The 72,089-nt window shown below is 34.7% G+C and overlaps 1 protein-coding gene across 2 annotated transcripts; it reads right to left on the reverse strand.

Moving 5' to 3' along the window:
* Nucleotides 1-10,241: 10,241 nt before the first annotated feature.
* On the reverse strand, nt 10,242-29,389 carry LOC149558257 (replication protein A 14 kDa subunit-like). Of its 2 annotated transcripts, none has more exons than XM_089832554.1 (2): nt 28,967-29,381; nt 10,242-10,525 (listed from the first exon to the last, which is right to left on the reverse strand). In XM_089832554.1, exons 1-2 carry the CDS (start codon nt 29,223-29,225, stop codon nt 10,461-10,463), a joined length of 324 nt encoding a protein of 107 aa, XP_089688680.1. In that variant the 5' UTR covers nt 29,226-29,381; the 3' UTR covers nt 10,242-10,460. The 2 variants fall into 2 exon arrangements, with proteins under 2 accessions (XP_089688680.1, XP_089688681.1); XM_089832555.1 differs by lacking the exon at nt 10,242-10,525 and adding an exon at nt 27,837-28,033 and having other exon boundaries at nt 28,967-29,389.
* Nucleotides 29,390-72,089: the final 42,700 nt, after the last annotated feature.

The raw sequence follows: 72,089 nt of genomic DNA on the forward strand, positions 1-72,089 counted from the left end.
ACCAATTCCTCCATAGATGTCACTAAAAAGGCCTCTATTTTTATATGTCTCCCATTAAACCTAGAACTATCAAAACGTTTTGCTTTCAAGCACTGGTTTTATTCTTGTCCCCCATTGATGTATGGAATTAGACACTCCAAATGGGAATTTGTTGAATCTAGGTTATTTGTATTAGTTAATGAATCTGACATGTTGGGAAAAATAATTTGTTTAATGCATTGTGAATTTGTTGCAATTTTATTTGGTGACAAAAAAAAAATTCTATAAGATGGAAGGTTTTTTCGGATGGGGGCAACGCACTTCAAAGCCCACGTGGCTAAAACCCAAGGACTGGTGATGCAACGAGAATCTGAGGGTACCCCTACTGGAGGTAATTTGCATCCCTACAAATAAATACCCAATGGAAACACAACAACAAGATACACAATATGATACCAAATGAACTCTTTATTCATAAAACAACTATTTACATGCAATATGCCTGGTTGTAAGGTCATTTGGGTTAGGGCCAAATAAAATAGAAGCAATTACAAAAATTGTTATGCAAGATCCCTCAAGATCCAACTCAATCCAAATCCCAGCTAGTCTAGATCCACACTCTGGTAGAAAACCCCAAGAATATCTCAACTTGTGCTCATAAACCCACCAAGCAATCTCCTGTTTTACCAAGCCTCAGCTACTAGCCCTTCTCAAAATTTGCTCCTACACTTCATCCTCTTCTCCAAGATGGATGATCTAATAATCTGCCTTAAGACTCCACAAAACACCCCTACTTATACCCAACTAACCACAGGTCGGCCTAGCCAATTACAATTAAAATAAACCCTTACATTAAATATTTGCATAAGATACAAGTCAGTTGAAACACTCATTAACTACCCATACAAAAATTAAATGCCAAAAGTCAGCTCACTGACAACTCGAGCACCACAGAAAACAAGACCAAACTGAGTGTCATCATTCCACGAGACATAACTGGGTTCCTTCATTGATTGAACACTAGTATGTGTTGAGTCCTCCAGAATAAATTGATCCCCCTTCATTGATTGAGTTGACTCAGGCAAAACTATTGTCAAGCTCCTAGTGCAAACTGAGCTCCCAATATTTGTTAAGTGCCCTTATAAGCATCGTCGAACATCTTCATTAACCGAGTCACTTAGTTAACACAAGAACCAAACCAACTCAGTATCGATCGATTCAACCTTCATTCTTTGACTGAGTCCTTCAACTCCAAGGTCAAACCACACCAACATGCAAGATTGCAAGCCAACCAAGGATGCCCCTACATCAGACACCCGAGGTTCAAAAAGATTTTCTCAATAGCTAGAAAAACATCTTTTGGGATTTAGCACATAAATCCCAAATTGGTTCTTCACATAAATATCTTCTAGGTCCTCAACTTGTACACTCTTTCCCTTGATCTTCTTCTGCTTCTTCACATCCATCCTCGGTGTGCTACAGGTCTCCTTTCCATATTGATCTCTAACCCTCTCAAAATCCTTCAACTCAACTTGGCTGCCAATACTTAGATTCCTCCTACCGAGCTCTTCGTTCTGCAAAGGAATTTGGGAACGCTTCCTGCCACCTTTCACAATTGTAAATACATTCTTGACACAATCATGCATAGCCCTGCAATCATACTGTCGAGGTCTACCAAGCAACACATGACAATTGTTCATGTCCACAATATCACACAACACTTGATCCTTATACTACCCAATCTAGAAATCAACAAGGAATTGCTCCCTTACTTCCCAAGCATGCTCACCTTGCAACCAACCAATCTTATAAGGATAAGAATGTCCCATTCTCTTCAAACCAAGTTTCTGAACCATCTCCTCAGCAAAAAGGTTGTTAGTAGTACCACCATCCACAATCACATTACAGACTTTACCACCAGACTTACAATGAAACCTGAACAAATTAGTCTTTTGACAAGATTTTGTTGTCCTCTGACCAATCAATACTCACCGAGCTAGTAAAATTTCTCCTTACTTAGGTTGACTTCCATGATCTTCAATATCATTCACAACAACAACTCTTCTATCACTAGCCTTAGGACATTCATAAAATCTATGTCCTACTTCTCCACATTTGTAGCAAGTACCCTTAAACTCACCTCTACCTATCCTTCTCTTCTGATCAATAGGTTTTGGTTCATTTTCATCACTCAGTTTAGCTTTTTTCGAGTTATCCTACTTCTCCTTCCCTCTAGAATTACCTTGAATTTTCTTCTTCAGGTCTTTAGGAGTCAAAGTACCTGAGAAATTAGAAATCTCCATCTTATGCTTCAACCTCAACTGAGATCTGGGTCTAGCAAACTGATCAACCTGAGTTCCAATAGATCTCTCCATACAATTAGTTTTGTCCTCATCACTCGATCCAGCAACTTCAAAGTCTTCAGAAACTTCCTCATAACCATCTTTAGTATTTGCATGCCTAGGTACCACCCAAAGCACTCACAATTTCAGTAATCATGTCACTCTTCATCAATGTCATCTTCTCTAAGAACCTTGCTTCCATAGCATCATAGAGATCATTAATTTCCCTAGGGTCCAATCTTCTTGCAGGCATCTTCCAAGATCCTATGCAAACCCAAAGCAATAAATCTACAAATTCATAAGATCAATCAGCTCGACAAGATCAACCTTCTCTTCCAACTTTCAGCCTAGTCCTGGTGCAAACTGCCTCAACTTCAACGCTCGGTCTACACACTTAGGACCAACTGATCTCTTATACCACCTAATGCAAAGAGAATCCAAGGGTACCCCTAGTGGAGGTAATCTAGATCCCTACAAATAAACACACATCAGAAACACAACAACAAGATACACAATCTAATATCAAATGCAACTCTTTATTCATAAAACAATTGTTTACATGCAATATGCTCAGTTGTAAGGCCTTCCGAGTTAGGGCGAAAGACAATAGTAGCAATTACAAAAATAGTTCTGTAAGATCCCTCAAGATCCAACTCATCCTCTTCTCTGAGCTAGATGATCTAATAATTTGCCTTAAGACTCCATAAAACACCCCTACTTATACCCAACTAAGCCACAAGTTGGCCTAGCCCGTTACAATTAAAATAAACCCTTACATTAAATATTTGCATAAGCCACAAGTCAAATGCAACACTCATTAACTACCCATATACAAATTAAATGCCAAAAGTTGGCTCACTAACAACTCGGGCACCACAGGAACCAAGACCAAATCGAGTTTCAGAGAAAACCATGCCGAGTGTCAACATTCCACTAGACATAATTGAGTTCCTTCATTGACCAAGCACTAGTATGTGTTGAGTCCTCCAAAAGCAACCGAGCCCTCTTCATTGATCGAGTTGACTCAGGCAAAACTACTATCGAGCTCCTAGTATTTTTTGAGTGCCCCAAGCATCATCAAACATCTTCATTAACTGAGTCACTCGATTAACATAGCAACCAAACCAACTCAGTATTGACCGATTCACCCTTAATTCTTTGACCGAGTCCTCCAATTCCAAGGTCAAACCACACCAACATGCAAGATTGCAGGCCAACCAAGGATGCTCCTGCATCAACTGGGATTTACCCTCTTAATTTTTGTCTGCCAACATGTTCATCACCTTCATCCACTTGGAATCCCTCTTTAGCCTCTAGATAAGCCTCTTCTTGTAGGTCAAGTTTCTCAACATGAGAGAATATTTTTGTAAAATCTTTAGTTCCCATGGATGTCACAACACATTTTGATTCTAATTAGCAATTGAGCTACAAAAATTAGGAAATCATGACCAACTCGTCTCTTACTTAAATAGGAGTATTAAAGAGGAAGGAAAAGGTCAAGCATAGTTTAAGAAAATGTTTAAATGGAACAAGCAGCTTAGAAGTTTCCATGGTTTATAAAAATGGTGAGGGAAATAAATTGGGCACCTACAAGATACAAAACATGCCCACCACCTTATTGATTAAGGGTAAAAATGTATAGTTGTTAAATAGAAAATCATATCATAGCTATTAATGATGATTTTGATGATATGGTTGTCATTGTTGGAAAGTCATTGTATAGGTGGAATCATTATTATGAAGTTAGATTAGCAAGCAAACAAGTAAATACAATAGGTAAGTAGCTATACCCTATCGATTAAAGGAGACAAACAAATAAACTACACACTATCAACCAACGAGCCAAACAGTGAAGCTAATCATCAAACACAACAGATAGGTTAAGTATTATTGATGCAAAGGAAAGGTTTTTGCTATAGGTAAATAGGAGAAGATGAGAATGGGTAAACAACGGATAAAGGATAAACAGTTTTGAAAGAATGATTGAACTGAGCATGTCACAGTAAGATTCATTGAATATGGACAATAAGTGAAATGATCTACATAGGGAAATGTACCTAACAAAATAGTTTATATAGATTTGTGGTTAAATTTGGTGATGAATTCAAGGAGAGTTTTGATAAATAAAAATAAAGTTATTTCACACTTCAAGAATGACAAAAAAAAAATTTGAGATGTGGTTGACGCGGTCAAAGTATTTAGGAAGTTCAAGAATGAGATGGATTCCTAAGGAAGCTAAGGACGAATTTTAAACTCTAATTAGGTTTTGCGAGTGAAGCTAAGAAGGATTAAAAGAAGATCAAGCAATATAAAGAAAAAAGGAGTTAGAGTTGATAAAAGGTCAAGAGTTTGTTGCAAAATGAAAGTGTTATTATAGATCTAGTTATAGAAAGCTTAGACAAGGATCAAACGAGCAAAGACAGAGCTAAGGGATCTCAACTTTAGGAGAAAACATTAACTTGTAATTTTTATCATGTTTGAATACTTAACAATTTCAACATCATTGAAAGTCTTGTAGAACTAACTATGAATCCTTTAACAGAGTGAACATTGTATAAGTGGGTTTGAATATCTTAATAAAGTAGTCTCTAATAGGATTTTTAGATACATATAACAATGTATCAGTCACTCCTAACTGTGTGAATCACTTAGCAAGTGATAATTGTAGCACTTAACTGGGCAAACCTTTTTATTGTAGTGAAAAGTTATGGGTGTCATCCCCACCATAGTTTTTCCCTTTAACCAAGGTTTTTTGTGAACCCAAAAATAGTGGAGTTATGTTTCCATACATGATTTTTGTTATGGCTATTTGTTTACTGTTTTACATTTCAGCAAATAGGTAAACAATTTTATATTTCAAGAAGTTAATGAATGCAAGTTATTGAATGCAAGTAAATGGATAATGACTTTCATATCTATTATATGGTAAAAGTTTGATTAGTTGAATTGTTTAGCAGTGTTGATTCATCCCCCTCTTAGTACTTATCTTTCCAACTGTTGGTATCAAAGCACAGCTCTCTAGAGGGAAGTTTAACAACTTGAGAGTAGATTTAGGAAGATAAGAAGGAAAGACAATTGGAAGAAGCTTTGGAAGCGGTAAATAAAGATTTATATTATCTGAAAGGCAGGATGAAGTTCACCTTTGCAAAGATAAAAGAATTTATTAGAGAAACTACAAATAAGTCTAGACAACATTGAACTACTATCAGAGAGTATTGTCAATTCAGAAGAAGTTGATGTAGCTATTGTGGACTTGATAGAAAGGAAAATTGTCCTAGAGGAATATTTGACCAAAATGAAGTGGGAACATGAGAGTTAAGCCTTGAGAATGATTGAAGTACTTCAGAGAATGAGAACAGTTGAAAGTGCCAAAGAAATGCTTGAAATGGAGAAGGAAGTACTAAACAAACCATCATAGACAAGGAAGCAATCATTCAAAGGCTACTACCAGAGTCATACACTAAATCAACACCTGAATGAACATGGTTTGAATATGAAGATCCTTACTAAAAACAAAAATCTAAGGCAAGATGTTAAACAATTGAAGAACAATCTAAAATTTGGTAAAGAAATCAATGGGAGACTTACAAGATTTAAACAAAGCATGCAAAAATTTGATGAGCAACAGAAGAATCAGAGAAGGCCTAGAGACACAACTAGACTAGGATATATTGGTGACAACAAATTTGAAATTGGAGAATCATCCAAATCTAGAGCTAAGAACCTATCAGCATGCAAGGTAAGAAACCTACCAAGCCTACTTGTTATAATTGTGGCAAACTTGGTCATACATCAAATGCTTGTAGAAGATAGGTAAATGTTCTAAGATGTACACTTTCTAATGGACATTGCTACAAATTCAACAAGTTTGGACATCAAGAATAAATCAAAATCTAGCAACAGATCATCTAGAGTAAGTTTTGTAGGTTACTGCTACATGCAATCATTATGGACATAGTTGATTATTGCAAATGAAGAGTTTCACCAACAATGATACCAAACAAATAGATAAGCATTCTAAAAAGAGAAGGAAATATTATTTCTGTGTGTATTGTTTGTGGAAATTGTGGACGTGTGCTAATGAATTGCAAATTGAGAACTCCGAGAGGTAATTTTGGACCTTGGAGAGCAATGGGCATAGTATGTATTTATGTCACAAGTTTGGACATCTTGCACACATTTGTAGATACTAATTCTCTAGCAGTGAAGACAAGAGAGGACAAACAGTGGTAAATCATGGGCACGTAACGAGCAATATGAACAAAGAGGGAAGTAATACATCAACAAGTAACCCTATATCCTCATAGATCAGGGGACCCATCATCCAATTAAGAAACCAAAGATTTACTTAGGGACCCAAAAGTTAATTGTCATCACTATCGGTCCCGTATATAAAAGAGTTGTAGTATTCATGAGCATGATTAGATATGATTATATTGGTATGTTTTATGGAGTGGATTGAATCTAATTGTCATTGTTTCAACGTTTGGAGTTATGTATCAAGTGGTTAATGAAAACATCCATCTATGAACGGAATAATATTGGTAAATGGTTTTTGTTGTCGAAAAGAAGAACCTATCGGTTAAATGAAATCATATCCGTTAAAAGTAGTTATTTTAAAACTAGTAGTTTCCTGAATGGTGCCAAGCTGGCCAATTGATTATTTCATTTATTAACTGCAATAATGCCTTAAAATCGAATCAAAGAAAATTATTTCAGGCTGAGTTGTACACTTCTACTTTTCAGGCGGAGTTGTACACTTCTACTCGATTCATGAAAGAAAATTATAAAGAATAAGCGAAAAGCATTCGATACGTTTTATCTTAACAGACTTAACAGGCTTATTAATTTTGACAGATCTTCCTAAATTTGCAATTCGCTCTTTTCTTTACAGTATTATTAATTTTGACAGATCTTCCTAAATTTGCAATTCTCTCTTTTCTTTAGCACGTTTACAAATACCTGCATTGTTACCTCTTGATTTATCTCTACAAATGGCTAGTTATGACTACAGTTTTGTGTTCCAGTATGTTTTAAGCATAGTCCTCTGTTGTCGCTTTAAAACCCTAAATGGAAAATTAAAGGAAACCAAGATGTCAGTGTATAACGCACTTCACTCAATTAATGCAGTGCTAAAGATGAATTATACAAAATGCAACCGAACTGCCTTTATCTCCAAAGACAAAATTTACTGATACACTTTTTTATTGATTGGTTAAAAGGCCGAAGCAGAGGATTTTCTATTGATATTTATAAACTGCACACAAGGTTCACAAACCATTTGTAACAGTTCAAGCAATATTGGTTCTACAGAAGAAGAAAAAATTAAGCCCTAATTTAGCTTCCGCCATCTTGATTCCATCTATTTGGCCTAGAGGACACAAAACAAAAGAGCAAAGCAGCAGCTGGATAAAGAAAAAGTTCACTTCATTCAAATTCTATCTCCGAAAGCCCTAAAATGCATCCTACTGAAAGATTGTATTTCTGACAAGAGGTTTTTGATATCAAAACAAATTCAAAAGAAAACTCATTATTCTTTTAAAAAAACAAAGGATGCAAGCCATTTGATTACACTAGACCCAGAAGAACCGAAAAGGATGGAATATTTCTCTTAAAAGATGGGCCTACTCCATGATGATGTCTATATGTTACCTTCCTTCGAACAGTCCTTTGTTCATCTCTGATGGGAGTAGGCTGTTCCCGAACCCAATCTGGAGAGTACTCCTCAATATCCCTCGGTTCTGGCCATTGATCTTCCATAATTTTATCGATAAATTTAATTCAGCCTAAATCTGAATTGCAATTCGAACTCTCTTCTTTTGTGTCTGCAGAAGCACTTGGATTATTACCTCTTGATTTGCCCATATGCATAACAAGCTGTGGCTTGACCACTATGCGCTCCATTACACTTTCAGCATAAGCCTCTTTGCTTGGAGCTTGAAATTTTGAAATTATTTCTACAGATATGAACACTAACGAATCATTCGAAATTATTACCCGATTAAATCCCACACAGATGCACTTACCTGATTCAAACCTTTCCTTCGTTGGCTTTACCTAAGACTTAATGGCAGTATCCTCCAAAGCCAATGATTACTATCAATCGTATTGAAATGTCGTTGGATATGAAGAGACGTCATCCTTTTCTACGCATAAAAAAATTCAGCATCCTATTTCAAATGGATTACAAAGCCATATTATTAAAACATTTTTTGACCTTATGGTTTTTGGACAACTGGCAGCAGCTTATGGTCAGAGACAGCCACTTTTATTGAAACAAATAAATTTCCCATTCACAACGAAAGAAAATCAAATGTATCACATGTCAAAATAAGTTTCCAACACCGTCCCAGTTTATAGACTAAACTGGGCATAAAAATTTGTCCAAACTCATTTAGTACAACATTTTTACCATTAGTTCGAATAAATTGCTCCAGTTTAGTATCTTGGCTCGAAAGAAAATTTCCTATAAACGCTGAAGATTCCTTTTGAAATTCTCAAAACATAGGTCACTCTCCTCCCAGAAATATTTGGCTTCTTGGGCTTTTGCCAAAAATCAATGAAGCATCATGCTGTGGGGAACGTTTCTAATTTGGAAGCTTGAGGTTCACCTTATTTATTTGTTGCTAATCTCAAAACAATTATGTTATTGATTTCTTGCAGGAAAAACTCCTTTGCGAGAAGCTCACAGAAACACGGCCAATTTCCAACTAATAAAAACATTTTTTATATGCAAGCTACCCCAAAACACATGGATACAATACTGCAATATAAATATTAAAGTTTATGTCCACCAGTGTTTGTGCATCAAATATTCTAATTCAGAAGCTTGAGGTTCACCTTATTTATTTGTTGCTAATCTCAAAACCATTATGTTATTGGTTTCTTGCAGGAAAGACTCTTCTTTGTGAGAAGCTCACAGAAACACAGCCAATTTCCAACAAATAAAAACATTTTTTATATGCAAGCTACCCCAAAACACATGGATACAATACTGCAATATAAATATAAAGTTTATGTCCACCAGTGTTTGTGCATCAAATAAATGAGAACATTCTTGATACACAAGATAGCCAGAAACAGATGTATACTATACAATAATACGGAAATAAGCGTTCATGGGCACAGGGGCATGGGCGTACATGTGCGCATGCACATATGTGCATTTAAGTACCTGAGAACATTCTTTATACACAAATTACATTAAATACCTACATGTTACAATTGGGCAAGTTAAAATTAGTTGTTATAAGCATGTTAATTTACCTAATTCATCTAGAAACTATTAACTAGGACAATATAGCCATTGAAATATTTATACTTTGAATAATCTTGCAAATACTAACTAGAACGAGGAATTACAAATACTAAGCATTCTCTCAGACACTTCATTCAGTATGTGCATAATTATATACATAGGAAAACAATAACCCCCCCCCCCCGCACCATCAGATAACACAATTTTTAAATGCATGAAGCATTGCTTTTTCATTGAAAAAAAGCTTTACAAGATAGTCTAATATTATTCATCCATACTAAGCATTCTCTCAGACACTTCATTCAGTATGTGCATAATTATATACATAGGAAAACAATACCCCCCCCCCCCCCCCCCCCCACCGCACCATCAGATAACACAATTTTTAAATGCATGAAGCATTGCTTTTTCATTGAAAAAAAGCTTTACAAGATAGTCTAATATTATTCATCCACAGTTTGTAAACGTAGAAAAAATAATGCAATGCCCTTTTTTATTCTGAGATTCTTACATATTTGATCATGATACAGCAATTGATTTAACCACAGGCAAAAGAACTGTAGACAAATTAACTTGACCATCAAAAGTATCCATTCAAAATCAGAGTAACCATAAAATTCACCTCCAAATAATTCAGAGTAACTTTTGTTTGCTTACTGATATAAAATTACCAAAGCAAAGAATTTTGATTGAAGGCTTGCATTGTTCACAAATATGTTCCATTCATGCAGAACTGCATGATGCTAGTTTGTCAAAATGATATATACAGCTAGGTTACTTGTAAGCTCTGAATCAATATATTCTTTAGGCTAATACAGATATTCTCTATAAAATGGAAAATGCATATTGAGGACATCATCCTCAAATCAAAGCTCCATCTTTCAGATGAACAGAGACTGGTGCTCTGAATTAGCCAACTGGCAGAGTTGATTGTGCGAGGCCATGTCTGTAGCAGCAAAAATCAATTAAAACTCACTGTAAGTAAATAACCCCCTTTCAATCTGCAAATTTTCTAGTTCCGCTCAAGCAACACTATACTTAAACAAAAATTTGAGGCATAACTTATTTCAAATTAGCAAGAGATAAACTTCCAAATTTGCAAAAAGATGCTACAACACAGGTAGAACTTGTGTACTAGAATCAGACAAAAGAGATGTTCTAAACAAGCAAAGAACGCTTGAAATTGAAATTATAATGGATTCACCCATTCCACGATTAACATGTAAAAATACTTGCTAAGTTTCTCATGGCACCCTGAAACCTTAATAACACCCTGTTTTACTTGCATTTGGTGGCTGCCAGAATTTGCTCAATGAAAATTCTACTACTGCCTAGAATATAAATGCAAGCACACATTACCTATCTGCTAGCCATTACAGTGGAACTAGAAGGTACAAAAAATCGAAAGTCAAATGCTTATTTGTTTGCTTTGAAATTAAAGAATTTTCCGCAAAAAATGTCCGCAGGGGCATAAATTCTGGCCAAAGTTAAATTAACTTGATAACAGTATCTGCTGTCTAGTTCAGACCTTGATTTCAGCATGAGGGCAGATGCCAGGAAAACATTTAATGGAATTTACTGACAGACAGCAAAAAATGTAGTTTGTGCTTCAGCACTTGGCAAACCCTCCATATACGGAAAAGCTTTTAGAAAATGGAAAAATGTATAATGTAGCCTGGGTTTTCATGGTCGTGTATTGACATTACATAACAGTCAAAGTAGATTTTATAATGTAGACCCTCTTGCTTCATAGTCAGTATTTCTAAAATCTCTATGTTATCAAGTTTTTCAGAACATCTCCACATACCTATCTGGACCTGGTTCAGGCTGCAGTTTAAAGCAGGGATGGCTTGACAGTTGCCCAAGGTCCATACAGGGCGTCCTAGATCCTCCTGTGAAGGACCTGTTGACCTTTCAGTTCATCATCAGATCTTATAAGTTAAGGATCGCATGGTCCAGTTGCAGATTGATCAGAGATGCAAAAAATTAAAAATTAAAGCCTAAAAGGCCTTCGTGAAATCTCCAAGTCCTAAACCCTACATAATACCTTAGGGTTTTATAAAAATGACACTATATATTTTGCAGTTGACCAGTTTTACCCAGTCACAGTCACTTAAGTCACCCACTGAAGTCTCCTTCGTAGAATTACTGGCTACAGTGAAATGAATGATCCATCACCATTTCTCGACCCTCCAGCTCAGTCAAAAGTGGTGATGACGATGAATGATGATATTAAGTTCAACACTCAAGCTTTTTGTGAAACATTAACAGAGGAGGAAAATAAGCAAAAGGCTTTGCTGTTTTACTAAATTCCACTTCAGTTGACCAAGAAACAGAAAAGGGGGATAGCAATGAAGGTATCAGTGAATCAAAGGACACGTCTTTGGTGGGCCTGGCCAATAAGAAGGGCAACCTTAGCCACATGCCAGGTTCCGCTGAAATGAAATAACCAGTAACTGCCAATTCGTAAGGGCTTGTTTCAGTCAAAATGCATTGACTGTGAGATTGTGATGGGCACAAGTAAGAACTTTCCAGCCAAATTTTGTTGACTGTAAAATAGAAATAGGGGTGCCATGTGGCAAGGTCCACAGTGAAATACAGTTAAGGCCATATGGACAATGGACCCGAGAGTTAAATTCAAGTGAATGGCTTTTCTCGAGGGTTGACCCAGATTAAAGAAAGGAAAATCCTTCACTATTTCGCAGCAGTCCACTTTTCTGAAGGCTTGTGACCTTGCAAAATAGCAATTGGAAAGTAACAAGCTGGTGGCAAGCCCGATGCAGTAAATGAAAGGAAAAGGGGAAGTTGCATTCATTTCAAAATGATTTAGGTCACTCTGGCTTTTCGCCATTTTGCATTGCTTTGTGCAAGGCAAAGTTTTGTTCAGTGCGAAATGGCGACAAAGGTGAATTTCTTGGCTATTTTGCAAAGGGTCATTTAGGGCAGAATTCTCTGCCTTGCAAAACAGCGATGGCACTATCTTAATTGAAATCTAATGAAAAGAGAGGCAGTCAAGCAGCACCAAACATGAGTTTTTTTGGGTGTCTTCTGCCAGATATTTTACAGGGATTAAATGGATTTGATCCTTGATCTTATTTCCTTCAATCGACCATGCCTCGTTAATCTTGCAGGGCTCGAGAGTCGATTCAACACACCAGTAGATGTCAATCTGAGTTCATGTCATGTTCTTTTTAGGGCTTCTTCCAGTCACTTTTGAGATCTGCTTGCACACAAGATAGAATCAGATTCTGATCTATCTTTTTATCACCCAACCCAGCATGGTTTGAGTTTCATGCCAAATCAGAGTTATGCCTGACCTATAAAGGCAATGTTTGTACATATTTTTCAGGGCCTTCTCTCTGGTTCTATTGCAGAGATTTATTTATCTATAATTCTAATTAAACCTTGTTTGAATTTAATGAAATCAGTGTTTTAAACTTTTACCTGTTCTAAATTCCAAATGTCTTGAGATTTTGCCTTCATATTTGCATGTATTTCATCATCTGAGATCTCTCTTATGACTCTTTACTCTTTGATTGATTAGTCCTATTTAGTGGATAATTTCAACCTTATAGGATTGAATTAACCTCTTGCATTCATATTAGGTTAAGGCTGATAGATATTTGGAGAATATAGTTGTATAATTTTATTAAGTTTTGTGAGTTATAGGCAGAAGAAGATCAATTATTCAATTTGATGCATCACCCTTTTCACTCTCGTGAAATTTTTTCTACAACCCCCTCAGTCAATACCACATTCAACCTGTTCACCACCAACCAGCAATTTTGGTGCATCCTGATTGTAAAGGAAGCTGCCATTCTGTGGAGACTCGACCTCACTTGTCATGTCCCAGACTTGGAGGTTGTTTCCATGTTTCATAAGGCTGTTCCAATCACTAACCATCGCCCAAAAAAGGGTGCAAACTTTTGTCGCAACACGTCCCACAGGGTAGCCAAGACATGTCTTGGGCAAGCTCAAACATATCAAAGTGGAAGTTAGAAAAAGAATATAAAACCTTTATTTTTTGCAATTGGTTTTAAAATGAACATTTGCCAATACCAATCTGGCCCTAAAGTGATCTTTGTTCATTAAATAAACACTGCATAGCCCTCATCATTTGAAAAGGTTAGACTCATCGACTTCATTGTTAGTTTTCTGATGATTGAAGATCTGATTTGAAATAGTTGAGACTGTTGCAACAAAATACGGCACCAAAATTGTTGAAGTGCCATGGCATTGAAGGTTTATGTTGTTTCAATGACCTTAATTTGGGCCCCTGATCTCACCCTGCACTGCAACAAGGAATGCATTGGGGATGCTACCCCCACACCCCAGAAAGGTCAGTCCCTCAACTCCACTAAGTACTCTATCCAGTCATCATACACAAATTTATACCATGTTTCCCTCATTTATGTGTCCATCTATGCTGAGACTCCATGGAACATAATTTATCTTATCTAAATTTATTGATTTCAAAAGGTTGGGAGGCTTCCCATCACTCTCTGATTACAATCTTCAGCCTAATCTTCACTCCTCTAACTCTACTCAAACCAAGACTCAATTCTTTCTTCTCTCAAACCAGAGATCCCTTCTTTCATGAACAAAGTTACCCATCTCTACAACTCTGATTCTTCTCTAAGATGTCATACCAAACCATCTAATTGATGTATGGCAATTCCAACCCAAATAAGAAGCAGTCACACAATCCTATCACCAACCAACAAGGAAAACAAGATTCATATAGCCAAAAGATGAAACACTACTCTTAGAATGACTATACAGGCAAGACAAGTGTATCCAAAAAGCCATAGCATTCCCATTTTGTTCATAATTCTCATCCAAATTGTTTATTTTACTTTTCAGAATTGATGCAAGGGCTATGCATTAGGACTGAATTTTGTGAACAATGCTGCAAGGAGGCCAAAGATTGTTGGCATGATGAAGAAATGCAATCTAAATCTTGAATTTCCTTTAGAAATCCAAGATCAACACTAAGGTCCCAAGCATCACAAGAAAGTTGAATATTGAGACAAACACAATTTCAAGTTTCAAGAACAATTCAAGGAGAAGATTTCCAAAATGAGTGGATGGAGAACATTTATGAAGATGAAGCAATTTCAGAATATGAGCCATCACAATCATTCACATGAGTTAGATAGCTTCAAAAGAGTACTTGAAGCTAGAATCCTCGGGTATCAAGGGATATCTCTTCTTTGAAGATCAATGATAAGGATGTACATGCCACATGCTGAGGTGGCAACCAATCATCCTCAACCAATGAAAGAAATGCAAGTTGACGTGTCCAAGTTCACCCGAATCAAATTCATTCACAAGTGGACATATGGGAAACATTTAATGTATTACCACAATGAATTTTCTCATTGCTTCATCCTTAAAGTATATGTACTTCAAAGCAATGTAATTTTCCTATTGGATGACATTAAATGATTGTAGGCAATTATTGTAACAACTGTAATCAGGGTTTTCATAGGATTATCTTTGCCATTGATTCAAATCAATTTGGACCCTTCATTGTAATTGAGAGGTCTATAAAAGGCTTGGCCTTCTCATTTGTAATTTTTAAGTTAGAGAAGCATAGGAAGAGACAAGAAATCGCTATCAAGCCTATGTTGAAGTTAATATACAATTTTCATTGAAAAATTTGAAGATTCTTGTATGATGCCTTTATATTTTGCATGGTTTTAAATTCTCATTGTTAAAGTTTATTGATTAGATAGAGAAATGTGAAGATGAATGATGAATTCCATGTCCATAGCTTTCGTTAATTGTTGATTGCAAGTTGCAACGTAAAGTTAGTTTGGACTTGATTAAATACTAAGTTCAATGAATGTTGATTTGGATTGCGGCAAATATTGGATATTTGGATGAATGTTGGCAATGTGAAAACCCTTTGTTACCTTTGAAGATTGCATCATTTTTTGTTGTGGTCTCAATTGGCCAAAAGGAAAGCTTGGTTAAAAGAATTCACTCCTCTAAGTTGTTGGCAATTTGGCTAGGTTGCGTAGTATGATGTTGTCATTTATTGCAACATATAGTCCAAATTAAGTCAGCAAATCTTGGAGATAAAGTTTTGTGATAGAGACTTAGAAAATTGTCTAAGTACAACAAAGTTTATCTATCAGCATAGGAACTATTTTGGTTAATGCAATTCGCAAAAGCATTTCTGGCATGTGTGTGCTTACCAAGAGAAAGTACAGTAACTCAAGACGATGTATGCATGAGCACAAGTCAGTACGGTCAATACAAACATAGATATTCCAATTTTACAATGACGGTGTCGAAAAGACAAGGTGTTGAAAAGACAGAACACAACAGATATAAAGAAATGAATATTTTGGGTTAAGGAATAATTTTGTTTACTAATTAGGGACGACATCCTAGATCTTAACCTTAAGTGAGCAAGAGTTAATTTTGTAATTTGGCAAGCGTGTGAATTAATAAAGGCCGACAAGTTAAAGAAAATAGGTATAAAGGAAAAGTTTTGAATGCACAATAAGTGTGGTTGTGTGACAAGTATACAATCGTTTGAGATGTGAATTCTGATGTAAGATCAGAGCTATGCAAATTTGTGATCAACTTTTGTGAAGAGCAACGAAAGGCAAAATCAGATATTAAAGATATCAGCAACAATAAAGAGGTTTTTGTATCCATCTCCTGTATTGAAGAATATTACTGTATATTGCATATTTGGGCATCAGACTCATCTTGCATTCTTTGTGTAATTGTAATAACAACTCCTAACAAGGTTGAGGCTCCTAACAAGGTTGAGGACTGAGACACTATATGGATATAATAGACTCCTAACATGGTCAATATCTTTCACAAAATACTTTTGATTAATGGATCGTTTTGTAGGGTACCATCCCCACTGGGATTTTTGCTTGCCCAAGGTTTTCCCTAGTTAACAAAAGATGGTGTTATTTGTTGCATTATTTTATGGTTGTGTTCACTATTCAGCATAATCAATTTACTTTCGTATGCAAGTTATAAGTTTGTTAATAATATCTATAAGGGCAAAAGTTGGTGAAATATTGATTCACCCCCCCCCCCCAACCCTCAATATTTCCTATTTCTGACAATTGGAAACAGAGCTCAATTACTCAAAGAAGGCCTAACAGCTTGAATAAGATCTCTATGGAAATGGATCATCTACAAAAGAATCTTGAGGAAGCTCTTGAGCAAATTGATATTCTTACTGAAGAAAGAGACACTCTGAAAGACAAGTACGAAAATGCAAAAGACTACATTGACAAGTTGAAAGATGAGATAGATTATTTTGAAGTCCAAGAAAGAGCCTAAAAATCAGATCAAGGATAGCAATGAAGTTTCAAAGACTGAAGAAAGAAAATGAAATCCTAAAGCATGAACTAAAAGATTACAAATCTAAAACTGATCTTGAAGGATAATGATAGTAAAATTAAGTCAGATTTGAAATCTGACAATGCAGATCTAAGATCTAACCTTACCAAAGTGACATCTAAGCTTGAGACTACAAAATTGTGGTATGCAAAACTAGAAGTATAGTACAATTGTGAAAGGTGAACTAACTAAATCTAAGCTACATCTTGAGAAGTTGTATTTCAGCAATGAAAAGCTTGACGAACAAATCTTTATACAGAGACCCTCTTATGATAAGGTAGGTCTTGGGTACCTTGGAGAAAGCTCATCTAAGAAGTCTGAAGAAAGTAAACAACCAGATCTTGTGATCCAACAGCCTAAGAACCAAGAAGAAAATCAAAACAAGGTTGAATCTAATCAATTTGGAGATGTACCAAAGCAGCCTAAGCAAGTTGAATCACCTAAAGAAGTAAGGAACGAATTCAAAGGTAAATGCTATGCATGCAATGAATTTGGTCACACGAAAACGAGTTGTACAAGTAAATCATTTAAACCCCTTTTTGGCTATTGTTATAACTGTCATGGTTTTGGTCACAGAGCTATTAAATATAAGAAACCTAGATTCAATAATGATCAGCGTAGGATGTTTAGAGGTACTAACCCTGCAGCAAATAGACAGACCTATTGGAAGAACCAATGTTATAAGTGCAATAACTTTAGACATATTGCTAGAGATTGCAGAGCTCAGATTGATCATCTAGGAAAACAATGTTATAGTCTATCAAATTTGTAACAACATGGGACACACAACAAGATATTGTAGGATGAATAATATAAGAATGCCTAACAACATGAGGAATAACATGAGAAAACCAAATCCTAGAAGGAATGTGAACAACAACAAAAGGAATGAGAATAACAGTAACAGTCAAAGAGAAAATGTGAAAGATCTTGTAGGAAGCCTTAATGAATCATTTGTTAAAGCTAAGAAACCAGAAAATTCATATGTTGTGTTGAAAAGTCAGCAAGTGAAGCATCTGAGGACAGATTGAAGTCAATTATAGTCTCCAACCAATCACAATCTGATTATGTATATCAGTTCATCAATTAACATGACTGAATTAGCATCAGATTAGTGAAGAAAACTTTAGAATAGGAATTATGACTTGTGAAGTTAGTATGAGGTAGAACAAGATGAATGAAAGCTAAGGTCAAGTGCACATATGGTGCTGAATCGATATGTGAGTGCGCAAAGTAAGGCAAGGTTACTGGTAAAATAAGAACAACATTGTCAATTGCAAGTACTTACGCAATTAATGCAAAAGTAAATTGGACATGATTTAAAGGGTGAAAATCAAGTTTCTAAGTACTCTTTGATCATGCAAGAATTAAAGAAGTCCTTGGAGCAAATTAAAAGGCAAAATTGGAGTGTTTTAATCAGCAAATTCAGCAAGCCCTAGTTTTACGAATTTGAGGTATTTATTGCTTGCACTATAGTAATTTGAAGTTTGAATTTGCAAGAAATGGCAACCCCAACTAAATGTGATGTTAGTGAGAGACCCAAGTAGAAATTCAAAAAACATCCCTACATTTCATTAGAAGATGACCCATTAGGAGCATTTTCAGAAGTACCCAACAATGTTTCACGCGTAGAGAACATTTCTGCATATATTCACTGTAAGTTCGAGAGTATAGGCGACAATGACATCCACAATGACATGGACTTGGTTTACAACAATGACCTATCATTTAATCAAGGGTTTGAGCACCTAAAAGGCCTGAACATCACTAGGCACATGTTTTATATGGAGTTTGACAATCACAAATGGACAAGGATAATTCTAGGCCGTATACATGAGGACATGAATTGGATAGGGGATATACTTGTCATGAGGGTGGTAACTCTATTAATGTCAAAAATGTCAAGAAGTTGGTGGAAACAAATATGAAGACAGTGTTAGATGACAGAAACATGAAATTAGATATGATCAACGAAACTGATGTTAGATTTATAAGCAAAGTAATTAGGTATAAGATGAACTATGTACCTATTGGATTTATCCATACACCTTACCTAATAACAGTTAAGAAAGAAAAAGTTAATGTGTGAGATCTTGAAACAGCAAATACCAGATAACATTGACAGAATTAAAAAAACAAAGAATGCAATGTTTAGATTTGAATCTCTATTAACACGTTTGTTCTTTCATGTGATAAGGAAATTCACTTGAATGTCAGACTATGAATGGAACACAAATAGATGCACAATGAGCTTCATTACTCTTTACTATTGAAACCATTTAGAATACAGAATGACATAAGACATACCTAGAACGATGAAAAGCTTTCAAGCAGAAATGAAACAAAGATGAAACAGAGATATAAGATCCCTCCATCATTAATTGAGAAGTATAAGGATGACATTTGTTTTATGATTGACGCTGATATGACTTGCATGGAGGCAGTTGAACCGAGGGTAAAGTCCATTGACCCTGTGAGGTATTAAATGACAGAAGAGTTAATAGAAGGTTATGTGAAGATTATTCTTGAATCAGAAAGAGACAAGGAATGTCCTAGATGGGGCACATATGAAAAAAAGGTAAAATAAGTTCACAGTGAACTATATAATAAAGACATTAAGAAAATGGCTGACAAAAAGATAAAAAGAGTATTGAAGGAATCAAGAATGAGCAAAGAAAAGTTTAAAGAAGCCATGGGAATAACAACAGAGATGAAGGCAAGTGGGTAATTAGAAATACTCACTGCTAAGTCTTTAGCTATTGGGAATACAACAAAAAGAGTAACGGTAGCAGGAGCATCGCACAGGTACCCAATGCACCCTATGCAACAATATCATTGGTAAAACCCCAATTCATCCCACATGTTTATAGAAAGCAAGAAGAAGATGTCAACATCACTAAAGTTCAGTCAGCCACCTCTCCTAGCACCAAAAGGTCTATGAGGTTAACTGAAGTTAAAAAGGAGCCAATAGAACCTCCTCAACATAACAAAGTCAACAAATGGCTAGTGGACGAGAAAAGAAAAGGAAGACACTTCTTACATCTAAGGGCACGCAAAGATGAACACAAGTTGTTGAATCGGAATCAAAGGAATTTGAGAAGGAAGATACAGAAGCAAAGGAAACAGAAAAGGTAAAAGAAAAAGAAAAGATAAAATCAAAAGATCCTACTAGAGCAAGAAAACCATGGAAAACAAAGATAGAAACATTGAATCATGCGATCATAAATGAAGGAAACTTTGAGCAATTAAATAAATTATATGATTTGTACAATAATTTTGAAAAGTTTGAGCTAGAGAATGCAATGATAAGGCACTTGATATTGAATGGCAAAAAAATTACAAATATATAAGGTCTTATTCCCAAAGACTTGTAAACAAAAAGAAGAGAGTAGCATAAGATGATCAGAATACGAAAGAAAACCAAGTAAGAAAGCTTTGCGAAGTTACTAGTGAAGAGCACTTGCAAAGTTTATTAAGCAATCTTGGACCTTATCTTAGGAACAAGACAAGGCCTGTACTGATCATGGGGGGGAAACTACAAAGATGTTAACAAGGAGACAAAGGCAGCTATAAAAAAGATGATGTCAAAACTCCAGCCATCTAGCCTACAGAAATCTCCAACAAGACACCTGCACAAGAAAAACAAAACACTATAATAGGGGGAGTGATCTGTACAACTAAAACAAACAAAGGTAAAGGATGAAGAAGCAGCACTAGTAGCAGTAGCAAAAGATTCGAAAACAAAAGGGGCAATATTATTTTCAGAGATGCCACAGTAACAATTGGCACTGATACCATGCAAATTGATAGTACGAGCATTACTTTGGATATTACAAAAGATCCTTTTAAGGACTTTGGCCCTTCCATTGTTGACAATTTGGTGGATTGTACAAGCTCTGAAGATGAAGAAGAAACGAAGAAGAAAGAAGCAAACATGAAAAAGAGAATAGAAGAAAGGAAGAAAAGAGAAGAAGAAAGAAAAGGAGAAAGAAGAGGAAGAGAAGGACGAAGAAGAGGAAGAGAAGAAGGATGAAGAAAAGCAAGAGGAGAAAATTAAGAACAATTGGAAAATAATCATGCAAGAAATAGCATTTTTGCCACAGTTAAAGCATATAGAGACTACGATTGATAAAGTTATCTTTCAACACGAGGCAGACATTCTATTAGAAACCCCAATCAAATCCAAGTCTCCAATGGAATCAGCTTTGGCCAATTTGTCTACTGATGATGACGATGATCAAATTAGATTTATATGAGTAAATTATTTGAAAAGAACAAGAAAGTAAAGAGTCTTCAAGAAACTTTAGAGGAAGTTTATGGAAAATTGCAAAGTGTTGTACCAATTAAAATTACAGAGGTGGATCCTCAAGTGAGAGCAAAGGAATTAATTAAGGCTTTTAATAATGAGCTTACTCAATTACTAGAAGTAGCAGCTTACACAGGCACAAATAAAACATGATGCACAGTTATTATATACTGTGTGCAACAACATCAAAAATGATTTGGCAGTACTTGACTCTTGTATAAAAGAGTTAAGGAGATGTGCAACAGAAGGAAAAACATTGCATGGACAATGTACTTTGTCATACAATTTCATCAGAGGTGAAAGAGGAGCTAAGTGAGAAGCAAAAAGAACTACAGAACTTTGCTAATGAGCTTCAACAGTTTGATAAGAAGATTGAAGGCCTGAAGACAAGAATTGCAAAAATATACGATGATATAAGTTTGATTGAGTTGAAAAGAGAATGAATTATTAAGAGATTTTCATTGTTAAGGGAACATTTGACATTGAAAATCAGCAATGTACAGAAGCAGCTAAAGGAACGTCTTAAGGCTAAGACATCACATAAAAAAATTGTATATTTAGATTTAAATGTAGTAGAGATAGCGTCTTATGGATTGTGCGCCTTGATCAATGTATCTGATGCAGTCAAGGACATGTGGAAGAAAGAATTTGAGAATTCGAAAGCAAGTTTTGTTGACTACATTACCAGAATATCAAACTCAACATGAAAGAGAAGGTAACACAATTTTGACATGTACAAAAGTTTTGTCACTACCTTTGTCATTGATGTAAAAAGGGGAGTGAGTGAGGAAAATTGTATGGGAATGAGTGAAGCAAATTATATGTATAGTAATAGCAAGATAGAAGATAGAAGATAGTCAAAGGGAAGTATCCCTATGCATGTAAAGATGGTATATATGATGATCCATTGTTTTTGTAAATTTTGTAATGGTCGTGTAAGAAAAGTTACAAGTTTTTGAAGTTTTGGTTTTGTGACTTAGCCAATTTTCCCATACGTTGCCATCAATGCCAAAGGGGGAGATTGTTGGCAATTTGGCTAAGTTATGTGGTATGATGTTGTCATTTATGGCAACATATAGTCAAGATTAAGTCACCAAATCTTGGAGATAAAGATTTGTGATAAAGACTTAGAGAATTGTCTAAGTACAGTGGAGTTTATTTGTCAGTAGAGTAACTATTCTGGCCAACGCACTTCGCAAAAGCATTTCTAGCACGTGCGCACTTACCTGGAGGAAGTACCAAATGTTAGGATGACGTATGCATGAGTGCAAGACAATACAATCAATACAAACAAAAATACTCCAATTTTACAATGACAATGTTGTAAAGACGAAACAAAGCAGACTTAAGAAAATGAGTATTTTGGGTTATATTTGTCAAAACAATTACTTAACTAATTAAGGACGACATCCTAGATGTTAACCCTAAGTGAGCAAGAGTTAATTTTGTAATTTGGCAAGCGTGTGAAGTAATGAAGGTCAACAGGTTAAAGAAATAAAGTATAAAGAAAAAGTTTTGAATGCAAAGTTAGGTGCGGTTTTGTGATAAGTATACAATTGTTTGAGAAATGAATTTTGATGCAAGATCAGAGCTGTGTGAATTTGTGATTAAGTTTTGCGAAGAGCAACGAAAGGCAAAATCAAATATTAAAGATATCAATAGTAGTAAAAAGGTTTTTGTATCTATCTCTTGTCTTGAAGAATATTATTGTATATTAAAATTTGGGCAATGGACTCATCTTACATTCTCTATGTAATTGTAATAACAACTCTTACCAAGATTGAAGCTTCTAACAAGGCCTAGTCCTCTAACAAGGACCAAGACACTATACAAATGTAATAGACTACTAATAGGGTCAATATCTTTCACAAGATACTTTTAATTAGTGGATCATTTTGTTGGTACCACCCATCGAGGTTTCCCCTTGGCCAAGGTTTCCCTAGTTAACAAAATATGGTGTTATGTGTTGCATTATTTTATGGATGTGTTTATTGTTCAATATAATCAATTTACTTTCATATGCAAGTTACAAGTTTGTTAATGATATCCATAATTGGACAAAAACTTGCGAAATACTGATTCACCCCCCATCCCCCCCCCAATATTTCCTATTTCTAACATAAGCATCACCCATTGATACCATTGTCCTTTGGAGTAGAATATTTCCTCTACCTTCAATCTATTTTTGTCATTTATTTGATGTCAAATTAGCAAGGTTACCAAGAGATGGGGAGACTTGGAGGTATCAACTATTTTTCAAAAATAGATGGGGGCACTTGAAGACGGCAATTGGTTTTAATAGTTTTAAAAAGTCTAATACTAAATACAAAATAGTCAAATTGTAAAACTAAACGACTAAAGTAAATACTAATAGTAATATAACATTAATATATAGTCAAATAGTTCAAAACTCACATGATCACATTACTACAGTCTGCATCTCTAGTCATATCTGATTTCTAAATATTGCATATGATCACCATCATATCAAATTAATAATCAGTAAGATTGTCATTACATATTCGAATTTTAAATTCAAAAAATGATGCTAAATTGCTGATATGCAAACAAACATGAAAAAACTTAGTATTGCAAACAAAAATCAGAAATCTATCTAGTATCTAGTATGATGATGATAGTATGATCTACTCCACAAGGCAATGTAATCATCCATCTCAAGGTCTTAAGCTGTCATGCTTTCCAAAATATCACCTCCAAGTTGGATTTTATGTTATTAGCTAAATAAAATTTTCAACATTTCTAATTATTGTTGGTCGAGTTTGATTCTGGAATAAAAATAAAATAAATAAAAGTGTTTCTAATGTGTGTTACTAAATAAAATATTGAAATGATTAAATCATTTTAAATGCCATTGGTTTTAATTTTTATAAAATAGCTTAATGTTATATTTTAAATTTTACTCCAAGGAAACTTCATGTTTTGGATTCAAAAACTCCAAGAGTCTCCAAACTTTTTTGATGTCTCTGGAGATGCAAAAAGCTTTTGAGACATGTCTTCGTCTCCAAGACACGTCTCTTTGGTGGGGGGGGGGGGATGAGTCTCCCCGTAACATTGCATGGGAGAAGCTTCTAGAGAGTGCATTTTTTAGAAATACAATTAATTATTGTATTGGAAAGGGGGAAACTTCTAGAGAATGCAATTAAATAATATTTTATTTTTGTCTAGACGAGTGAAGGAAAAGAATAAATAGAGGTGAGAGTTTCTTTGTTAATCATCCGATTACTGTGAATTGTATTTTATATAAAATTGGGAGAAAAAACTAAGGGTTTAGGGTTTAGGGTTTAAGAGAACATCAACTCTTCAGTGTTGCAACCATTTGAGGTGGTGAAATATCCACTGAATTTGGCATTCAAGAGCTTAAATTCAAGAGTTCTATTTGTGCTTAAATTGAAGAATACATTTATTGTTGGCTACTACAGAACACAAGAACGATGTTGCGCTACAGTACTTATGCTTGATTCATCTCCATCCTTGAGCATCACTATTATCAAGTTCCTCTTGCACCTATTAGTAATTAACATTGTAAATTTTTTTTATGGCATATGATTTTGTTGTGATAATTCAAAATCAGATTTTGGCATTACTGTAGTCATTATTGTAAGCCATTTGTCTTGGCAAACTCATAGCAACATTATACATAAGAATGAATTCGATAAAGGAGATACATGTTGCATACCATTTGTCTGACAATATGTCCATCTGATAGCATATATGATCGGCATAATAATTGTATGTCAATTGTTTGTCAAAATGTCAGTTGGCTGTAGGTATGCATTCCATATCTAGTTTCCATGTATATGCATTGAAAATATCAAAAGAACTACACTTGCATATTAGTTCATTGTAAGAGTCATTGTAATATCATTTGTAAAAGGCAATTTGTACTAGCCCTAGGCGACGAATGATAAGTTTTTCGCAAAGCACCGAAAAATATGAACCTAAAAGCATCTATTTACTTTCTTGATAAGGTTGGATTATAAGGCAGCATTCAAAAGCTCTTAAAGCCCCTAGCTTCATTAGGTATGCTGCAAACACATTAGGCATGGAGAAAGCACATGAATATATGTGAGACATGATGAATAGACATAAATACATATAAGGCATGGATCATACATGTAAACACGCATAAAGCATAAAGAATACACAGAATGCATGTAAGGCATGAAGAATACACATGAATGCACGTAAGGCATGAGGAAAATGCATGAATACATGTTAAGCCATGAAGTATACACATAAGACATAGAAGCAAAAAAGTATATACTTAAAAACTTAAGAACAAGGACACAATCACTTAAAATAGTAATTACAAAACAAAAAAAAATTGAAAAAGAAATTTATAAAAGATATTCTTAAAGCTCATAACCATAAAAAGTATCTAGGGGGGAAGATATCTAGAGGCTTGTGGCAAACCAACAAATGTCACAATTGATATATTCAAAACTTTCTCAAAATTGGAGTTGTTGAAAGTAATTACTAAATTTAATTTATTTACTAATTTTTTATTGAAACTTATGTCATACTCAATTAGCAATTTGTATATAAATTTTTTTAATATTTATTGAATATTTTTATTAACTTACTAAGGTTGCAAGACTTGAGTTGCATCTCATACTATTGTAATGAGACAACTCTCAAGGTGCAAGTAGCATTAAGGCAAATGGTTATTTCCAACTAATGGAGTGTATAGAAAGCTTCATGCTCAAAGAGAGCCCAAAAGGTCGAGACATTAGCCTTGGATGACAATTGGTTGGCCCATATGTAATAATGTATTTGATTTCACTAAACCTAGCAGGACTATGCTCTGATTTGCCAATTAAGATGCACCTTGTTTGGGAGATGTCTATGATAACATGCACACAATAGTCGAGAAAGTAAAAATTGCAATACAAAAACATGAGAATGACCCCATAGAACGTAAAATCTTGTGCAATAAGGTAGAATCTATCATTCATCATCGTCGAGAAAAGATGACCACGAATGGCACCTCCTTGCATATGCCCTATCTACAAGGTGCTATAGAGAGACATTACTTTATGTCAAGGAGATTAGCACCATATAGAGATGAAGAAGTTGCTAAAGGGTACAAGCAAACTTTTGATAAACTCTTCCTAGATTAAAAAAAAATGTGTAGAAACAAGTTAGGACACAATTTGGCTTGTTTGCATTGGGAAGAAATCATAGTCAACAACTATTAATGACCAATACAAAATGGAAGCTATCATATGTCAATACCTTCATGGTCTAACATTTTCATTCCTCTAACCTCTTGCATTCAAGATCCTCTCACATGTAATTTTTTTTACCACTCGTATTATACAATTTAGTACCTAACATTCTTTAATTTACTTTGCATTTTCATTTTTGATTTAGGAAACTATCCAAATTGCAAGTTCTTGTGCTGCTAAATAGAATTGAAGTGCATAGTTCTTTATCCACTCAATAAAGCATAAACAGTTGGGTCCGAAAAAAGTGAAGACTTGATGTATAGTCATACCAACTTACATCTTTTGTCTCATAACACTCCAAACTACAAGGATGGGGCAGCAAAGCTCTAGGATGTAACCCCTGAGTGTGCCAACTTGTATGTAACTATTGACAATCTTACTAGGACTCACTATGGCTTATGATGATGATGATGATTACATCCCAACACATGGTGCATCTAGTGCAGGTGGAACTACTATAAGTTTAAATGATCTTAAACTTACAAAAGTTGAAGATGAAAATGGTTTCTTGATAATCCTTATGATTCTGACTAATGAAGTATGAACTACATTTTGATTTTGTAATTGTAATGAATTTCTGATTTTCATTGGAATCATCAATATAGACATAAATGATATAGCTTATTTGAATATTTGTGAACTATCAATTTGCTTTTAGTATTTAACTTTGGCATTTAGCATCTAGCATTTTGCATTAATCACTATGAAGTATCATACTATATTTACTATCAAATATTTTACTTTTGTATTTCTTGCATTTTTTGTGTACATGAATTATAGTATTTTTTTTTTTAAATATAGATATATAGAAACATACTCAAACACACCCAAAACCCCAATAAAAATTGTGTCTGCATACCAAGTTCTCGTACCCGCATAAACATACAGATTCAACAAGTAACTTAGAGTTCAAGTGATGAACAACACTAGGTTTCTGAAAGAGCACGTCAAGTAACCTAACAACACGTTGATAAATATGTTGGCATGGGTACAATACTGCATCCGACACACTCCAAAGTGCAATGCCTCCAAACCATAAAGTTTACCCAATTTAAAAATTACAAGACAGCCCACAGACCAATTGCAAATCCCTAAAACAAGTACTGAATGCAAAGAAAACATGTAAAAACAAGCTCAGATTTAATTACAAAAAAAGTACTTGTTTCTTATTCAGTCTTGTCCCATCCCCTGAAACCAAAAAACAATTCATTAATACCCCACATGTCATTATCTAAAAAGAGCTTTTTAAAGTTTCTGTAACCTCTAGTCAATTAAAAAAATCAACAAGGATCTGAACAATACCAGAAATCCCCAATCAAAAATGATGATAAATGACATAATGCCAGTATGATTACCATTGATCAATTTACAATTGCAGGCTTTGCCAGAGCCATTTGTACGTAAACTAATAGTAGTCCATAAAATCACAATGCCATAGCTACAATCTGGTGTAAAATGAAGACCTCCATTTAACTCTAGAAGACAGCCCAAAAGTCATTCTGCACTAATTTTCCGCAACCTTAACAAAACAGCAAAGATCAAGACTACAAAATTAGGACCAAAGGTTCGACAGAGTAACTCCACTAGTAAGTTATAAATGAAAACAAATGATAAAGCATGGAACAACTTCAAGTTATATTGCCGAAGAAGGTGCTTATTTCTCATCCATCCTTGACTCATATTCTAATTAAAAGAAACAAAAAAGTGATTTGATGTCCCACAGTTCATAGGCTAACAAAGAACTATTTAAGGTTTCGGTATTCTGCAATTAGTACAAAGAAGCATTTGAACAATAACAGCGATCAGTAACTGAATACGAAGATAGAACAAGCAATGTGGTTAAAACCCTCCCTGGTTTGATTAAGATTTCAGGCTTTTAACAGATAATTTTTTATGTAAGCTAATTACACTCCATGAAATTACAGAGCCGTAGCTGTAGACTGATGTAAAATGCAGAGTTCATCTATCTCCTGTAAATGGCCCAAGAGTTAACCTACACTCATTTAACACAACCCCGACAACACAACAAAATCCCGAACCATAAATTTTGTTTACATGGTTGGAGAAATAGATCTCGAGCAACAAGATCAGCAATCTGTCACAATGAAGACACGTTGATGTCCAAATACTCAAGCAATGTGATACACATAAAATACGCAGAATATTAGAGCATTAAATAGAGTGAATAGGGCCATCGAATTCAGGATATGCTACACTCACTGACCATGCAAAGGACTACCCAGAGACCGAGAGAAACATTTTCATAAAAGATATTTTAAAACCCCACACATCTATACAATGTGGAAAATGGGAAACGTCAATGCACTATAGACGGCGATATTCAATTTTATAAGTGAGTAACCAAGAAACAAGGCAAAACCTCCTCCCATAACGAAAAATTTGTTTTTATAAATAAAACTAGTATAAAAAAATAATTTCACGCATTACTTACCAAATTTGTCGCCAAAATTGGTACAAGTTTCTGCTCTAATTGCACTTTCGCTCTCTGCAACACCAATGACTTCCACAAACTGCGACAAAGATAGACCGAGAGGTGCTTGTTTTACAGATATTTGGTGGCCATCTGAAGTCTGGCCCAGCAGAATCCCTCCTTCACTTCTTACAATCCTAACTACACACCTTACTCTCCTGCCAATATACCTCCTGATGACTTCTCCATTCACAATCACAGCAGGATTTGATGTATCCATAAGAGATAAAACCCTAGTTGTTGACTGTCCTTCCACTTAAGGCCTGGTCTCTTTGGCTTACAGATTAGAAGATCTTGCCAATGGCTGCCAGATTTTCCCACAATGAATATACATGAGTGAAGAAATTTAGATATATTTGTACGCACCAAATTTTGGCATTGTGCTAAACGCGGGAACGGACGCGAGGACACTGTTAAATCGGAATTAATTAAGCAACCTGTGGGACATGTTCATAAGATTTTGGCGGGTTCATATTTTGGAGGTAAAATAAACATCCCATGTTATATCGTAGCCTATACATTTGCAGCTTCGAAAATCGCATACTCTTCCGTTATTCGTGTTAAACTTTTTTGGAACAAAGCTAGAAATTTATGGGTTCTTAAACTCAACTAAAATTACATAATAATAATATTATCTATTAAGTTTTATAAGGAAGTTAGTAATTGATATTATTTAATTCTATATGAAATTTTATTGGAACAAAGATAGAAATTTATGGGTACCTTAATTCAACTAAAATTACATAATAATATTACTGTTACCTTTTATAGGGAAGTTAGTAATTGATATATTTAATTTCATACTCGTACATATTTTGTGTGAAACTTTATTGGAACAATGCTAGAAATTTATAAGTACCTAAATTCAACTAAAATTACATAATAAGTTTTATAGGGAAGTTAGTAATTGATATTATTTAATTTCAGTCTTGCTATTATTTACTCATAAAAAATATTTGAATTTGGGAGTGTGAAGATTATTTTTTAGTGTAAAATGGTTAAAGTTTTATTTAATATACGAGTGTGTAAGATGATATATTATATAGGAAAGTTCATAAATTATATTACATTAGTTATGCATCACAGTCACTTATTTCAATAAATTGAATTCTAACATAGTTTTGGCCACAAAGTCTATAACAAAATAAATATATTATTGAATTGTAGTTTAAATTACAATTACAGTCACAATCATGACATAAGGATTTACAAGATGGGGCAATTGTCTTCAATGTATCGTGAGCATAGTCAAGGTGCAAACTTTAATTACTTATGATAAAAATATATGTTATTGGACTCTCTTTCTTCAACTATGATAATCTATCCACAACCAACTACCAATGAAATTTATTCTAATGTGGAGTACTTTTACGACAATTGCGAGCAAACTTAATATTATGCACTAAACAACAAGGTGGTATAATGTTCAATGCAATAAATATGTAGGAGGACCCACCTATAATGAAAGTCTTAAAGTAGTGAGCTTTAGAACTCTTATAGTTATAATAATCAACCTCTTGTTAGTTATTGATTAAAGTTCATCATAATGAAGACAATAATGATAGTTTTAGAAGTATGGTTCTTGTTGCTAGAAAACCATTGTAGGGGTAAGTAAGTTTTGTATAAGTATAAGAAGTTAGATCAATTGGTAAGCATTGATACTTAGCAATGAAAGGAAGTTGTAAAGGCAATAGGGGAATATGGTAAGCGGAAACAAAAAGAGCAAGCGGTAAATAGACAGACCAAGTGGTGTAAAGGCATTCGAGCGATTAAGGCAAAAGTGACAAGTGGCCTAGACAATGAGTGATGAATGGGCAAGCGAATCGTAAATATGAGTAAGCATTAAAGCGATGTATAGCACCAATCGATCAAGATAACAAACAAGTAAAGTTAACCAATTTTGATTAATTAATAGAGCAATCATGAATGAGCAAGATTCATTGAATCTAGATTAAAAGTAAAAAGTGTTACATCTATCAAAGAGTCAAATGAACAATTCATAGGAAATGGTAAACAATTTTTTGGTAAATTCAAGGTATGTTTTGGTGAATGGAAATAAAGACATATTCTACCTAGGGAATGATAGAAAGATCTAGATCTAGCCAACACAGTCAAGAATCAAAGTTTTTATGACTTAGTTATGGATTAAAATAAGTTTTGGAGGCAAATTAAAACCCTATTTAGGTTTCTATCTCAAATGTAAGGAATGTATAAAAGGATTGGGTTGCTACGAAGAACAATACAATAAGAGAGTTGTTGAGATGAAAAAGAATCGGAGAGTCTAATTGCGTTGAAAGATTGAGTTGCAGAGAAGCTGCAGAGTAGTTGAGTGAACAAGTACAGAGCTTTATGGATCTAATCAACATTTGAAGATTGCAAATTACAAGTTGTTTATTCTTGTTGTATTCCTAACAATTTCAACAAGTTTTGTAAAATCTTTAAGCAAGGTTGTTCTTAACATGAATTGTATGTAAATCCCTTAGCAAGGTGAACACCGTAATAGTGGGGTTAAAATCCTTTAACTTGGTAGTTTGTGATAGGACTTTAGATGTTTCTAACAAAAGTATTAGTCACTCCTAATAGAGTGAGTCACTCAGAAAGTAACATTTGTATCTCCTAATAGGGCAATCTTTTCTACTACAGTGAAAAGTTGTGGGTGTCATCCCCACCATATTTTTCCCTTTGACCAAGGGTTTATGAGAAACCAAAAATTAGAGTGTTATGTGTGTGTGTAATGTGTATTTGTTCATTGCTTATTTACTTTACATTTTAGGTATATGGTTCATAAGGGCCAAAATTTCATATGAGTTGCAAGTTTAACGTTTCAAGTTTGAATAGGTGGATTGTTATAGTACTTAATCACACCCCCCCCCCCCCCCAACCCCAACCCCAATACCTATTATTCCCAAAATTAGTGTCTTTATTGTTGCCCTCAAATTCTAAGAAATTACATGTAACCTAGGAATACAGATCAAATCACTTTGTGGTCAACTCCAACCTTGTGAGTAAACAAGAAAAATGAAGTCCCGACTTAAAAGACAAAAGCCTATCTTCCACACTTGAGCTTGACAAGGATAAAGAGGTTATTCTTATTGTAGCATTTAAGAATGATTAATCTCAATGACATTTGTTAGAGCGAGTTTAAACTATGCCCATATAGCACATTTTTTGTCAAGTTCATTGTTCTTAATTCAAGTTGTACTAATTTTACACAAAATTAAACTTTTAAACCTTATATATGTAGATATTGGCACAATCACATATGTGTAATCAAAGGATTTAATGTTCAACAAGTGCAAGCATGATCTATTAACCTATACAATTATTACTAACCAATAATTATAAGAATAAATTGTCTTTATTCTAACTAGAAATTGTACGATGGATACATTTAAGGGGTGTAAAAGGTGAATTAAGAAATATTTTGATATTTATTTTGTAGATATTTGTGATGTAAAAAAGGCCAATTGCCAAGTCATTAATTTGGCAAATAATGTTATTTGTGCAAAAAAGGTATGAATGGATAATTGATGGCTTCAAATCATTTTTGCACACACTTGCAAGGTTATGAACATGATTAAAATGAAATATTTGAATCACGATGATAATTAAGCTCAATCACCAACAAGCTCATGTTATTTTTACAATAGGGAGAGAGAGGGAGAGTGATGAGGGCACAATTTGAGACAAAATGAACACAATAAAAAATGAAACTTGTATTATCTAAAATGAGAAGCTATGTCCTCTTTTGGCTACAACCCAACTACATCCCCTTTGGGCTATAATGTTATCAGATATTGGAGAAAAATTCATTCTCACAATACCTTCTCCCTAACTCCACCAAAAATTGCCTTTTACACCTCAAGAATGGGCCTTGAGTATCATGTCTTAGGTTTAGGGTTAGGAATACAATCTACATTTTTCCATTTGGCATCTAGCACCAAAATAGAAGGTTGTAGAATTCAATTAGAAGTCAATGCAAACATAGAAGGTTCCAAAAAAAAGTAGTCCAACTTCCTAGAGGCATAACTTTTGATCTGGAACTCTGTTTGACAAATTGTTTACATTTTTGGAAAGATCTCTAAGCACTCTATAGTTTTATTGTTCATTGGGCCATACAGGGTCATTTAGTGCCTCAAACCAGACTTTGAAGCATTTCTAGGAGGTCTCCTAGCAACTGAATTGTAATAACTTTCAAACCATGTAACCTTTCAACCTAATTTTTTTTCTAAAGTGCTTGAAATTCCAATTACAACCTTCCCTCCAACTTACACCCTCTAATTATTTTTAATTATGGATATATATCAAAATAACCCATTTTTTACATTTGTGTGTATCCCAAGGTGTGATAAAGTACTGACCCAACAAGCAATAATGGAAATCTTAGAGTTGGAATCTCTAATTGGCCCGAATGGGTATCCATAAATGCAAGTGTGTCAATGAGAAACTATCACTAAACATATTTTTGGGTGATACAATATTTCCCTTGCATTGTTGGATGCTCTTACATTAGAGAGCAAAGATAGGGATAGGGATAGAAAAAAGTGTTGATGTATAGCCTCAGTTGAAGTGATATACTCATTACATTGAGTATTTGTATTCATGATTTATATGAACATTATTTTATGTCTTATATTATTGATAAGAATTATATAAAATATATATATATATATATATATATATATATGGTTATTTATTTATTAACTAATGATGATTAACTATTAAAGAGACATGTCTCCTCCTCTCATATTTAGGAGTCTTCAAATCCGCATTTGGAAGACATCAATCACCTCAACAATGTTACTACATTTGCAGAAACAATCCCAGAAAAACAACAAAAAGGAGAGATAGAGAAAGGAAGAGTGGAAGAGAGGAGTAAGGAAATGGAGAACAGATAGATATAGAGAGGGGGATACTGATGAAGATGGAGATAGAGATAGATAATCGGGTCATCCCACGTAACTTGTTCCCACTTTTCATCATGAACTGATCAAATGAAAAGTGGGAAAAAAATATTGGGCACTTTGATTGAAGCCTTAGCTTCCACTGAAGCCACCACATGGTTCACTTGAAGGCATGTGGAGAGGGCTTCGATGGAAGCCAAGGGCTTCACTCGAAGCCCTTGCCACCCATGGGTTCGCTTAGGCTTCGAGCGAAGTCGTGGCCTTCCTTCGAAGCCCTTAAAAACCCTAACTGCGATGACCTTTAAGCCAATCTACCACTTTTGAATGTCATTTTCACAATGACTGGTTTGGACCAGCAGTTGGAGAGAAGTTCACGATGTCTACAATTAGACCATCATTCCAGATTAACATATTCAACCTCCGTCGAGCATTTAGCATACCAATTATGTTCATCTTTATATTTTTAATGAATATTTAGTTATTTCCAATGATTGTTTAGTTATTTTGATGAAGTATTGGTAGTTTTTTAAAAAAATATAGTCAGTTTTATGAATTTATTTGGCTTTTTTTACGGGTATTTTGTTATTTTTAGTATACAATAATTAATTTTATGTTTATATATTGTATTTTAGTTTAAATGTTAGAAATTAATGTTAAAATTGTAGTTAATGGAAGAAATATTATATGTTTAGTTTATTTAAAATGCTAGGTAGATAAACAATCAAAACAAAACAAAAAATGATTAGATTTAGAAAACCAAAAATAAGATTCACCATGTTTAGAAAACCAAAAATAGGATTCAATGTAGAAAACTAAAACTATGATCTAAGATGTAGAAAACCAACAATATGATTAGATGTATAAACAAAAAATGATTTAAAACTTAGAGATAAATAAAAATTAATAAAAAATCACCTTCAATATCTAGAAAATTTCTCTCTCTCATCACTTTCTCTCTCCTTAGACTTTCTCTCTCTTCTCACTTTCTCTCTCCTTAGACTTTCTCTCTCTTCTCACTTTCTCTCTCCTTAGACTTTCTCTCTATTCTCACTTCTCTTTCCTTACTTTCTCTCTCATCAAACTTTCTCTCTCCTCGCACTCTCTCCCTCTTCTTACTTTCTCTCTCATCACTTTCTCTCTCCTCTCACTTCTCTCTCTTCTCACTTTCTCTCTCCTCACACTTTCTCTCTCTTCTCACTTTCTCTCTCTCTTCTCACTTTCTCTCTCCTCAGACTTTCTCTCTTCTCACTTTCTCTCTCTTCTCACTTCTCTCATCAATTTCTCTCTCCTCACACTCTCTCCCTCTTCTTACTTTCTCTCTCTCGTCTCTCCTCACTTTCTCTCTCTTCTCACTTTCTCTCTCTGCACACTTTCTCTCTCCTTAGATTTTCTCTCTTCTCACTCTCTCTCCTCAAACTTTCTCTCTCTTGTCACTTCTCTCTCATCAATTTTTCTCTCCTCGCTCTCTCTCTCCTCACACTCTCTCTCACCTCACACTCTCTCCCTCTTCTTACTTTCTCTCTCCTCACACTTTCTCTCTCCTCGTACTTTCTCTCTCTTCTTACTTTCTCTCTCCTTAGACTTTCTCTTTCTTCTCATTTTCTCTCTCTCATCAATTTCTCTCTCCTCACTCTCTCTCCTCATACTTTCTTTCTCATCGCACTCTCCCTCTTCTTACTTTCTATCTCATCACTTCTCTCTCTCCTCACCTCTCTCTGTTTACTTTCTCTCTCCTCAGACTTTCTCTCTCCTTGCACTCTTTCTCTCTCCTCGCACTTTCTCTCTCCTTGAACTCTCTCTCAACACTTTCATAATATTAAGTTAACATTAAGTTCCCCTTATGTTCTTGTAATATTAAGATAACATTTGGTTTGCATGGCATACCCGTGGATGGCATCCCATGATCAACCTCAGGATCAGGAATAGGGAGAGGGTCATGGACTGTTAGTTTGTGGTGATTGATCAGGAAAGTACTATACATACTTCATAAATTCAAAAAAAAAAGGTACTATTCATAGATTCACCACTAAAGTAATGGCTAATATTCACCAATTTATGGCTGACATGTAGTAACCCTAAAGCAATTTAATACTTGTATAAAAAGGCTTAGGGTTAGGGTTGTTATATAGTGGTGATGTGAAATAGGTTCTTCCGACAGTATTGAGATGTAAGGGATTACAGATTGTAATCAGGTTGTAATCACTAGATTGTAATAATATCGAACTTGCTATTTGGTGAACGTAGCCCAGGGATTGGGTGAGCCACATCAAATCTTGGTGTCTTGTGTTCTTTTCTATGTGATCTATTATTTTCTATTATTGGTTATATTTGCATGTAATTGTTATTTCTGTCCATGGTTTAATCCTAACATGGACAAGATTAGGGACATGGATAGGATCAGGCACAAGGACAAGCTCACATTCCTAATATGTCAACTATATTCCAATTTTTTATTATAGAGACTGCTAGATTGAGATCATCTATTGAGCAATCTCGGGATCATCTATAGAGAGGTATATGTCAGTAGATTTTGACTAGTCTTGAGGAGCTTACTGACAAACTTAGATCAGTCTACATTTACACCACAGTTCGTAGATAGGATTTTTGGTGAGCTTAGAGCAGAGATCTTGGTTGGTATATCCTTGGACTAGGTTCAAAGCTTGGTTTCTAAGGAGATTATCAAATGAGAGGTCTTCTCATTTTATGAGGGGAAGACCACAGTCATGGCATATGGGGTTACTACATGTGTTGAACCACATATTGTTTGTATGATATACCCTCAATTCCTAGAAACCCATGGTCGTAATCCTAATAAGGACCAAATTCCATTATGTTTTGCCCAGCAATTGTACAAGGAGTTCTGTTTGGGGCACCACGTCAACTATGTAGATATTCCAAGATATTATAGTCAAGGATATGATAGAGTTTGTGATCATGATGCATACCGTGAGGCAACTTGTGATGTTCATCATCATCGTGCATTGGTGGGATCTAGGATCCCAACAGTGACTTCAGTGGTGGTTGTCATTGCTGGTTGCTACTGTAGATAGAGTTGTCATGGCTTTTTCAGAGGGAAGCAGTTAATTGGATAGGACACATTGCATCTACTGCTAGGAGCATTACATCTGACACTCTGGGCAGATATCTTTTAAGTAGACCTGGTTAGCACAAATCATCTTTTGAGGCATCATCAAGTACTACATTGCCCACTGATGAGATCTATAGAGTTGCATGTAATCCTACCCTAGTAGATATATGTGGCCTCATTGGAGAGCGCAAACAAGTGGAGATGACCTTGTATCTTCTAGATGATCTTCTACATGCATATTCATACATCATAGATACACAGGGGATGCCTTTACATAGTGTCATAGAGACAATTTCAGAGAGGCCTATATTTCGAGTGTCCCATGACATGTCATCAGATCATGCACACCAGAGTACGCAACACTCTACATAGGACTTTAGCGTTGAGCACTCTATACAACACTCTGGCGCTCAACAGTCTACGCTCAGCACTCAGCATAGCAGTCTGTTGTAGCTTCACTTGAGGGGACCTTAGAAGTTAGTCAAGGTATATATATTTCTACTGATGGAGTTGACGTGCTTGATCAATAATTATGAGATTTGAGTTAGATTTATGTTCCAAGTGACATAGGATCATACATGGACATGTTATTTCAGACTACTGACTCTACACCACTTCCATCCTAGCTTGTTAGTCCTTTACACTCCTCACTATTTCAAAGGATTGAGACTATTAGAGATGGAGTTTCTGTTGATGACACCTTAATACGTGTCACTGATGACCCTCTTGCTCCTCATACCCAGGTACACCTCTTTTAAGTTTCATTTTTACAATAACAAATTTCTATGTACAAACTTATAATTATGTACTCATATTTCCAAATGAATTATATTTTTGTAGGCACAAATAACAGAGCATGCTTCTTCCAATGTGGGCTCTGATCGTAGTGGGAGGAGAGATGTTGTCGATGTGACACCTACTACTCGTGGGGTACAAATATCATGGATGTGACACCCACTAGTGCTCAGGTAATTTTTAAATTATAGAAATTTAAATTAATTTAAAATTTACTAAATACATGTGCACTTGCACCAATTCATTTAAATTTAAATATATACATTTAAAGATTTGAAGTCCCTATACATGTCTAATACATTGTTATATTTTAATTTGCAGGATTCAGTTGATACTCCACAAAGACATGATCCTCATGATTCTCAATTAGAGGGTCGCTCTATTCGTATGCGTCTGGATGACTCTCTAGTTTAGGACACATGCACATGTTTACTTTATCATTGATTTGATTGAGATATATAATATTTATGATTTGATGTGTGTTCACACGTGTGCGCGTGTACGTATTGATCATTGCACATACATGTGTGTTTATGATTCATTTTTTATTAAATGCATGATTGGTTTGAAATTTATTCAATTGTCATATATGTTTGTAGTTTATGACCTTTGGATATGATTTATATGTATGTATTTCATTTATGGTTAGACATGTGTACATGACAAGTTTCAATTTATGATTAGAAATATTATATATACATATATTTCTAGTTTATACCATTCAATATACATGTATTTAGTTTATGGTTAGACACGTGTACATAATTGGTTCAATTTATGATTAGAAATATGATATATACATGTTTCCAGTTTATGGTCCGTGTGAACATGTAAGTACTTAAATAAACTCCAAAACTTTTATGATCAAATGAACATGCAAGAATTCAATGTATTATATGTGTATGAAATGGATATCAAATGAACATGTCAAGTATGTATGTATGTAATGTATGAAATGGAATAAATTAACTATGAAATATCAAATATCTAAGCAAGTGACCTACAAATATGAAGTATTGAACGTAGCAAGTCTTGGAAATATGAAATATCCAAAGCAAGTTCTACAGATATGAGCTTAACCATCTCCACCAAGTCTTTAGGCTTAATAGCTATTCTTCCAGGCAAATTTCTAGGGCCCTCAAGCAAGCCAGGTCCCTCCACCTTGCCCCCTCGAATCCTAATCCTTTGCTTCTCCCCCCTCGTGTTTTGCATGCCTCCCTCCCTTTTGTGGAAGGCATCTCCCAAAAAATTGCCAAGATCCTATCTAAAAATGGTTTGCATGTTGCTTCCAAACCCCTCTCCAAGCTCAAGAATCATGTCACACCTATCAAAGACCCCAGAGATATGTATTCCAACTCAGGGGTCTACAAAGTGGTATGCTCTTGTTGCGTACCCTATATTGGTGAAACAGGCCGCTCTTTCCACACTCATATCAAAGAGCATGTGGCAGACATTAGGCATGATAGGGTTTACAAATCAGCATTAGCCAAACATTCTCTTTCTACCAAACATCACATATGTTTGGAGAATATGCAAATCATTTCCAATGAGGACAACTATTTCAAAAGAAAGCTTAAAGAAGCCATCGAAATCAACAACCACCCCATCAACCTCAATCATGATGATGGTTGGATTCTCAACCCCTCTTGGCTTCCCATGTTGATCTCTAGGGACAAACACCCTCATTGTATGGGTTAGTCTTCCTTTTCCCCCTTTCCTTCCTACTTGGTTGCTCTCCCTCGCCCTATTTCTTGTCTTCTTTCCCCCTTTCCTTCATGCTTGGTTGCTCTCCCTCACCTTATTTCTTGTCTTCTCTCCCCTCCTCCTCTTAGTCAGGTGTGTTGTGCCCTCCACCTCACTCTTTTGCCTTCTTCGTTGCTCTTTTGTCCTAGGTTCTTCTGTTAGTGTTCTTCTTTTCCTTTTGTGTCGTTTAGTCTTTGTTTCCTTTTTATATTTTTATTGTTCTCCTAATTATAGGCATACACGCACACATATGTGTGAATATATATATAGTGTTGTTGTTGCATGCTCTCTTTGTTTTTTTTCTGCAGAGGTTTATATCGCATATATAGTTAGGCACTTGTATGTTTAATCTTATTATTTCTATTCTTTTCTTTTTCGTCTATGTGCAATGTTGGATGCATATATTCATTTAGACATATTTATGTATATATATCTACATGTATACATATCTATATATACATATACAGATATATCATACATACTTATATATGTGTAATATATATTCGCGTGTTACATTTGGTTATTTCTTTCAATATATATATTACACACACACACACACATATATTATACGTTGTATGATATATATGCAAAATATTCTAGCATATATCTTAGATATATTTAATATATACTTTCTTATATATATCATATATATACAAGTATATATTATACATATTATATATTTCTAATATATACTTCATATATATAAGTATATATATAGCTGTGTGTGTGTGTGTGTGTGTGTGTGTGTGTATTACACACACACACACACACACACACACACACATATATATATATATATATATATATATATATGTATATGTATATGTATATGTATATATATATATATATATATGTATATGTATATGTATATGTATATATATATGTATATGTATATATATATATATATGTATATGTATATATATATATACATATACATATATATATATATATACATATACATATATATATACATATACATATACATATACATATATATATACATATACATATACATATACATATACATATACATATACATATATATATATATATACATCTATATATATACATACATCTATATATATATATATGTGTGTGTGTGTGTGTGTGTGTGTGTGTGTGTGTGTGTGTACACCTTCTTAATCCATATGCTTGCTTCTCTAGGATCTAAATCAGTTTTTTCCTTTTTTCTCTCTTTCTCCCCCTTACTATTACTATTAACCCCATTACTTGCATTATGAGATGTCTTCTTGTTTAGTCATTCACCCAAACTGTTTTGTTTTATTTTTATGTTTTTTATTATTATTTTTCCAGCTTTGGGGTGTGTGCAATCCCTTTCTCCTAGTCTCCTTTATTTGGTGAGTCTTTGCTAAATCTACAACTTACATTGTTTTACATCTCTTTATCTCTCATCCTGATGATGGATCACAGTGTGTGATTTGAAATGTTGATGGTAAAAATCTTCACACAATCTAATCCAGAAACTAAGTAACACAACTATTATGGATTGTGGAAATCTAATCGCATTAATAGATATGAAATATGTCGAGTAGTTCCGAGTGGTTCCACACACTCTAGACACATATAATGAACATACAGATGTATGTATGAAATGGATTAAATTAAATATGAAATATAAAATATCATTAAGCAAGTGATAGTAGAAATATGAGCATTAAACGTACTAAGTTCTGGAAATATGAAATATCTTTAGCAAGTTCTAAAAATATGAAATAGATGTCAAGTGGTTCCATACACTCATGGAGAACATTTAATATTCTCTCTTGGTCCTTAGTATCTAATCTCAACTTATGACATCCACCTTTCTGTTTAACTGGATGTAGAGAAATGGACGTAGCAATAACATGGTGACTATATTGAAGCACTTTATTGTCAAGTTGGTAATCAACAAAGTGAATTCCATGTTTCACTATTTTTTGTTGCTTGATATATGTTCCCTCCAAAACAACTAAACCTGTAGATAATGCATTTCAAATTTAATTTAACACATGTACATAAGTATGTAATAAATAAATTTTCATCATTTGAATATAAACACACTCATAACTTAAATTAGTTAATTTAATGCACATGTACCTATAGAGAATAACATTTCATCACTTTCCTTAGGTTCAGTTACCTTCATCCTTTCAGTAGTGCAATGCAATAAATAATCACTCACTCCTTCTACATTTCCCAGGCTCAACAATAACTGCAAAGACTTCGCTTGTACACATAATTTAAATATCATACATATATATTGTGAGCTCTAAAATTTCTTTGTAATTTTTGAAATTTTACTTACCAATTTGAACTAGTCCAAATATATGGTTATAATTAGTAGAAATCAAAGGAATGTCATCAAAATTTTTATCTTCATCTTGATTATTTGTATTAGTAACAACAAGTGGCACTGAAGTCCATAGACCTACATATCCACGATCTTGATTGATGCACTCATTGTAATTCTCGACAATGCAATAACAATAAAAACATGAATAGTCTCTTGTGTACAATGTCCAATTGTGATGATTGGTACTCATAACAGAATGTAAGGATCGTGTTTTTTCTATCCTCTTGCAACCATGCGTAGTTTTTCTATCCACACCTGAAGACACATATTTAATATATATATACAAAAATAAATTAGAGACAAATATATATATATATATATATATATATATATATATATATATATATATATATATATATATATATTCACAGGTGTCACGTGTGTATTACTTAAATTAAATTTAAGAGAAAATAAATTTATATATATATATATATATATATATATATATATATATATATATATATATATATATATATATATATACACACACACACACACATGCATGTACTTTTACTTGATATCTCCCAAAAGACTCTACATGGTACTATTTGACTCACTCTTGCTGATGTGCCAACCTCATTTGATGCAAAATGTGTCTTGCACCATTCAACAAAACCGTATGCATTATTTATTCGAACTCCCTTATAATTCATTTGATACTTTCGTAGAGCATGTTTGATACAAGCTCCAACACCATCATGTTCACCTTTGCTATGTCCACTTTCAAAGAAACTCCATACATGCGGTATGTTTTTATCACAATGGTATCGACAAAGTGCATAGAATGGTCGAGATAATTTGAATTATGTAGCACACCCATCTAACCAAACATAATGTTTATTGATACCTATGCCTCTTTCTTTGATATATGCAAAAAAAATTCTTGAAACAATGTTCTACATAATGATTATCTTGTTCTTTATCATCACCTATGTAGAAGTGATTCTTTTTTGATGACTCATTCTTCAACTGTGCTTTGAACACCATCCAAATCTAACTGTGCATGATGATAGCACACTTGTACCATTATAGCAACTTGATCTAAAAAATACTAGTCTGATTGAATAGCCTTTTGATGAACAAAGGAATAATTTTCTACAAAGTCAACAACTAAAAAAATGGTTCCAAGTGGGAAGTTATCTCAAGTGTTTGAAATTGTTGTGCTTGCCACTTTACAAAATATGCACAACGAATATATGGTTGTGTCAAACTTTTAAATTTGACAATAAATGCTCCAACAGTCATCTCCTCTTCAACATATTCTAATCTTTTTTATTCTTTCCCAAATTTAGTTTGTTTCATTACATACTTATAACCCTTGCAAGTTATCATTTTTGTGTCATCAATATCTTCATTATTTAAAGGAAAAAGGGCCAAATTAGAACATGTGTCACATATTCCTCTTATGCAATTGATTTAACCAATAGGATCATCTATTTTTTCACACAAAATAGATGAGATGAACTCACTTCGTCTACTAGGAGGGGCATTTTCATAACCATAAGTTTCTCCTATAAATTTTTTATAAACTTGATAGTGGAGATCAAATTCAATATGATAACGACAACAAATATGATAACGACAACAACAAATTTCAAACACTTTGTTTCTCCTAACATAATATGACTTCAATAATTCAAACAATGCCTGCCCAATCTTTATATCCTTATTTGAACTACAAAATGAGACATACATTTCATGTTAAGTTATGCCCAACCAATGTTTTGTATGACATTCATAAAGGTTAGGTCTAACCCTATGTTTGAGAACATCTCTAGTATTTGATGAAGGATTAGTATTATCATACGAAAATGATATTACCAATTTTTTAATTCTATCATGAATCATATCACAATGAGGAACTCTACACATAATTGTCCAATTTCCTTCCAAAGTGCTATCATCCAAAATCATTATTCTCTTAATATATTTTTATATGGTTTTTCTACTAAAACCAATATGTGATGAAATTGAAGATATTTGTCTATTTTTTGGTATAGCACTACCAAGAATAGATTGCAACATAACTCTTCTTGTGGTGCTCTTATCTTTACTTTGAGTTTTCTTCCCTATAGAGCTCAAACCTTTCTTAAGATTTCCAACAACATCACTTTGCATGTTAGAAAATTTTCTCTTTTTTGATGTTGTGTCTACACCTAACAATTTTAATGAGTCTTCCAAGTTTTTTTGTAAAAGAACACAAGGAAGTACTTGAGTTTTTTCAATTGTTTCCAAAACATCAAATTTACTTGCTATATCTTTTACTATCTTGTTCATACCTCTTTCTAGAAAGACTTAATGATTTAATATCAGCAAGTGGTTTCAATTTATCCACATCCATTGTAAGTAAATGATCTAAATTTCTATGACTAATATTTTTCTTTACACTTGTGGCTAGTCTTATGCATTCATCCATACCAATTTGAGAAACTGGTCTTGGCCCTTCTCCAAGTTCCGTTAGTTCATGTCCTGAATTATCATGTCCTAGATTGTTATGTCCTAGATTGACATGTCTCGAATTGTTATGTCTTGGACTATCATGTCTTGGATTTTCATGTCTCAAATCTTCTTCAAAATGTATTTGCTCGTCTTATGATTGTTTGTTAAGACCTACATGGATATAAATGAATAAATTTAGAAAATTAATTATATAATTGTAAATATTCACGTCCATATGAATTTATGTACCTTCTCTTCTTTTGTGATAATTTGTTAAAGTTTTCTCAAGATTTCTCTATTCTGCATCAATTAATCTATCTCTTGCAAATTTACTTTGTCTTCCTTGTTGTCATCCCATCTTTTATTTTCAAAATATTTTGAATTATCAAGTTAGTCTCCAAAAAACTACCAAAATATTTCATATTATCTTGAGTCTTCTTCTTTTTTCTTCAAAACAACAAATTCCTTCTAACATTTTTGTGTATTGATTAAAATATGAGCCTACAATTATTATTTATACCAAACAAAATAATTGCAAATATTTTATTTTGGGTCAACTAAGGGCTTCGAACGAAGCTCATAACACTAATTTGGGCTGACTAGGGGCTTCAGACGAAGCCCATAGCACCCAAAAAGAGTTCCCAAGGGCTTCGCTCGAAGCCCTTTGTCACCCAAACATGTCCCTCAAGGTCTTTGTGTGAAGCCCCTAGGCATTTGGGCTTCGATCAAAGCCCCTTGGTCATGGAAAGGTTTGCTAAGGGGCTTCGATCGAAGTCCTTCAACCCTAACCATCCCACATGGACAATTTTGGCTGCCATGAAACAACCCAGGGGGCTTCATTTGAAGCCCCCCTTTAAAAGTGATAAATCACCCAAGTGGCTTCACACGAAGTTGCTTTGCTCGAAGACCCAAAAATGGGCTTAGAACGAAGTCATCTTCGCTCAAAGCCTCCAAAAATGGAAATTTCTCAAATTATGCTCAATTTCTAACAAATTTTCTTCCTTTGATGGCTCAAACAAGGGCCAAATCAGTTTAGAAATGTGTTCTTCTTTCAATAAGATTTCCAATGAATATATTTTTAGCATACATTGTGTTTATTGTGTTTTTTTATTTTTTATTTTATTGAATATAGGTTTTTTAATCATTTTAGAAACCTCCATTTGAAGCCTTGGGAAAAATATAAAAGTAAAGAATAATTTTTAAAATAAATATGATCATTAAAGCTATGTGTATTAGCTTTCTAGCAAGTCAAGAAAAATTGCATTTCAATATATACGAATCAAGTTATATCGATCAAAAGCAACCTTTGTCTAAATTATCGTCAGTGTCACTTTGACGCTAAATAACACCTATATTTTTTGACGAAATTGAACAAAACCAAAAAAAATTGCTAGTTATTGATGTTACTATTCTAGCCCAAAAATAAATTTGTAATTATCCTATTTTTAAAAAAAAGTTAAGTTGATCAAAACACTCATCACTTTTTGAAAATATCAATTTTTGTATAAAGTACTTCTTAGAGGAGATAAAAAAGGACTTCAAATGAAATTATTAAAAAATCTAACAAAAAATTATTAGAAACTAGATAGAAAATGCTAAAAGTCACTAGTTTATATCATCATCAAATTCTTTATAGTTTTGTAGTAATATGCATTTGAAAATCAAGTTTTTGTTAAAAAATCTACTTTAGCGTTAAACTTGGCCAAAAAGTGGGAACCATTACCATGGCCTTACTTCATTGAAAAGGATAAATATAGTGAGAGGGAGAAATGGTTCTAGATAGAAAGATAAATATCATGATAAGAAGTTATATAGAGAGATAGGTAAGGTGAGGGAGAGATATAAGTGTAGAGGGAGATGAAGGGATATCAAGCTAGAGATAAATGGAGAGATATTGGAGATGGAAAGACAAAAATATATATAGGTATAGGGGTGTATGAAGAGGGAGAGAGGATGGTAGAGGTGTGAAGGATGATAGAGGGGGATATGAAGATAAAGTGAGAGAAAAAGATCAAGATATTAGAGAAATAGAGGGAGACACAATGTAAAGTATGGTAGGAAGATAGAGAGGGAGAGATAGATATAATACGATATGGAGGAAAAGGGAGAGGGATGTGAGAGGGAGGGTGAAAAATGAATTTAGAAATAGGGAGAAATATATGGAGGTAGAGAGAGTGAGATACATAAGGCTAGAAAGATATGTAAGTATAATGGTACAAAGATAGAGGGGGAGATGAAAAAAGAAGCATGGACAAATATCTAGATGCAACTACACACACACACACGGGGAGAGAGAGAGAGAGAGAGAGAGAGAGAGAGAGAGAGAGAGAGAGAGAGAGAGAGAGAGAGAGAGAGAGAGAGAGAGAGAGAGAGAGAGAGAGAGAGAGAGAGAGAGAGAGAGAGAGAGAGAGAGAGAGAGAGAGAGAGAGAGAGAGAGAACATGAAGTAAATAAATATTGATGAGGAGATAGGAGGGTCGATAGAGGGGTGAGGGATATATAGGGAGAAAGAGGTAGAGGTGATAGAGGGATAGAGGATGATAGAGGGGAGTATGAAGATAAAGTGAGAGAAATAGGATAAAGAGATTAAAGAAATAGAGGGAGACATAATGTAAAGTATGGTAGGAAGATAGAAAGGTGTGGAACAAATTCTTTAATCTTTTCAAGATTTATTTCCCTACTTAATTAGATGAAGGTTTTTCCACCAGTTGAAATGATAAACAAGAGTCTAGGGAATGGCAAACCGAATATCCATCTATAATCTCAGAGAGTTTTAAAGATTTCAAAAAAATCTATTGCAAGGGTTACAATCTAAATTAACATTTCATAAGCTTAATACTTAGATCCATTTGGGATTTGTTCTTAATAATTAGACACGCAGAGCAAAAGCCATCTCCACATACGAAAGGTTGTTTAAAAGCTAACTATATTTTCTATTAATATATGATAGTATGTACAAAAATCACCATAGCTCGTTTAATTGAAAAGACACATAAGATTAAATTGTATAAGAAGCATATTTGCTCGATAATCTAGCAGAAACAACTTATCTACAGAGGCACCTTGTTTTAAAATTGGGTGATACAAGTCAAAATTTTATTTATGATAGTATTCATGTTGACCCAAGAGATTATTTAGACTTATTTTTTGAAAACCATTATAACTTCTGACGCTTCACGCAGAGAGCTAGCGGTTGATCCAGGGGAAATTCATATGTTGACCTACTCCTACTGGTTTTGTCATAGTTTGGAAGACAGAATTCCACTTCCTCCATGTTGTTGAAATCCACATTTGGATGGATATAGGCGTCGTATGCCCTCAGATAGCCAGTTAACCAGTCCCCTCCTTGGTCTTCAATGATAACCCTCCATCTCATCTAAAAATTTATGCTCGTCTCCATATGCAGCCATTCATTATAAAACTTGATATTATCCCTAATAACCATGCAAGGGCGTCTTGGGCTCCTTTCGAATTCTTGACTATTGACCTCAAATTCCATGTATGCTTTTGGGAGAGGAATGTGGAGCCGAGCATCAATGTTTGCAATGTTAATTTCCAAGCCCACTAACCAGCAAGGATTGAAAATATTGTGGGACATCCTAATAATATCCCATTTTTCAATTCCTACCCGAGCCAAACAACCTACCCATAGCCCAACTATGTCGCTATTAGTCCTCCAAGAGTAGTCATAATTGAATACTCCTTCCCCTAAAGCCTGACTGACTGCTATACGGTTCATGTCATCTATGGGCCTCAAAATCTTGTTCCATTGCTCTTGCGTGATTGGCCCACAAAAAGCCATTGTGTGGTTTTCATGAGCGTAAAACATATTGATATTCGAATCCATTTCTCCCAGCCTAATTCGTTGCCTAGTTTATAGCTAAACTCAAATGCTAAGAGAACGTATTGTGAAAACCCCTAAAATAGCTGATGAAGGATGAGTCAAAATTTCTAGATGCCTAATAATGGGAAGGCATGCGAATGATTAATATTGCTCCTCTCAAGATCATTATATCGAAAAGATTACTAGCAAAAGTAAGGGATTACTCTATTTGATGCATGTGAGATCTTACTAAATATTGAAGTTGGAAAGAGTATGATTAGTCCCTTTCTGTTGTACGGATTTTTAATGATTGAAAGTTAAGGAATTAATTCCATTAGTTCCTAGATTTGCTAATTTATCGGCCTCTCTATTTCCTTCTCTAAATATGTGAGCAAATCTTATATCTTCAAATGCCGATAGAGACTTTATAATTGTTTCGAGTTTAGAGTTTAGCATCCAGTTTGGTGTGCCTCATTTTCGAAGCTCATTAATAATGATTTGGGAGTCCCCTTCAATTATAAGTTTTTTAATATTTGATTTAATCCATAGATTAATTCCTTCTTCTATTGCTTCTAGTTTAGCCATATTATTGGAAACTATTCCTAATGATTTTGATCTTTTAATAATCCAATTACCTGATTCATCTCTAATGATACATCCTATTCCTGCTTTCCCAGGATTCCCTCTTGATGCCCCATCAAAATTCAGTTTCTTCCACCCAGATGGGGGAGGCTCCCATTTGTAGGAAAGTCTAGCAAGGTCATTCTTCTTTTTATAAGTTAAAGGGGGATTTATTAATAGTGGCCATAGCTTTTTAATTTATGCATCCCAGTCAGAGAAGGATCCCTCTTCTCTAGATCTCTTTCTGAAATCACTATTCATAACTTTCGAAATTGCTACTTCTATTTTTGAAAATAGAGCTGTTTCTGAGAGATATTGTTCTGAGAAAATTCGGCAATTACGTTCTTTACAAATTTCCCACATGACTATTGCCGGTGATATATTCCAAAGTTTTCCATATATTTTCTTAGGATCCTCTTTTGGCCATCCCATCAAATGACCTTCCCAATGTCCTGCTAATGGGGAAGACCAATTGAGTTTCCTTTGTGTCCATCTCCAACATTCCTGAGATAATTTGCATGAGAATAGTGGGTGATCTACGTTTTCTTCTTCTTCTTTACAAAGGGGACATCTAGATGGTTCTTCAAAACCCATTTTCCTAATCCTATCCTCTGTTAATATTTTCTTTTACATAGCTGCACAAAGAAACATTCCTGCTTTAGGAAGATTTGCTGGATCCCAACATAGGTTCAAAGGTAGGGTGTTGACATCCCATTGTTGTGAGTTGGTTTTTATCCTATATTCGTCTCTAACTTTATAGATTCCATCCTTTGATGCTACCCAGATAAGTTTATCCTCCTTGTCTTTACATGCAATAGTTCAGTTTTTTAGTAATAGTTTCAATTTTTTCTTGTCTTCTAGATTGATGTCAGTTTCTGAAATTGATTTCCATTTCCATACCTTTCCCCAGTCTGATTCAAATTCCTCTAGGTAGTCTTTGACTTTAGTGCCCCATAGGGTTTTTAGTTGTAATAAAGTTTCAGGGGAGAAGTTTGAACTAATCAAAGGAGGATTTCCATTCCAGGAATCTTCCCAAAACAAAGCTTCCTTTCCATTCCCTATATCCCATGTCAGATATTTAGAAATCAAACTACGATTATTTAGTAGAAAGTTCCAACCGACCGATCCTTTGGGAGGAGTATTAATTCTAAAGAGTGAGGTTTTATCTGAAGGGTTGAGATATTTATTGTATAAATTTTTTGCCCATTTCCTGTCGCTTTCTTGATAGAGTCCCCAGACTTGTTTTGCTCCTAATGCTTCGTTCTGCCATTCGAGGTTTTTGACACCTAATCCTCCGTATGCTTTTAGTCTACAAATCTTTTTCCAACTGACTAATGCTACTTTTTTCTTATCTTCCAATCCTTTCCAAAAGAAGTTTCAAAGTTTACTTTCTAGATTAGCATTGATTTGTTTTGGAAGATGACAACATGATAATTGATAAGAAGGGATGGCTGTCAATACTGCCTTAATTTTAGTTGCTTTCCCTGCCTTGGTTAACCATCTACCTTTCTAGGATTCAGTTTGGTGGTCAATTTTACTAATTATATGCTCCCATCCTGGATTACTTTGCTTTTTTATCCAAGTAAATTCCTAGGTATCTGAATGGGAATTTGCCTTTTTTAAATCCTAGTTTTTGACAAATTAGATTTTCCACTTCAGATTCGGTATTTAAAAAGAAAATTTCTAATTTTTTGGCATTTATCATTTTCCCAGATGCCTTTGAGTAAGTGTTCAGGATGTGTTGCATCTGATCTGCCTCTTCCAATGTGCTCATTTCGACAAGGATTGTGTCATCCACAAATTGTTGATGGGTAGTATTTTCAACTCCTTTAGTGACTTTAACCCCGATAATTTTTCTTTCTCCTTGCACTACTTTAATAGCCCTTCCAAATGCTTCTGCCATTATGATGAATAGGAAGGGAGAAATGGGATCTCCTTGTCTGATGCCTCTTGAAATATTAAAGAAACCTTTCGGGGTGCCATTGGTAAGGATAGAGATTTTGGGGGTTGATAAGCATTGATAAATAATGTTGATCCATTGTTTGGAGAAGCCAAAGGCTTCTAAAGTTTTGCATAGAAATCTCCAATCTACCTTATCATATGCTTTCTGAATGTCAAGTTTGAGTAGCATACAAGCTTCTTTATTTTTTAATGCTAAGTGGATAGTTTCCTGAATGATTGATATGCCATCTAGTATGGATCTGCCTAGAACAAATCCAGTTTGTTCTTCCGAGATGAGTTTGGGCAAGAATTTTTTGAGACAATTTGCTAAAATTTTTTAGAACACTTTGTAGATACTGTTGCATAATGCAATAGGCCTAAAGTCTCCTGGTGCAATACTTACTTGCTTTTTAGGTATAAGGGTTAAGAATGTATGATTGATTTAAGTTAAGATGGAGCCTCCTTTACAAGTTGCTTCTAATGCTTTCCATAAGTCCTCTCCTAAGATATCCCAACATTTTTGAAAGAAGAAGGCTTGAAAGCCATTAGGGCCGAGGGATTTGTCTGGGTTCATACTAAATAGTGTGGTTTTGACCTCTGAAAGGGAGATAGGTTCATCAAGGAATTTATTATCTACCTCTGAGATCAGCTTAGGAATATGTTTCAACATTTCCTCTTGATCACATTTGTTGGAAGATTCAAAGTCATTGAGTGTATTATGGATGTTAGATTAGGTGAAAAACTAATCTCCCAAGAACACCTGCATGCATAACCCTGTCACATGGATGAAGCAAAGAACAGAAGCAAGAAAAAAATTATGGAGGCCAAAAAGCCAGATCCATCTTATGGACATGCAAAGAGCAATATCTCATATAATCCAATAAGTGAATAAATAAAATACAAAGAGGTGAATCCTTATAAAGGAATCACGAAATCTGAAAAGGGAAACTAAAGCCTAAAAAAGCTAGGGTTGCACAATATAATTAATAAAATATTAATTATAGCACCTACAAGATAGCTTAAGAAAACTAGAGTAATAGGAAACTTAATTAATTAAATCAAAGTGATTTAATTAATAAGTTAGAACAAATAATTACTCTAACACCCCCCTTAAGCGAAGCTTGGGAGGAAGCTAACCTAGCACAGCTATGAAAGAAGAATTGGGTCTCGGCAACAAGGCCTAATCAGGTACCCAATCACAACAAAATCTTTACAAAGTGGAGAAATAGAGAAAACCACATGGGAAAAACCCTAATCCAAAAAGAGATAGCAAAGAATGTTCCAAAAGAAGGAACAAAGAGATCAGAAGAGAATCATTGAAGCATGAAGAACCGCAAAACTCTGTCAAAATGCTGATCCGTAGAACCTCCATGGAAATAGAAGGCACGGACCATCAACCAAAGGAACTTCCATGGAAATAGAAGGCATGAAACATCAACCAAAGAAGCATAGAACAACAATATAACCTCCCCTTAAGGCAGGTGAGGTGACAGGCAGTTGAAAAGATGGGCCAAAAATCTCCTACAACACAGGAGCCAAACACATCGAGAGTGAGGTACAAACACAAATAAAGGCACATGTCATCGACACTACATGAGAAAATAGAGAAAGAGGGCCTATAAGCGGCAAACAACTATCCCCCCCATGGCACTTTATAAAATAGTGCGAGTACAACGAATCACAATGATGAAAAGGATCCCAAAATGCAAGAGTGGCACTTTATCTCAGTGTGTTGCATAAAGATGCTTACAATGAATATCAACAATGATCAGAAAAAACATAAGGCTGAAACAACACAAGGTAGAGCCCAAAACAAAGCAACTAAAGCAACAAAATCGATCTCTGGACCTGAAACAATCAGGATATCCACCAGAATGCTAAAATGCAAAAGACTGAATAGGATGTGCCTGGAATAGAATCTAGAAAAACAACCAACATCACTAGAAAGAGTACAGAAAGAGCTTTCCACGATATAAAGAAGTCCAAAATCGGAGATCGGAAGCTCAAAATACGCCTCCCGAAGTGCAAAATAGAACATTTAGCTTTGAATGCCAAAATAGGCAACCAAACTGCATCAAAACCCAAAAACACCTATACCAGCATCTTCGTCTCGGAACCAGCTTTCTGGCACATTTTTCAGATCGAAAAAATACGTCCGTATGCTCAAGTTACGGAGAAAAAACCACCAGGGCCTCTGAAAATGCATGAAAATTTATTATTTTTAAATAAAATAATAATAATAAAAAAAAAAACATATAAAAATCTCCACCGCCAAAGGAGCAGCGGTTGGGCGGCAAGAGGGTGGAGGGCCGACGCGGGGCGAAGCTACGACGGTGGCCGCCCGCGGAGCCGTTGCGGGCCGTAACCGATAGCGGTGACCGCCAGCGGCTCCGCTGCGGTTAATTAACTGTCGCGGCTAAAATAGTCGCAAAATGTTTTTTTTGCAATTTTAAAAAAAAATTTGACGCCTCGAAACACGTGCAGGGGGCCGTATGGCCCTATCGGACAAAAAAAATTTGCCTCCCAGACCAACGGTGTCCAAAATGGACAAATTTTATATGGATTCTAACTGCAAACGGCCTTCGGATCCAATGGAAGCGTCTGTTTGAGCCCAAAGTGCCCCAAAATTTATTTTTTAAAAGTTGTCCACACGACCTCCCACTGCTCCGAAAAATGCAGCTTCTGAAACGCTTCAACAAACCATGAACAGCGAGCAGCAAGCTAGCTCTGATACCATGTTAGATTAGGTGAAAAACTAATCTCCCAAGAACACTTGCATGCATAACCCTGTCACATGGATGAAGCAAAGAATAGAAGCAAAAAAAAATTATGGAGGCCAAAAAGCCAGATCCATCTTATGGACATGCAAAGAGCAATATCTCATATAATCCAATAAGTGAATAAATAAAATACAAAGAGGTGAATCCTTATAAAGGAATCATGAAACCCGAAAAGGGAAACTAAAGCCCAAAAAAGCTAGGGTTGCACAATATAATTAATAAAATATTAATTATATGCACTTACAAGATAGCTTAAGCAAACTAGAGTAATAGGCAACTTAATTAATTAAATCAAAGTGATTTAATTAATAAGTTAGAACAAATAATTACTCTAACAATGGAAGTATTCAGTAAATATTTCTACTATTTCTACTAGATTTTCAGTTTGCCTTCCCTCTGGATTCCTAATTTTGGTTATATTGATGTAATTCCTATTGTTAACGGTGTTGTTGTGGAAATATTTTGTATTACGATCTCCTTCTAGGAGCCATTTTTCTCTAGATTTCTGCCTCTAGAATGTTTCTTCTTTTGCTAGGATTTCTTCATGTCTTAAAAGATATTCTTTTTCTAATTGATATGATTCATTATTCATTCCTTTCATAATAATTTCTTTATTTAATTTACTCATTTTATCTTCAATGTCTAATTTTTCTTTAAATATATTTTTGAAATGTTGATTGTTCCAATTCAAAATCTTATGTTTTAAGCTTTTGAGCTTAGAGACCAGGCAAAACATTTTAGATCCTTCATATTGATCCTCCTGCCACCAATTTCTAATCTGCTCCATGAAGCTTTTGTCTAAAAACCACATTTTCTCACATTTGAAAGGATTTCTACTAGGTTTACTTTGTTCCTTGATTTCCATTTTAACTGGAAAATGATCTGACCCTACCATAGGTAATATTTTTGATGTTATCAAATTGTCCGTATTTAATTCACCTTTTAGAAGAAATATGTCTAATCTTTCGGCAATATAACAAAATCCTTTCCTATGATTATTCCAAGTATAAATTCCATTCTTGGTTTTGATGTCCAAGAGAGAGTCCCTCTGGATCCAACTTTTAAATCCTTCCATGGCTTTATTTGTTTGGCTCATCCCTCCTTATTTTTCCTCCTTGCTTGAGATTGTATTAAAATCTCCACCTATAATGGCTCTTTCCTTTGGCATGGAACTGAGGAAAGAGCTGATCTCATTCTAGACTATCTGTTTATCATCTATAGAGGTCGGTCCATATACATTAATAATTACTGTTTTTAGGTTTGATTTTGTGCTAATAGCTCTCATTCCCATCTAGTTTGCTTGAAGAGAGAGTAGTTCCATATTAGCTTGTCGGGGGTTCCAAATTATTCCTATTCCTCCCGAGGCTCCTTGAGACTGTTGGAATACTGATGTCCATTTTCCCAATTTTTGACTCATTTTTAATCCTTCTTCTTTGCTGAGTTTCGTTTCTTGAATTAGTAAGATGTCTAAGCGAAAAAGGTTGAGGTTACGCTTTAATAAGCGCTTTTTGCTAGGGGCATTCAGGCCCATAGCATTCCAAGTTGTTATCTTCATTGCTCCTTGGGAAGGAACTTCCCCTTCCCATTGTTTAGTATGTCAGAGATCTTTGTTTGGTCCTTTACCTACCCTGCTGCCTCTCTAAGTTCTTTAAGTGATTTCCTTCCTTGTTTCTGCTTAGTTTTCCCACAATTTGGCATTTTCAATCCTTCTTGGTTCATTGCAATGCCTAATTTGTCCATACTTTGTTCATCCCATACCTTCTCTGCTATTAAAGAAACCTCCCCTTCCTGTACATCCTCTGAAATTATTTCTATGATTAATCGCTCACTAATTTGTTGATTCTCTCCTGTTTCTGTTTGGGTGCCCTTTAATTCCTCATTCTCATTGTGGGCATCTATATTGATGGGACTTTGTCGTTCTTCATTTTCCCACAAGGATTCTATATCTTCTGAACTTGGATTTACTTTTGTGACTGAACCATTATCCTCTCTGTTTGGAGCAAACATATCTTTTCCATTACTAGGGGATTTCCAAAATTTATACCTCTTTCCTTTTCCTTTCTTTCTGATGGTTATATTGCTCCACTGTGCTGAGTCTACTGGTGGAATGTTCACTTCTTGTGTATTTTCATTGTTTGGATTAACCATTTCTTGCTGTGTTTCTAAAACTTGTTCCATTCTGCTGTCTGTCCTTTGCTCTTTAAGCTCATTCAATCCAATGTGAATTGATTCTGCCTTCCTCTTTATTTCGAGCATATGATTTGCCCTTGTTTCTGATATGCCTTCCGATCTGAAGGCTTGAATCTCTTTTCCTTTATGTATCTTATGTGACTCTTCTGCTAATAGACTCTAGTCAATCAGGTCATTCTGTATCAGTAGGATTTCATGGTAAAGTTGATTTAATTTAACTATATTTGATTCCATTTCTTCAATATTCTCTTTTTCTTTCTGACAATCCTTGCAATTCTTGAATTTGTTGAGTGAGTGCTGGTAACTGATCTGCTCTTCTACTTTTGTCTCCCTTGATTTATCCCCATTTTCTTCATTTGCTACTACTGCCATCTTACTATCCAGGGGCCTTAGTTCTGTAGATTTTCCTCTTTCTTGTGAGGCTGGATTTGTTGTAGTATCTTCTTCGTTGCTTTTTTCCTTCTTGTCTGTATTTCTTTTAGTTTTCAATTGTTCTTTAATGTTATTGATAGTTTGAGATTTGGCAAAGTTAACATCCACAATTTTATGAGTTTCTCTTATGTATTCTTTGAATGTTAATTTATATATGGAATGATTTGTGATAATCTTTCTATTTATAGGTTGATTTTGATCAGATTTAACTAAAACCCTAATCCTATTTTCTTTATTAGGGTTATCTTCAAATCCAATTAAATTTCCTAGTGAATTGCCATTTTTTTAATGGTGGTTTTTTCTATTAATTCTGATGGGATTGCTTTGCATTCCATCCATTTAATCACTTCCACGCTTTCAATGTGATTTTAATTGAAGTTAGGTTGTCATTTTAGAAATTTAATATGGTGGCCTTTATAGAATAGTCTCTCAAATTTCAAAATTTCTTGCTTTTCCTGTTTAGTTCTGCATAAAATAAACCAAAATTTATCTGCAAAAGTGTTAAGGGTACTTATCTTGTCGCCTCATATCATGGTAATGATGCGCACCAGCTTGGATCCCTTCCTTGACGGACCATTCCAATATACATAGATGCCTTTATCTTCGCAATCCTTCCATCTTTTTTCATTATAAGGATTGCTTATAATAATTTCTTCATCAGTGGTTTGTAGCCCGGTGTATATTAGTTTAGGGCCAGCTTGAATCCTTTCTTTATATGTTGATTGATCTCTTTTTCGGTGCGAAGGTATATATACCAATTTCCTTCTATTCATATTGATGATTTGCTTATCTTTCTCATTGGGTTGCTTCGATGGAGCCTTCCAATTAATATGACAATTTCACATCCGTTTTCCAATAGGGATTGCATTAGCTTCTAATATCCTATGGGGTTATTTTGGGAGCTCCGTCTGGTGTGGATTCTCCTTTGATTTTGAGCTAGGGTTAGGTTCGAATTTTTCCATAGAATTGATTTGATGGAGGTATGATTTTTCCTTTGGATTCTTTCCTTTCCTAATATCTATCTTTTGCTGAAAACAGTTCTGATTTTTTCGACTCCGCATTGTTTGCCAACCATCTTTAGTTTGGTAAGATTGATTTTCATGGATTTTTGAGATTCGGCTAGAATGCACAAATGTTTCAAAGCTATTATTGATTGCCTTGTTGGTTACTCTTTTCCCTGTTTTTGATTGCGAGAGGACATCGAATTGATTATTAGTTGCCAAAGAGGGTTGTAACGAAGTCTTCTGCTGGTGCGTGATCGATTTCGTGAAGGGGCAACTGAGTTCGGAATATGAATTCGCATTTTTTCGTCATAATGTCAGAGCAGAGCATTTTATCTTTCTCCAATATTGGTTTCTATGATACTTATCTTCTTATAATTTAATTGAATATTTATTTTGAAAGCAAAAGATTAATTGAGAGGAAAATACGTTGTAACTAAACGTGTATACATGCATGTGAAAATAAATATGCTTAAAATAGAAAGCTAAGTATAGTATGGTTACATGCATGTGAAAACAAATATGCTAAAAATAGAAAACTAAGTATAGTATGGTTGCATGATTTGAGATATCAAAGACATGCAAAAATACTAATTGTATGTGTATTTTTATTTTATATAATTTAATTTTCAGATTTATTTATTTAAAAAATAAATAATAATTTATTAATTTCTAAAATTAAATAAACATTATCCATTTAGTTCTAAAGTGAATGCTAGTAGTAGTGATAATTTAAGTCTAATTAAACTCTTGGTTGCATATAAATGATTTTATATTTATTATTGCAAGAGGGAGGTTAAATAAATAAATAAATATTATTTTATTTTATTTTAAGATGTTATGGTAGAGTTCACTTTGTAATCATTTAGTTAATAACTATTGACTTTATGACAAAAATTATAAATAATTAAATTAAATCTATAATTTTATCTCTAGTTGCATTATGGGTTAAAGGAAAAGTAAATGTAATATTGGACTTAAATAGAAGTCAAATTAATATTTTAGAAATGAAATTGATATCAATATTTAAATCTATTAATATACATTTATGTTATGAATTAAATCATTTATGATTTAAGATTATTTAAATTAAAAATATGATAATATTGTATGACATTTTATATGCACAAGGAGATTTGATATTCAAATACTTATTTATTTAAATAAGTATATTAGCATAACAATTTATATTACATGCATATTCTTACCTTATTTCTAAACACATCCTTATGACCCAAACTAAATAAGAGAAATTGGTGGAATTAAATCATGTAGCTGAAAACTATGCATTTTCTAATATTTTATTTGTAGCCTTGTGATGTTTATTTCAGTGATGGTTTTTCTTTGCAGGTTGTTTAGTTGGCCAAGTTAGGATGTGCACTAGAGGCATTTTTTTGAGATTTCTTTTATGATTATTTGATTGGATGTCATGATGAACTTTATGATTTGAATTGAGATTTATGTTTTATGAGCTCTATGCTATTAAGCATTTATGAGAACTTGGATTTTCAAAACCAATGTTATTTTTTGGGTTGCCTATTAAGGAACCGAGTTCAATCAATATGGATGTCGTGGTATGGAACACAATTGTGGTTTATATGCTTAGGGGAGGTTGTTTAGGTACATGTCTTTGGGAATGCCTTGCAATAGGGGTCTGAGACCAGAAGTGGTCAGTACCAAGGTAACTTATTGTAAGTCATGTAATAAGTGATAACATAGTAATTAATATAACTTGTCAACCCTTTCTTTGAGAGACACTAAAAAGATAAGTTAGAGATGTTTGCCTTGCCCATGCCTTAAGCGCTTGTATAGGCTAAGGATGGGAATGGGATGATACCTAGTGAGAGGTATGACTAGTTTTTCTCATCTTCATGAGAGGATATTCTGGTTCTACATGTGTCACGTTGAGGGTCTGGGGTTTAGAGTGACCAGTCCAGGGTAACTCAACACTTGAGGGTCTGGGGTCTAGTGAGAGACCAGTCCAGGGTAGCTCAAGTAGTTTGATCATGTGATGACACTCCCTAACATGTAGCTTAAGTCTCCTCTGTAGATTTTATATTGCCTTTAGTGGTGTACTTATTGGATACTAATTTTTATGGTGTATCTATTGTGAGTTGTTACTCGTTGATTGGATGTCATTTATTGCTGATAATTGACTTTTATTAATGAATGATCAGTTATTCATTGGTGGTGTTTTTATTGTTGCAGTTAGTGATTGCCACTTTACTTTTATTGATGACAATTGTTATATGTTGGTCATTGTGCTTGTGACACTTGGCATTGATTTGGAGGTGGTTGTATGTTTTTGGTCTTGGTATTTGTTTGTTGACTTGGTATGTGTAGATGCTTAAAATCATCCCAAACGCTATATTAATTCATTTAATATTTACTTTGATGTTATAATTAATTACTTATTAATTAATTATATTTGTCATATTCTTCTACTTATTTAATTAAATTTATTTAATTAAATAAGTTCATTTCCCTAATGTATTTAAATTAATTTGAATGCATCTGCTCTAATGTATTAAATTTATTTAATACACAGTGCTCCATAAATCCCCTTTTAAATAAATTCTAATTTATTTAATTCCCTCCACTTTATTATATTCTTTGATCCTATGATTAATTTAAATTTAATTTAATCTAATTATAATCCCATCCTATAACTTAGTTTACACCCATCACTCTCATCCTTCTAAGCCTATCCATTAATTAATCCCACTTTATTATCCTAAACCTCTTTTAATCACCTCTTTAGCAACTAAGTGGTTTCTCACACATGTGTGAGCAATACAAGGCTCAAGGAGCCTCCTTCCATTAAACTCTCTAAAAAGGTACTCTTACACCTTTGTCCCTTGCTCCTTTTCCCAAGGTTGCTCACACATGTGTGAGAACACCTTGAGCCTCTCAACCATAAAGGCTCTTTTTGACTTTTGCATGGCTTTTCCTTTAGCCCATGTGTTTCCCTTGTGGCATCTATGTGGATGCCACATAGATGCCACCTCCCCAAGGCCTCTCTCAAACCTATAAATAGAGCTCTTATCTCAAGCATTTCCCATCTCCCTCATTTGCATTGTTATTATGCTAGTATAGTTCTAGATTTTTTAGAGATTTTATGCATTGTTACTAACCTTTGATGGTTGATAGTTCATTTGCATTTGCATTGTTAACTCAGTTTATTTCTTGCATCCACATTCACCTTCTTTGAGTATTTTGAACATGGTTGTATCCATAGCCATTGTTGGAAACACTCTCTTCATATCTAGTTAGTTCATACACTTTGTATTTCATTCTTAGACATATTGAGATTCAATAGTTGTGTTTGGGAGAGCACATTCACATCCATCCAATATAAAACACACCAACAAGGCCTCATATGGGTGCCCTTGTTGAGCTGCTTTGAGGTTACATGAGGAGGTTTATTTTTGGTTGCATTGAGTTGTAAAACTCAAGCATAGTGTTAGCTATATTTTGCTTTCTTTTGGATATTTGATATACATGTGCAACTAATGTTTGCTTATTTGCGTGTGCTCCCAACAGGTTAGGTTTTCTGGCAAACATTTAGGCACCCCCGGTGGGACCCACATCCCTATTCCATTCTTGAATTTTATCAAAGTCAAAACCCATGCACTGTTGTCTCTGCTAGGACATAGTGTCATCTATGAAGGTCAGCATCTTTGATCATGCCTATTTTTTTAAAAAAACTTGGTAATCCTGCAACATTCTATCGTCTTCAATAACCTTTGACATCTCTGAACATTACTTTGGTGTCTTTGTAGTTTGCTTCTTTGTTGTCTGCGTTGCGGGCAGGCAGAAATTACTTGTTTTATCAACCTGTCATCTCTGACATTTAGCCTAAGTTGTCATATGCGTTATTGGTAGACTGAACCCTACGTATCAGTGGATTATCGTATCTGCTATTATACTCTGTCATCTTTGCCTAACAATACTTCCAAAACTATATCGACTACATTTTTTATCGCCTGCAAAGTTTGGTGTCTCTGAGAATTAGTCTGTCGTTTGTGACTATAAACTATTAGTAAAAATTAAATCGTACTTCTTTGTGTTATGTCATCTTTGTAGATTGGTGTCTATGCTATCCTATCATCTGTGCCTAGTTTTTGTCATCTCTGATTTTTGATAGATTGGCTCATATTTTTTAATGCCTAACTCATTGTTTGATTGATATACAGGGTTTTCTAATCTGATTTTGATTGCAAGAGATAAGCTTTGGAATTTTTTAATGATTTTAATCACTTGAAATTTTTTAGTAATTTTAATCACTTGTAGGATTCAAAATGGTAAATTAATGGGGACACAACCCAAGCACAGAATGGACACAACAGGAAAAGGGAAATTGTATTAATTGTGAAAATAAGCTAGTACATTCAGTACAGAGAAAATAGACTTCATAACATGCTCTATGGGCTTACAATAACATAAATCTGGAGATAATTTTTCCTTTCAGTACCTCCTCTCAAACTCCACTCCGAACTGCCTTTTACAATGCCAAAAATATCCTTAAATAGACCCCACAGGGTTAAGGATTAGGAATACATTCTAGAAAGTCTTAGTAGGCATCCACTGACCAAGTAGAAGGCTCTAGAAGCCGCGTTAGAAGTTGGTGCAAATCTAGAAGAATCCAAAAACGGTATTGAAACTTCTGGGAGGCATAACTTTTGAATCGTAGCTCCGATTGATGAACCGTTTACATTTTTGAAAAGCTCTCGAAGCGCTCTATAGCCCTATGGACCAGCTTTGCTCGACCCCCATTTTTTTGCCCTTTTCAAGGTCATTTAATGCCCCTAACCTAACTTTGAACCATTCTTAGGAGGTCTCCAAAACCCGAAAAATTGCGATAACTTTCAAATCGTAGAGCCTTTTGACCTAATTCTTTTTGTGGAATGCTCTAAATTACAATTACATTCATCTGGCCAATTTACACCTCCTAGTTCACCAAAATGATGGCTCAATTACATACTCTTATTTTTTTTAGCATTTACACGTATCCCAAGGTGTTCAAATACTCTATCCTAGAACACTGATAGTGGAACTGTGAGAGTTGGAACCTTTATTCGACCCAAATGGGTATCTAGAAATGAAAACACATGAAACAGAAACTAAGTCTAATTGCTTTTTTTTTTGGGTGACACAGGATTTCCCTTATACCTCTGGATGCTCCTGCATCATAAATGAACTTGTATGATTTAATCATTTGTCTTTGGAATGCATGTTGCAATTAATATTAAAGTCAAATACACTCTTGAATGCATTAAGGTAACATTACACACACTCTTGAACGATTTAAGGAAATTTACATACATTTTATTAGAATGGATGATGTTCAAACACACTCTTGAATGCCTTAATGAGTGAATAAAGTTTTCATTGGAATGCACGTGTAAAGTAACCAAATACAATCTTGAGTGCCTTAAGGAAATTGACATGTTTTCATTGGAATGAATGTTTAGATAGTGAATACACTCTTGAATGCCTAAAGTCAAAGAAGCTTGTTATGAAATATTTGGACTTGGTGCTTAAAATGAATACACTCAATCTTGAAAGGGAATTTGTTCATTTTCAACAATTTGTTTATGTTGAAGACGATCGATTTACTTTTTGTTAATGAATCCTTGCTTTTTTATTATGTTGACAATGTTGTTAAGTTGGAAAGAACAATGTATGCTTAAACACAAGTGTCTTCAAAAGTAAATAGAAAATCTAAGCTTCATTGAAAAAGAACAAGTGTCTTTTTAACCCCAAGGCCACTTATGTATTCTCTCCTCTCGTGCCTTCAGGTGATCTTGAGTGCACAATAAATAAGCGAGTCTTGTTTTTATTTTTAGGGGACCTACTTGGGGATTTCATCGCCCCTTGGGATGACCTCAACTCTAGCCTTCTGGGGAAGTATAAATATTGAGAGGTGAATCGAAAGACACCTCTCTTGGAAGCAAAATTTTGTCACTCTTGACTAAGCCCCAAAGAAATTTATACCTTTGGGAAGTGCAAGCAGAGATTTGGGTTATCGTATCCTCCCGACTGTGTAGCACTATTTTCTTTCATCTACAAATTTGGGCCTCACATACCTTGCATATATCGAGGATGCCCTCTAGATAATCTTTGTAAATCCTAGTGGCAACCTTATTAGGATTGTTGATGTGTTCAACGTGTTTGATTGTTTATACATCCAAAACCAATACCAAAGATCAAACAAGTCCAAAAAAATGAGTGAAATGGTTGTGAGTGGGTCCTCTTGACCTATGGTTATTTTCATGAGTTCTTATATTTGGTCTAGCATTTGAAATTCATCGGGTCTTTTAGTCACAAGCTTATTTGCAAACTTTTCGTGTTTGGTCTTGTAATTGGGTTTGTTTTGTTCCTTCCATGACCAACAAAGTCAAACCCAAGGTGAAATTATCCAAACCATTTGCCAACAAGGAAAGGAAAAACCTAGCACACAGTGATAAACAATTTCGATATGCTATCAAAGACATCAAGAAAGAGGAAGCTAGATATGACTGTTATAACAAAATCTTATACAATGGTAAACTTCAAAATTGGTCTACTTTCCCTGGAGTAAACCTAAGATTTTTGTTTCTAGTGAGAGAAGATTGAGTTATCCACATAGTGACCATATCAACCTCATTTTTCACATCAATTTACTTTTGAAATTCCTAGTCTTCCATTTGCAAAATTTCTTCTAGAGCCTAATCATTTGAACCTTAATCTTTTGGCCTAAGAGTATCTTAGTTACAAAAATTTTCAATATTACAATACTAGACCTTTATCCACAAGCAAACAATTATCATAGTTACATTCACTCATTTGGGATCAAGTCCATCTCTAAATAGTGAGTAATCTATCTAGTGTCCTATCTTACCCAAAGATCACTTGTCCATCTTTGGTAGGAGAAAGATACTTTTATCCTATATCACACTTGGTTTGCTAAATCAACAAGGTCTTTTGTTTACCTCTAGGTTGTTGGCCCTTTTATCATATAAGGTTCAATTGCTCTCTCACATTTCCTATTTCTTCCATAATTTTCCACCCATTGGTTTGGTCACAATTGTATGGTACAAACACGATCTGACAGACTCACATTTAACCCTATGTATCATTTATTGTAATCAATAAGACAATAAGAGATGGATAATCCTTTTCCTCCATGATCAACCTCATTGGGGAGCACATTTCCCCCTAGTATGAACTTTGGTATGCCTAGCTCAACATCTACACAAGAACCAGAGAATCCTTTTTGAAACACCACTCTAGGGAGTAACTCACATGATGATGAAGAAGTGTACCAAGATGAAGATCCCATTAACAATACTAATATCTCTAGTGATGTCCAAACATTTCTTGTAGATCCATACAACTTGGAAATGTTGGAAAAATCTATTAGGGCAAATAAGATTGAGATCTTCCTAAACCTGGTTAAAGATAGTGTTAATGTCCCTACAAATTTTGATCAGAGCACTTTGTTTAGACAAATTACCAAGGATGGTGTTCCAGTATTGCCAACTTCAAACATAGCCAAATATTTGGCAAGGAAAAAGAACTTGTGGTGAGAAATAGTTCCATACCTCCATCAAGTGCTTCAACACAACCAACGTTCCAATTAATTACAAAACATATTCAAAAAATTATTAGTGTTATGCCCAACATTACTACACATGCTAGCATTCCATAGTCAACCTTGACAGGTCCAACTATAGGATGCGTAGACATTGGGCAAGTACTTATACAATAGATGGCAATTTCGACGCAACCGATATATTCCTCTTATTTACAAATGCCAATAAATATGATGAAAACATCTATGCCAATTCCAACAACTTCATATCAATACATTGGCCAAAGGGGGGCACCGCCACCTCCACCACCTCATAATATGCTTGGGAATCCATACAACTTGAGAAGTGGGTTCATCAATTCCCAACAATGACAAATGCAACCAAACCAAGATCTAGGCCACCAATTGCATGAACTTTGAAATTTGGTCCATAACATGAATAACAAAGGGGTGAAGGATTTCTCTTTTGAGGAAATTTGTCCCTTTCCATTTGACAGATCCATTAACATGATACCGTTTCCACCAAACTTTGAGATTCCTAAATTTGACAAATACATAGGAGAAACATGTCCCATCACACATCTCAAGGAATTTTTCATCTTATGTCAAGAAGTGGCCTATAGTGAGGATTATCTTAAGAGGCTCTTCACAAGAAGTCTTGGTGGTCTCGCACTTGAGTGGCTAATGAACTTACCCAAGGGTTCCATCACTTCCTTCAATGATTTGATGGGAAAATTCATAGCACAATATTCTTACAACATTGAACATCATGTCTCATTGAGTGTCTTGTGCAATACGAAATAATGGAATGATGAAACATTTGCCAACTTTCTACAATGGTGCAGGCATCTTGCTAATCACATGCCATACAAAATTGAAGATTCCCACCTAGTAGACATATTTATCAAGAATTTGATCCCAGAGATGTCTTTCCAAATTAAGATGGCTAGTCCTAAAGACTTTTCCATATTAGTCAAGAAAGGCAAGAACATTGAAAATGGACTCTTAGACAAGGGTTCCATTAAACATTATATCTCTTCATCCTCAAACAATGACATGAACAACAATAGAAAAGCCATATTTTGGTCCAAAAACAAAGGTGTTACCCACGATGGTGTCATCGATGTCAAAAGTGTAGAAAACCTTCAAGGTGGAAACAACAACAACAACAACAACAACTATCATAACCAAAACAACAACAATTCCAATTAGAATCAGAATCAAAACAACCAGCAATCTCATAATCACATACAATTTTTTCCTCGCAACAACAACAATACCAACAATAATTACAATCGTGACTATGATCAAAATAGGAAGTTCACTAACTTTCATGATCTCTTGGATGTCATATTCCAAAAACTAGTGGATCATAATTTGATGGTGTTTCCCAACACACGACCCTTTGATGAAAATCAACCCAAATTGAAATGGTATAAGGAAAATGAATATTGCAAATACCACACATGAAAGGACATGACAAACAAATGTATGAAAATCAAAGAGCTCATTCAAAATCTTGTTGATGATGGGAAATTGAGGTTGAAGGAGAACCACCCTCTAAAATGCCAAGTTGGAGATATTTCAAAAGTCATTCCCTAACCACAACAATAATAATAACAATAATGTAAACAACAATATGAACAATGTAAACTGAGCTTCCACATCAAATGCGCTCCACTGTGACTATTCTACTAACCACATATTAGGATTTGACTCCTTGTGTCGTAAAATAGAAACAAATGATATATGTGGTTTTGACTCTATGTGTGGCCACATTGAAGAAGTAAACACTCACGTAAATACCCTTGTCCTACAAGTAGCTGATTGTGATGCAACCACTCAGTGGGGAAGAATTACTTTGCAAGCTGCCACTCCTAATCCCACTAATCCATTAGTTCCAAATGCGCCTGCTATGTCATCCACTTCATAAAGACCCGCTCCTTGCTATGACGTATTATCCCAGTTAGGGAAGACTCCTACACAAATTTCCATTCTAAAGCTTCTCACCACCTCACCTATCTACAAGGAAATTCTAGAGATTTCTCTTTTAGAGTCTCATGTTCTTGAAAACATTAATGCATCCCAATTCACTACCATGATTGGAAATCTTGCTGCACAACACCTTGTCTTCACAAACAAAGATTTCCAAGGTCCTAATCAACACCACAATTTGTCACACCAAATTGAAGTCCTTATATAATGACATAAAATAAAACGAACCCTTATAGATAATGGATTTGGTTTGAACCTTTGTACATTGAAGATGATCTATTTCTTGGGGCTTCTAGAAGACCTCCTAGATATCAATAAAAGGATAACAATCAAAGCATATGATGAAAGAGAAAGAGAATAAAAAAGAGTTATCATGCTACCACTAAAGGGTAGGCTAGCTATAATAAATACTAAATGCCATGTCCTAGATTTGGACTTGCCATATAACATCTTGCTTGGTCGACCTTGGATACATACACTCAAAGTGGTACCATCTACATATCATCAATGCCTAAAATTTCCCCACCAAGGAAGAGAGGTCACGATTCCAGGCAATCCTTTACCTTTTACTTATTGTAAGAGATTGGAGGGTGCCCCAATAATTTTTTTGTCCAAATAGTGAGTTCGCTAAGGTTATACCTAGATTTCATACAATAATGAAATCACCTTCTACAATAGTACCTGAGTTATCCACTATTGATTCTTGTTCCTATAAAGGAAAAGAGAAGGTCAAATATATTAAGGTCAATAGTACAGTGAAGAAGGTTACTTTTGCTAACCAAGGAATGGGAGAGTATAAGTTTGAAAATGCCTTGCGTGTTGGACAACTACCACTCTCCCTCCAATCCTTTGGAAAACCTTCCCAAATACCACCTTCTACAAATAAGGATACTACACATGTTAATAATACAACATTTGAACATTGGGGTTCACTTAGTGATGAACACATGGAGTCTAATATCTTAGATTGGCTATATTTTGATGGAAAAGATGAGCCTATGGAATTCCCTAAAGATAAGTATGTTAAGGATCCTCCCATCATTGAAAACATGGGATATCATGGCACTTATCTTGGAACTAAAGAAGATGGAATTAGACAACCCCCTGAGGCTAATAACTATCCTAAAGGATGTGGTTTGGGCTCCATTAAACCCAAGGTGTCCTTTGCCAACAACTATTGTACAACTGAACCTAATTCTAAGACCGAGGAGGAGGAATTCTTTGAAATCCCCTTTCAATACATTGAAGATGACCTAGATAATTATGTCCATTCCATTACCATAGTTGATCTTTCATCTACCAACTTACCCTTCACCAACCTTGACATGATAGACTGGGATCTTCAGGACACACCACCAACTCTTGATATTTGTAACTCTGACAAAGCAGTAATGACACTCTTTAGCCTTAAGAATCTCCAAGATTACAAACATGAGATCCAATATAATGAGGAAGCCCACTTTGGTAGCCAAGTCAACTCTCTTAAGTCACAAAATTGAAAAAGAAAATTAAAATAAATAAATAGAAGAAACATCCTCTAGTGAAAACTCTTTTGGAGTACTTTTGGATGAAGAAAAAGATAAAATAAAGGATGCATCTTCTGGTGAAAACCTCCTAGAGGCTTCAAAAGAGGGAGAGAATGACTTGCCATTTAGATCTTTACCACCAAAAAAGTCATCTATATTGAATGAGGACACAATTCCAGTTAACTTGGGTATGGTTGATAATCCACAAATCATTTACATTGTAGCTACCTAAGTCCCGAAGAACAAAAAGTGTTGACTCAGTTCCTACAAAAAAGAAAAATCAATTTTGCATGGACATACAAAGACATGCCTAGTTTAGACATAGATTTGGTTGTGCATCACTTAGTAGTAATCCAAAGATTAAGCCTGTGAAATAAAAGTTGCGCAAGATGCATCCTAAGGTAGCATTTTTGGTCAAAGTAGAACTACAGAAAATGCTAGAGGCAAAATTCATTCGACCTATTGATTATCCTGAGTGGGTTTCCAACATTATTCCTATAGGAAAAGCATCTGGAGGCATCTACATCTATTCAAATTTTTGAGATTTAAATCTCGCATGTTGTAAGCATGATTTTCCACTTCCTAACATAGACATCATAGTGGATTTGACTGCCGAACATGAAATGTTGTCTTTAATGGATGGTTTCTCCGGTCACAATTAGATCAAAATTGCAGAAGATTAACATAAAATGACATTTACTACCCCATGGGAAACCTTTTGTTACCAAGTCATGCCTTTTGGCTTGAAAAATGCCGATGCCACCTATCAACACGCAATGACTACAATCTTCCATGATCTTCTACATGTCATAATGGAGGACTATGTTGATGAAATTTTAGGAAAATCTAAGGCACGTGATTCCCACATCGTTGTGCTTGCCACCATTTTTGAAAGGTTGGAGAAATACAAAGTGCGCCTTAATCTGAAGAAGTGTGTTTTTGGGGTCTAATCAAGAAAGTTGTTAGGTTACATAGTGTCAATAAGAGGCATTGAGGTAGATCCCGCCAAAGTGAAAGTCATTATGCAAATGTGTCCACCTATTACATTGAAACAACTCCACAATTTTCAAGGAAGATTACAATCCATCAAATGGTTTGTGTCCTAGTTAGTCGATAAGGTCCATCCACTCCAACATTTACTTTGAAAAGGCACTAAGTTTCAATGGGATTGCCTATGTCAGAAAGCATTTGAACAAGTTAAAGTATACTTGGCTAAACCACTAGTTCTAGTCCCTCCAATTGCAGGATGACCATTGGTTCTATACATTTCTGCCACTTTAATTGCCTTAGGTGCTCTTTTGGCACAACTAGATGACAATGGTAATGAGCAAGCCATATACTATCTTAGTCAAATATTAGTTGGCTACAAGTTGAACTACACTGCTATTGAGGAAGCTTGTTTGGTAGTAGTCTTTTACATGTAGAAACTACACCATTATATGCTTAATCATACTACACATCTCATTGTTAATATAGATCCCCTCAATTATTTTCTATCAAAAGATTCCCTTACAGGTCGAGCTACAAAATGGGTCTTGATTTTAAGTTAATTCGACATTGTCTATAAAGATCACAAGGCCATTAAGGGACAAGTAATTGCTTATCAGCTTGTTGAAGCTTCTCTTCAAGGAGACCATCCTATTATAGTAGATTTTCTAGATGACACAATTATGACTGTTACCCCTAGTACACAATGGAAACTATATTTTGATAGTTCCTACACACAAAAGGGATCGGGGGCAAGAATTTTGTTTGTTACACCACCAGGAGACCTTATTCCTAAGTCTTATAAATTTTCATTCCCTTGCACAAGAAACATAGCTAAGTATGAAGGATTAGTAATAGGGCTCTATCAAGCTATCAGATGGAATATTAAGAGCCTACTTGTCTTTGGAGACTTTCAATTGGTCATTAGGCAAGTCACAGATGAATACCAAACAAAGGATGAAAAATTGTTGCCATATCACCAGATAGTTGAAGATCTTAAACAACACTTCAGTGAGATATTATTTTAGTAGATACTAGGGACTAATAACAAAGCAGTCGATGCTATGGCCACCATTGCCTCCATGATCGCCATGCCTAAGTACAGTCCTAAGTGTGAGTTTCTTGTTGAGAATCTTTTTGTTCCTGCTTATGAGCAACCTAAATCAAAGCTGGTGTGTGAGATTGTTGGTCCCGAGTCTCCATGGTACTCTGACATTTTTTCCTACCTTCATCAAAAAACAATCCCCATACCCCTTTCTACGAACCAAAGAAAAATCTTCATCCATCACATTGCCCGATATACTATCCTAGGTGATACACTTTTTCGAAAACACTTCAATGGAACCCTCCTTTGATGTCTCAGTTCAAAAGAAGCTAGAATGAAATTAGAAGAGGTTCACCAAGGAATTTGTGGTGCCCATTCCAATGGCCTTATGTTAGCAAAAAAGCTCCTCGGAATGGGTTACTATTGGCCTACTATGGAAGTGGATGCCTATCATTTTGTGAAATGATGTGTTCCTTGTTAGCAACATGGAGATTCGATGCACACTCTCACCTAAGACCTTCAACCCACCATCAAACCATGACCCTTTTCCCATTGAAGATTTAATCTTATTGGTCAAATATATCCAAATTCTGCAAATGGCCATAACTATATTATTGTCGCCACTAAGTACTTCACAAAGTGGGTTGAGGCTATTCCTTTAACCTACACCACCAAAAAATAGGTTTCAAAGTTCATCTTGAACTACATTATCTATTATTTTGGTATCTCTCAAGACATCATGATTGATAATGGAACTCCTTTCAAAAATTAGGAAGTTACCACATTGTGTAGGAAATTCAAAATCACCCAACATTTTTCCACCAAATACTTCCCCCAAGGCAATGGCCAAGCTGAAGCCACCAATAAAACCATTTTGAAAATCCTAAAGAGAATCGTTAATACAGTTGGCCATGACTGGCACCTCCAAATTTCTCCTACCCTTTGGGCCCGCCACATCTCCATCTGTACCCCACAGGATCCACTCCATTTCCCCTAGTTTATGGTTCTGAAGCTATCTTACCCATCAAAATTAAGCTCCTTCCCTCAGAGTCTCTCTCAAGAATCTGATGTCCAAAGAAGAATACTGAGTTGCTCACTTGCAAGAGCTGCAACTCCTCAATGAGAGATGCCTCAATGCCCTACTCCAAGTGTATCAAAATTTCCTTCAGCTCCAATTTCACAAAAAAGTCAGACCTTGGGAATTTGAGGTTGGTGACTTAGTTTTGTAGCATAACAGAAGGAACCTCCAGAACCATGAAAAGAAAAGAAAATTTGAAGCTAAGGCTTGGCCCATTTATCATTATAGCCAAATATGGTTTTGGGGCATATTAGATTGCCACTTCAGAGGGAGATCCACTTCTTGAGCCTATAAATATCCAACACCTCAAGTGGTTCTATGCTTGAGTTATGTAGTTCCTGTACAGTATTGTTATAGTTCCACAAAACTCCAAAAAAATTAGAAAATCAGAAAACTCCAAAAATATTTGTAAAAGTTCCTGAAGAAATGAAAAAAAGAAGTTTGTTGGTCCATTATCTATAAGGTTCATCTCACTTCACTGCATTTATTCCCATTTCATCCCATCTTTGTGCATAAGTCCTATTTGACTTGCACTTTTCATGCATCCAATAAAAAACCTCTTATATGCGAGGGATCCATTCACTTCCATCTTTCAAAAGACCTCTAGTCTATGAGGCATTTTCTTGTCGATTGTTTGTCCTCATCCCATTATACTAAGATTTTTTTCCACAATAGTGACTGCAACAAAACTTAAACAAAATCACCATTTGAGACTTAATGATTCGAGAAATTGTTTTTTTCACAATCCTTGCCAACAAACATTTACGG

Source organism: Cupressus sempervirens, chromosome 5, assembly GCF_028749045.1.
Source record: "Cupressus sempervirens isolate cs-2001-9-10 chromosome 5, ASM2874904v1, whole genome shotgun sequence".
Taxonomy (NCBI): domain Eukaryota; kingdom Viridiplantae; phylum Streptophyta; class Pinopsida; order Cupressales; family Cupressaceae; genus Cupressus; species Cupressus sempervirens.

Excerpts from the sequence above, each read along its gene's own strand:
- LOC149558257 (XM_089832554.1), bottom strand. The coding sequence starts at position 29,225 with ATGGATACATCAAATCCTGCTGTGATTGTGAATGGAGAAGTCATCAGG. Across the intron at positions 10,526-28,966 it reads CAATTTTGGCGACAAATTTG|ACATGGCCTCGCACAATCAA; the intron begins GTAAGTAATGCG and ends TTGCTGCTACAG.